The 70,288-nt window shown below is 39.9% G+C and overlaps 7 protein-coding genes across 8 annotated transcripts; all 7 read left to right on the forward strand.

Moving 5' to 3' along the window:
- The first annotated feature begins 375 nt into the window (after nt 1–375).
- LOC112170068 (structural maintenance of chromosomes protein 1) lies at nt 376–10,549 on the forward strand. Its single transcript, XM_024307214.2, has 18 exons — nt 376–1,110; nt 1,665–1,901; nt 2,466–2,699; nt 3,152–3,390; nt 3,669–3,935; nt 4,152–4,422; nt 4,841–4,965; nt 6,016–6,125; nt 6,223–6,330; nt 6,417–6,556; nt 6,938–7,027; nt 7,124–7,332; nt 7,962–8,131; nt 8,327–8,436; nt 8,527–8,906; nt 9,153–9,404; nt 9,816–10,043; nt 10,134–10,549. Exons 1-18 carry the CDS (start codon nt 673–675, stop codon nt 10,180–10,182), a joined length of 3,657 nt encoding a protein of 1,218 aa, XP_024162982.1. The 5' UTR covers nt 376–672; the 3' UTR covers nt 10,183–10,549.
- A 143-nt stretch (nt 10,550–10,692) lies between these two features.
- LOC112170069 (patellin-4) lies at nt 10,693–15,142 on the forward strand. The gene is made up of 4 exons (XM_024307215.2): nt 10,693–11,828; nt 11,902–12,026; nt 12,132–12,273; nt 14,797–15,142. Exons 1-4 carry the CDS (start codon nt 10,971–10,973, stop codon nt 15,061–15,063), a joined length of 1,392 nt encoding a protein of 463 aa, XP_024162983.1. The 5' UTR covers nt 10,693–10,970; the 3' UTR covers nt 15,064–15,142.
- Nucleotides 15,143–24,947: 9,805 nt separating this feature from the next.
- Nucleotides 24,948–27,303, forward strand: LOC112171527 (prunin 1 Pru du 6). Its single transcript, XM_024308698.2, has 4 exons — nt 24,948–25,652; nt 25,759–26,102; nt 26,217–26,711; nt 26,801–27,303. The coding sequence occupies exons 1-4, from the start codon at nt 25,355–25,357 to the stop codon at nt 27,203–27,205; spliced, it is 1,542 nt and encodes a 513-aa protein (XP_024164466.1). The 5' UTR covers nt 24,948–25,354; the 3' UTR covers nt 27,206–27,303.
- Nucleotides 27,304–30,395: 3,092 nt separating this feature from the next.
- On the forward strand, nt 30,396–32,267 carry LOC112171528 (prunin 1 Pru du 6.0101). Its single transcript, XM_024308699.2, has 4 exons — nt 30,396–30,693; nt 30,804–31,126; nt 31,235–31,735; nt 31,830–32,267. Exons 1-4 carry the CDS (start codon nt 30,396–30,398, stop codon nt 32,235–32,237), a joined length of 1,530 nt encoding a protein of 509 aa, XP_024164467.1. The 3' UTR covers nt 32,238–32,267.
- A 7,211-nt stretch (nt 32,268–39,478) lies between these two features.
- On the forward strand, nt 39,479–46,234 carry LOC112169673 (prunin 1 Pru du 6-like). The gene is made up of 11 exons (XM_040507506.1): nt 39,479–40,359; nt 41,077–41,802; nt 41,937–42,041; nt 42,124–42,224; nt 42,299–42,451; nt 42,962–43,031; nt 43,160–43,244; nt 43,328–44,559; nt 44,647–44,996; nt 45,107–45,607; nt 45,697–46,234. The coding sequence occupies exons 8-11, from the start codon at nt 44,262–44,264 to the stop codon at nt 46,093–46,095; spliced, it is 1,548 nt and encodes a 515-aa protein (XP_040363440.1). The 5' UTR covers nt 39,479–40,359; nt 41,077–41,802; nt 41,937–42,041; nt 42,124–42,224; nt 42,299–42,451; nt 42,962–43,031; nt 43,160–43,244; nt 43,328–44,261; the 3' UTR covers nt 46,096–46,234.
- Nucleotides 46,235–46,744: 510 nt separating this feature from the next.
- Nucleotides 46,745–50,405, forward strand: LOC112174102 (prunin 1 Pru du 6). Of its 2 annotated transcripts, XM_040509540.1 has the most exons (6): nt 46,745–46,934; nt 47,068–47,189; nt 47,876–48,445; nt 48,534–48,958; nt 49,074–49,637; nt 49,739–50,405. In XM_040509540.1, the coding sequence occupies exons 3-6, from the start codon at nt 48,148–48,150 to the stop codon at nt 50,153–50,155; spliced, it is 1,704 nt and encodes a 567-aa protein (XP_040365474.1). In that variant the 5' UTR covers nt 46,745–46,934; nt 47,068–47,189; nt 47,876–48,147; the 3' UTR covers nt 50,156–50,405. The 2 variants fall into 2 exon arrangements, with proteins under 2 accessions (XP_040365474.1, XP_040365475.1); XM_040509541.1 differs by lacking the exon at nt 47,068–47,189.
- An 11,929-nt stretch (nt 50,406–62,334) lies between these two features.
- LOC112174594 (prunin 1 Pru du 6) lies at nt 62,335–64,362 on the forward strand. Its single transcript, XM_040508576.1, has 5 exons — nt 62,335–62,632; nt 62,774–63,189; nt 63,309–63,366; nt 63,406–63,869; nt 63,958–64,362. The coding sequence occupies exons 1-5, from the start codon at nt 62,335–62,337 to the stop codon at nt 64,360–64,362; spliced, it is 1,641 nt and encodes a 546-aa protein (XP_040364510.1).
- Nucleotides 64,363–70,288: the final 5,926 nt, after the last annotated feature.

Below are 70,288 nucleotides of genomic sequence, written 5' to 3' on the forward strand. Positions count from 1 at the left end.
GGTGGTGCTGGTGGTTTAGGGAAGAGGAAGTGGAAGAAGAACAAGAGGAAGAGGAAGAGGAAGTGGAAGTGGAAGAGGAAGAGGAAGAAGAACAAGAGGAAGAGGAAGAACTGAAGAAGGAGAACCGAAAGGGCAGGGGCTAAAAAAAAAAAAAAAAAAAAAAAAGAATACAGCTGTCAGATTTTTAGTGGCTGTTGTCAGCCCCTCTTGACCAGGGCTGGTCAGCCAAGTTCCTTCCAAAAAAAAAAGTAAACTCTTGCACCAACGGCAACTAGCGGCCAAAACGAAAATAAACGAAGACTAAAGGACTAAATTGCAAATCAAACATTCTACACTGGTCGCATTTTCTGCCGAGTGAAACGTTTCGACTTTCGACTCTAGTAGCGCTCACTATTGTTTTTTACTTGGAAAATGGCAAGTCATATCATCAATCCTCCCTAATTCCCCCAAACTCCATCTCCCGCCAATTCCCTCAAATCCCCAATCCCCTCCTCTCCCCCCTCACCTTCCCTCCTCTCCGCCGGAAAAGTCAACTCCTCAACTTTCAGGCTACAACTCCCGTCTTCCGCATCTCTTCCCTCCACTCCTATCTCCCGTGCTCCGCCACTCCCCAACCCTAAATTCCACCCCTCCCCAAACCCTAGCTTCAAATTGACGAATTAAACCCTAGCCATGCCGTCCCTGATCTCCCAGGGCAAAATCCACCGCCTGGAGCTCGAGAATTTCAAGTCCTACCGGGGCCACCAGGTCATCGGCCCCTTCTCCGACTTCACGGCGATTATCGGCCCCAATGGCTCCGGCAAGTCCAACCTCATGGACGCCATAAGCTTCGTCCTTGGGGTCAAGACCGGCCAGCTCCGTGGGTCCCAGTTGAAGGACCTGATCTACGCCATGGACGACAGTGAGAAGAGCGAGAAAGGCCGCAGGGCGTTTGTGAGCTTGGTTTACCAGCTTGCGAATGAGTCTGAGATCCAGTTCACAAGGGCCATCACTAGCTCCGGCGGCAGTGAGTACCGCATAGACGGCAAGTCGGTATCGTGGGAAGCTTACAATGAGAAGCTTAAGTCCCTTGGAATTCTAGTCAAGGCTCGCAATTTTCTTGTCTTTCAGGTTAATTTCGTTGACCGAATACTCTTAATTGCCATAGTTTAGCTTTCTATATCCATTTTTGCCATAGGGAGTATGTTTGCTAGGAAGCAGAGTTTTTGAATGAGAATAGAAGGAGAAGGGGCATCAATAACATTTATTTGCCACACCTTGCGTTAGTGGATGAATGGAAGTTAATTATTAAATATTGATAATGTCTCCAATTGCACGTGTCATTTGTGAAATGGTGTTGGGTTAGTTAATGTAAATGTTTCGCGCTTATTGTTGAGTTCAGGCTCAAGGTACTCTTATTTGGGCACTTTGGTGTAGTGACTTATTAGAACCTTGGGCTTCCATGTTTTTAATTTTGGAAATATATCCATCCTGTTTCTAAGCCAAAATTAAAAGAGGGAAAAATATGAGAATTCACAGAAGTTGCTAAACCGTGCATTGTCTACTCATTTGCATTATTTTTCATAGACTCTAAGATGTATTGCAGCTTGTATGGTGGCTCTGATATTTGCATATCTTGACAGTGATGGGGTGACTTCTAATTACTGATTATCTTTTTCTCTTAGGGTGATGTCGAGTCCATTGCCTCTAAAAATCCTAAGGAACTCACTGGACTGCTTGAGCAGATCTCAGGGTCTGATGAGCTCAAGAGAGACTATGAAAAGTATGAAGAAGAGAAAGGCATAGCTGAAGAAAAAGCAGCCCTTGTTTATCAGAAAAAAAGAACCATAGTAGCAGAGAGGAAGCAAAAGAAAGAGCAAAAGGAAGAAGCTGAGAAGCACATTCGCCTGCAAAATGAACTGGTGCGTGTCTCAATGTTTTATATATACGTCTGTGCTTTACTGGTTACACATGTCTATATGCACACAATCATATGCATACGTTGTATAGTAGGTTTATAAGAAGTTGTTCTTATGTCTATCCTGCTGAATTGTTTCAATTTCTCTGTCGGGTGAAATTATGTAATTAATTGTACAAATGCATGTATGCATGCAAGGTATAATGTAACTGAAAAAATATTGTAGATACTAGGAACCATTCTCACACCTTCAAGAGGTTTCAGGAAAGAGGGCCTTGCATATAGCATTCCCCCTCTATCTCTTTTGTGCAAAGGTGCTCATACACAGACACACGCACACACTATCAATCTTGCATCCACATGGTTGTGTGCCACTCTCATGGATTAAATCTAATATAGGACCTGTCTTGAGTATATCGAACTTTTATCCCTGTAGACTATTTTGTTGTTGAAGTTTGTTTCTTGTACATGCTCAATAGGTGTATACTCCTATCTTTGAATCCTCTGTTTCAAAACTTTGATTTCTGTACTATGCTAATACTAAAATCACATATATTCTTTCTTGCAGAAATCTTTGAAGAGAGAACACTTTTTGTGGCAGTTGTTTAACATAGAAAAAGATATAACGAAAACAACTGATGAGCTTGAAGCTGAAAAGAGAAGCCGCGAACAGGTTATGCAAGAACTAGATGATTTTCAGCAAGAAGCAAACAAAAAGAAGAAAGAACTTGCCAAATACTTAAAAGAGATTGCTCAATGTGAAAAGAAGATTGCTGAGAGAAGTAGTAGACTTGACAGAAGTGTGAGTTTCTTTGCCTTCAACAGGAGATAGAAATTTCACGTGATATTTGTGTCCAATAACATGAAATGGTGGACAACATTTTGGTTATTACCGCATTTTGCTATCTATAAATGTCAGCAATAACATACAAACCATAGAAGAATAAGTAAGTGATTGATTACTCTGTTAGACCCTTAAACAACTGAGGCGTAAAAGTAGTTATAACCAAATATGTCATTGTTCTTTTTATTTTTACATTTTACTTATTACGGCCTACATGTCTAGTTTAAGAGTATTTGGCCATCTCACATAGCTGCTTTGGGTGAATGAACGGGTCCTTGTGATTTTTTTTTCTTCGATATATTGCTTGTTTTGCTGACCTTTTAAAATAATGGCTTCTATTCTGTAAATCCAATTGTTGTCTTATTCTTGATCAAGAGGACATCTAATGAATTATTTGATATGGTTTGTAGAAACCAGAGCTGCTGAAACTGAAAGAGGAAATGTCGCGAATAAATTCAAAAATCAAGAAAAGTAAGACAGAGCTTGGTAGAAAAGAACAAGAACGGGGGAGACATAAGGAGGAAATTAAAAAGCTGCAGAAGGGCATCCAGGATTTGACCACACAACTAGAGGATTTACAGGAAAAAGGCCGAGACAGTGGTGAAAAATTACATTTAGACGATACTAAATTAAGGGAATATTTTAAAGTGTAAGTGTTTGGTAATCTCTGCTTAATCTTATCATGGTTACTGCGTCTCAGTGTGATGATAATGTCTTGTTCCTTATGTTTGTTAAGTTGAAATTCTGTTTCTTTAGGCTTGAAACCAAAAACCATGTTCCTTTTCAAATTTGAGCTGAGGATTGAACTCATTTTCCTGCCTACCCTTCATTCTTCATGAACTTGCTAAATTACCTTCACTTAACCATAGTAGTTAACATTCTCCTTGATAAGGCTTTGTAAATTGTTATTGTTATGCTGATGTACAGGAAGGAGGATGCTGGGATGAAAACTGCAAAGCTAAAAGATGAGAAAGAGGTTCTGGATCGGCAACAGCATGCTGATCTTGAAGCTCAAAAGAATTTGGAAGAAAATCTTCAACAGTTGAGAAGTAGGGAGCGTGAACTGGATTCACAGAATGAGCAAATGCTGACAAGGCAGAGAAAAATTAAGGAAAACTCTGCAAAACACAAGCAGGAATCTAAAAATCTGAATAATGAATTGCATGTGATGCAGGAGAAACATCAGAATGCCAGGTTATTCAACTTGATTGTATGCTTGTTTTTTGATGCATTTTAAGAGTCAACCATATGTTCTGCTATGGCTTTGGCATGTGTTGCCTGGTGCTTCCCATTCCCCCATTCATTTATTTGATTAAATGTCTTCTTTAGTTTGTTATTACTTATTTTACAAGACATAATAGCAAAATGCAATGAATCTTATCTTTACTATTACCCTTTTTATGCATGCAGACAAAAGTATGAAAATCTGAAGTCAAAAATTGATGAATTAGAAAAGCAATTACGTGAACTGAAGGCCGACAGATATGAAAATGAGAGAGATTCCAGGTTGTCTCAGGCAGTGGAGACGCTCAAGCGCTTGTTTCAGGGTGTCCATGGTCGCATGACTGAACTCTGTAGGCCAACACAAAAGAAGTATAATCTTGCTGTCACTGTTGCCATGGGGAAATTTATGGATGCAGTCGTAGTTGAAGATGAACAAACAGGAAAGGAGTGTATCAAGGTGATATATGTTCTTCGAATCATTACGCTCTTGTAGAGTGTTTACACTAGCTTGTTGAGATAAAGTATAAACACGTTGCTTTCCTATTTTCGTCGGTAAAATTAAGATTTTATTTTTCTAAAGTTCATAATGATTATTCACATCACATTAGTTGTAAGGCAATCAGAATAAAAATAAAAGAAGATGGATTATAGGAAAAACTAGAGGTCTGATGTTTTTTTTTTTTCAATATTCTAATTGAGTTTAAATATTGCTGTTGGTTGTATGTGTTTAAATATTGAAATATCTCATGATACTGACGTTTATTTTTGGTTTCATGGCACACCATTGTGGATTTGTGGGATATATGTTGACAAAATTTTAATTATATATTATTTATGTGAATACGGTTCTGATACTGATACTTGCATTTCTGCAGTATTTGAAAGAACAAAGGCTTCCTCCCCAGACATTCATACCTCTCCAATCTGTTCGTGTAAAGCAAGTAATGGAGAGATTGCGTAACTTGGGTGGTACTGCAAAGCTGGTTTTTGATGTTGTCCAATATCCTTTCTTCATGTTTTTTATCACAGAATTCTTGATAGCAAATCTTCCATAATTCTGTGTCGCGGTTTTCATCTTACGGTACAGTAGAGATTGAAGTATGATGTGTTATTTTCTGTTTCTACCAGTGCCTACATTGGTTTAGTGTGCAAACTTTTATTGTCACACTGTGTGTAGTTGAGAAGTTACGCAATCTTGTGTAATCTTGTTGGTGTTTGTCTGCATGTGTAGTGCATATTTTGTTGCTCTTTATTTGTATGGATAGGAATAGGCAGAGACATTATGTGTCTGATTGATATATATATATATATATATATATATATATATATATATATATATATATATATATATATATATATATTACATGTCATGTTTTGCAGCATTGGGAGCATCTTTGATCTGGGATGGTTTGTGCTGCTAATTTTTGGTGCATTGTTGTTTTGGTAGAGGAAATCTGGTTATTGAAAACATGTTATAAGTTTCTAGAAGAAATTATGGAACATATGAAGCCGACAAATTTTTTTTTGAACAATTAAGGTGTTCAATTAAACTTGCATTGAGGATCCCAGTATGTGTCTGTTATTGATTTTTTTTTCTCTCTAAAAATTCTTTAGCTTCTTCCTTGTTCAAATTAGAGGCTTTTCTCGTCCCAAAAAAAAAAAAAAAAAAAAATTTACAGGCTTTTCTGTTCTCTCTTTTTTTTTTTTTTTCCTTCCATCTGTAGCACGAGTTTTCTTTATGCAACTCCTCACTCCTGTGGCCCTCTCCCACAAAGAAGTTTAAGTTTTCAACTGATAATAATCATCCACATTAGTATCATCACTGCATTTATTTTGGTGAACATGTTAATGCATGGAAGCATCAAGCGGACACCTTCACCATTTCATGGTTAGCTATCACTGTAGTTCACCCTCCTGATCATTATGCAATGTTCTATCCTTGATGTATTGCCTCTATTCCTTGTACATTTTTTATTTGTACGAAAACTGTAAGTTTATTCATGAGAATCTGCAAAATGGTGCTATTAGTTTGTCTACTTAACAACCAAACATTTGATCATGCTTTGGAGAAGGCTATTCTTTTTGCGGTTGGCAATACACTTGTTTGTGACGAACTTGATGAGGCTAAGCGCCTAAGCTGGAGTGGTGAGAGGTTCAAAGGTAATGAGTTCTACTTTGTTATTGATAAGTATTCTGTGTCGGGCATATTTATATTTAGCTAGATATCTAACTTTTTTGTCTACCTCTCTTAAATTAGTTGTAACTGTTGATGGAATTATGCTGTCAAAATCTGGCACAATGACTGGGGGTACCAGTGGAGGAATGGAAGCTAGATCAAAACAATGGGATGATAAAAAAGTTGAAGGTTGGTTTTGACTTTGTTTTTTGCTGTAGTTTCATTTGAATTTTTGTTGGGTTATTTTGGATGTGGTTTAACCGTTTGTTGTTTAGGACTGAAGAAGAAGAAAGAACAGTTTGAGTTGGAGCTAGAAGAGCTTGGGTCAATTAGAGAGATGCAGCTAAAAGAGTCTGAAACAGCTGGCAGAATTAGTGGGCTTGACAAGAAAATCCAATATGCAGATATTGAGAAGGTAATTGCATGTATTTACTTTTTTCTTTTGTTCACTCACATTCTACAGATACAGTTAATCTGACTGGTTTGTAATTCATAGTTGATGATTATCCTTTGGAGTCTTAAGTATGGTGGAATTTAGTATTTACTTGTGTGTCCATACCCAATTTTAGATATATCCTATTGTGTTCTCTCTGCTAGATCCCCCCTGCCCATTGCTTGAAATCCTGTCCCCGGGTGGTGTTTTTTTTTTTTTTTTTTTGTGTGTTTGGGGGGGTGGGGGGGGGGGGGGGGTGGGGGGACTGAAGAGGTTTTCAAATTTTACTTTGATATCTCTTAATTATGCTATACATGAGGTTTCCTTCTAGTCAATTCAAAACTAAAATAAGTTTTGTCACAGGAAAGCATAAAGGACAAACTTGCAAATTTGGTCCACGAGAGGCAGAATATAAAAGAAGAGATTGATCGTATCAGTCCTGATCTTCTGAAGGTATTTCTGTGATGATCACTGTGCTCTATATCTAGCTTATTCCAGCATTCTATTTCACACAAGTAGTTCCAGCAATTTAATAAAATTTTCTTGCAGCTAAAACAAGCTGTAGATAAGCGGAGCACAGAAATCAATAAGCTTGAGAAGAGGATAAATGATATTGTTGACAGACTCTACAAAGGCTTTAGTAAATCTGTTGGGGTAGATAACATTCGCGAGTATGAAGAAAAACAACTCAAGGCTACCCAATCTATGGCTGAAGAGAGGCTTAGTTTGAGTAGCCAGCTATCAAAACTGAAATACCAGTATGTTCTTCCCTGTATTTTTATCTTTTGTCAATTTTACTGCTATATGTTGGTAATCTCATCTTATTTTGGGCATACAATGGAATGTGAGTTGTGTATATTATGTTGGACACATGCATAATCCATGTGGTATATAACTTGAACATGGATAGACATGCTATTGCACGTGTGTGCATGCATTTATGCATCTTCAAATTGTGCTTTAACATTCTGACGAACTACAATTACTGCGACTGAGGAAACAACCAACTACAAGTATTTGGCCAATCATTCAGTTAGTTTTCCTCTGACCCCACCATATATATGCCTTTTGATGCGTCTTGGTCATCTTTAAAGAATGCTGTCCTGTCTATCATCACACTTCTTTAAAAAGCAGTGAACACTAAAGATAAGATGTTTGATGCCCTCCAGTTACAAGTTCCTAGTAGGGCTGTGATGACTTATCTTCAATAAAGTCACTGAGATTTTGTTTAACTTTTTAGAATAGAATCAGGAGTGCTCAAATATCAAACCCAAATAGTTTGCCGAGTTTCACCACAATTATGACTTGTCTCTGGTGTACTTATGGCATGACAGCTTGGCACCTTCTCATATTATGTGGTAAAATAGTGTTCTTTGTTTGCTTTCAGGCTAGAGTATGAGCAAAATCGGGACATGGATACACGAATTGAAGAACTCCAATCATTTATTAGTAACCTACTAAAAGATTTAGAACGGGTTCAAAAGAAAGAGGCCGAAGCCAACTCTGCAGCAGAAAAAGCCTCTGATGAGATTCTTCAGTTGAAGGAAGAAGCACAAGGTATGATAATAGTTTGGCATGGGTACCATATTATGTTTTGCAGAAATTAATTTCTTAAATTTTAGGCAGTGAGCTTGAGACTTAATCTTATGATCGTTCTTTTTCTGTCTTTTTCTCAAGTTATTCAAACCAGTTGCAAACCCACTTTATCCTTCTGTTAGGTCATATTTTTTGTATCTCTCACTATTCATGTAGAATGGAAGTCCAAGTCGGAAGGGTGTGAAAAGGAAATTCAAGAATGGAACAAGCGGGGTTCTACTGCAACATCAAATGTATCCAAACTTAATCGACAGATAAATTCTAAGGTTGGCATTTATTTTTGTTTGCGACACTTCTGTACCATGTTATATGTGAATTTGAAATCCCCAAGTCTTTTTTTTTTCCTCGCCTTGCAGGAATCGCAGATTGAGCAGCTAACATCTCGAAAGCAGGAGATAGTAGAAAATTGTGAACTACAGCAAATAAGCCTTCCGATCATTTCAGATCCAATGGAGACTGAATCCTCCACGACAGGCCCAGTATTTGATTTTGATGAGTTAGATGAGTCTCTATTGAGGAATAGGAGGCCTTCTGAGCGGGAGAAAGTTGAGTTAGACTTTAAGAAACAAATGGATGCCAAGTTATCAGAAATTGAAAGAACAGCTCCCAATTTGAAGGCCATGGACCAATATGAGGCTCTACAAGAAAAGGAAAGAGATGTAACTGGAGAGTTTGAAGTGGCCAGAAAAGAACAGAAGCAAAAGGCTGATCTGTTTAACTCGGTTAAGCAAAGGAGGTATGGATTGCTTTTACACTGCTACCAGATTGTCTAATTATTATAATGTAGTTGACCATACATGATTGCACATTGTTGGGTTTTGTAAGAGAAATTTTATGGATAGAAACTAGCAATAGGAATGATCACTGTTTACTGTTGAAAGAAAGTGAAAGAAATCATCATTAAATGGCATATATGCTCACTACCCAACACGTCTATTTTGCCCCTGGCATTTGATTGTAATGGTTTATTTGGTCAATGCAGGTATGAGTTGTTTATGGATGCCTTCAACCATATTTCCAGTAATATTGATAAGATATACAAACAACTGACGAAGAGCAATACACATCCCCTGGGTGGGACGGCATATTTGAATTTAGAAAATGAAGATGATCCCTTTTTACATGGCGTCAAGTACACTACCATGCCCCCAACAAAGCGCTTTCGAGATATGGAACAATTATCTGGCGGAGAGAAAACTGTTGCAGCGTTAGCATTACTGTTTTCCATACACAGGTATGTCTTAAAACATTAAAATAGTTTTTACCTTTACGGACATTCATGATTCCTGCACAAAAGATTCTGGGTAGACCTTGCAGCAGATACAAAGAGCACATGCTTCAATAGATATGAATACTTTAGGGGGTGGGGGATTGTGGAGTTTCTGGCACAATTGTAAGCCCTCTGACTTAATATTTAAAGTTGACTTCATGAAAAGATACAAGTATAAGCCTGTGGGTGGGGGGTGTAGCATCATTATTCCTTCCTTTCATAGAAGAGTCGGCTTTTGGTCTTCCTTTCTCTCCAATTTTTTACTCTGTTCTACTCTGGAAGTTTTGTTCTAGTTTTTGGTTTCTACTCTTTTACACTGCATAAATTAGTACCAGTAATTAATTGTTTTTTTATTTTCTTTTATGAATGCTTCAGCTATAGGCCTTCGCCTTTTTTCATACTGGATGAAGTTGATGCTGCACTGGATAACTTAAATGTAGCAAAGGTTGCTCGATTCATCCGTTCAAAGTCATGCCAAGGAGCCAGGGTTAATCAGGATACTGAAGGAGGCAATGGTTTTCAAAGTATTGTAATATCTCTAAAAGATAGCTTCTATGACAAGGCTGAAGCTCTGGTTGGGGTTTTCAGGGACGCTGACATGGGGTGAGCATCAGAACATCCTCACATGGTTAAATCCTCATCATTTATCTAATATAGTTCCTTAATGTGCTAACTGTGCTTGTGTTATTGCAGTTGTTCCAAAACACTGTCATTTGACTTGACTAAATTTCGGGAGGAGTAATGCAGTTGGATAACGACTTGTTATATAGATACAGATCAATCAGCTAGCATCCCATTTCACTGTAAATATGATTACAAGATTTGGAAGGCCGTTCGGGTTACATTCTTTTAGTAGGCATGGAAATCAGCAGTTAGGTTTCTCCGTATTAGGATGTAAAAATCACTGCTACAGGTTATGAATTAGTCAGAGGAGAAGAAGATAGTATCAGTCATAAAATGACGGACCTTCCAGAATGTAGAGGATAAATCTCAGTCATTGTTCCTTTTCTATTTCCAGCATTCAACTGTTACTATAAGACTATAAGTTGTTCCCTCACCTTTTTTCTTCTTTCATTTTATTGTTAATGTCAGGTTGCGGAGATTAGTTAGTTGACCTTTGCAAATCTAGATGTTTTTAGAACCCAGTAAGGCAAAATGTTGACTTGGACAGTGATTCTTGCACATTGTGTTGAAACTCAATTCCAAAGTTGACTTGAACCTAATCTATCTACAAGAACCACTAATTATATGCCAGCCAAGCCCCGATCAATTGGGGTTAAAAGATCAAAACACTCGTAAAAAAGCCTGTTCCATTCTCACCGTTAGTTACTACGATTGGCCAACCTAAATTTGGCGCCAGGCCTTTCTTGAGCCTGAGGTAATAGAAAAAGGAAAGATGTAAAAACATTGTGCTTTTGTGTTTCTTTATCATTCTCAACTCCCCATCATTGAATCCGAGCACCATCAATATTCAGTTTCTCCGGAAACTCCGAGTGCCGGGAATTTGAAGCACCACCCCTATAATTGTCAATGACGGAGAAGAATGATCAGGAAACCCACAATGACAATGAGCCTGATTATCATGGCAGAGACCAAGAGCTCGACTCGGCTCTGGGATATTATATTAATGACATGTTGATGGAAAGCCCCCGCGAATTATGTCCAGATAGTGACCAAGAAGGTGATGAACCTACAGCTCAAGAGGATGAGGAAACCAAAGCTGCTTTTGTGGAAATGAAGAAGAAGAAGAAGAAGAAAGCCTTGATGGAATTTCGGTGCAGAGTTGAAGATGCAATTGTGGGGAATTACCTTCTTGGAAAACCCAGCAGAAAGCTTTGCCGAGATGAAAGCTTGAGGCAAAAAGAACAACTCAAGGAGATTACCCTATGGGGTGTGCCTTTATTGCCAAGTAAAGGCCACAAAGGCACTGATGCTGTGCTCCTCAAATTCTTGAGAGCCCGGGATTTCAAGACTACCGACGCATTTGAAATGCTGAGAAGAACCCTGAAATGGCGAAAAGAATACAGGGCTGATGAAATTCTTGAAGAAGAATTGGGAGGCCGTGATCTTGATAATGTGGTGTGCATAAAGAGTAGAGACAAAGAGGGTCACCCCTTGTGTTACACTGTGTATGGACCTTTCAAGGACAAAGAGTTGTACGAGAAAACGTTCGGGTCTGAAGCGAAACGCCAACAGTTTTTGAGGTGGAGAATTCAATTCATCGAAAAGGGAATCAAGAAGCTCAACTTCAAGAGAGGGGTTGATTCGATGGTTCAGATTACGGATTTGAAGAACTCCCCAGGCCCCGATTTTAAGGAGCTTCGTTCGCTTAGTAGCAAAACTCTGCTCTTGTTACAGGAAAACTATCCTGAGCTCATTCAAAAGAATGTAAGTAGTCTCAAATTAAGCAGTTAATTAATTACAATGTGGTATATGATAATTTCTTGCTTTCATTTTACAGATTGTTATAAATGCTCCACTTTGGTACTATGTGCTCCATGTGCTCCGATCAAGGTTTCTAAGTCACAGAACTAAGAAGAAGTTCGTCTTTGCTAGACCCCAAAAGGTTACAAAGACCCTTCTCAAGTGAGTGAGATTACTACTCAAAAGTTAAAACTATCCAGTTACATTAATTATTATCTCCTCTTTCTAATACACAAGTTAATTTGCATGGAAATGATTATAAAAAAGGTTCATAGAACCAGAAGAACTCCCAGTTCAATATGGTGGCCTCAAAAGAGAGCAGGATGAGGATTTTACACCAGAGGACAAAGTATCACAGATCATAGTCAAAGGAAACACAACTAATTATATTAAAATTCCAGTTGCTGAGGTACTAATTCTCGTCTATTAATTGCCTGTTCAATTGAATTTTGATTATGGTCTTTCCATTAGGCACATTATTAGGCGTATATATTTATAGGCATAGATACATTTATATCTTCGTAGGTGTATTAATGGAGTTGGGACGGGTTCAGCCCTTGGGATTAGTCTTTAGGAATTAGGTCAGATAATAGATCCTCTCCGATATAATAAAAAGAAAAATTAGAATAAATAAATGGAGCCAAGTTGGATCTCGTTATTAATTTCAGAGTACGAAACTGGCACTCATTAGTCATTACATAATTCGAACTGTCTATGTTTAGGTCAAACTGTGATCCAGATGGGAAACCAAAATCAAAATCCAATCTAGCGCCAACATGTAATGAAGAACTTGATCTAAAGTAGAACTGAAATTACCCCAAAAACTTTGAACCCCTAAATTTTGTTGGAAGCTCTAATATCACTTTGTTGGAGCGCGGAAGTGTAAAATAAGAAATTAATTTTGGGTGGAGAGATATGGTGCATGAATGTCTCATATGTTATACAGTCTAGAGGCATGTATAGAGCTCCTAGAGAAAGATATGGAGGAGACTCTTAAAATACCAAGTAAAAAAGTTATTATGATAATACTTCTACAAAATTACTCCTCTATACACCTTACTCAACTAAACCAGTCTACTTATAGGCCACCAGACGCCACTAGACAATGTCATAAGTATGACAATTTCAACGGACATAAGTATTAAACCGTTACAATAATTTTAAACCATCCTAACTCCCATAACCTATGAAGCCACTAACTCTCACCATTATTCTCATCATAACTCTCAACATAATTCTAAATTAATTTTACTTCCAGCATCCTCCCTTAATTTAGAATTACTCTTAACTTCAAGTTCATCAAAAATTTCACGCCTTCACATCTTCATGGTCACCGTCAATGAATCAACCCCTTCTTTCTTCTTTTCTTCAACTTGCTTTATTTTCTCTTTGACATGCATCATTGTCATTCTTATACTTGTCTTAACACAGCAAGAAAATTGCCAAAATCTTCTTCACACAATACTAGTTAGCACCTTGATTTGCTTGACTTTAGTGACACTTTTCTAGTCACTTCAGGTCTTGGGAGCTTTTCCTTCCTCACTACTTAGAGAACTTTCTTTTCTCATTTTTGTGTGAGATCATTTCATACCTCACCAAGGCGTTCATGCCTCTCAAAATTCATACCCATTTTGTGAGCTGTCTATCAGTTTTAGGTTGAGTCTTGTCAATTTTTTTTTTGCACCATTGTGCTTTTAGGGAGCTTTGTCAACTTGACACCATTGTGCCATCTTCATCTTCATTATGAGACTTATGTCACTTTCAGGGAGCAATTTCCTCTTGGCACCTTTGTGCCATGCTTCATTAATCAGGGGCTTATACCCTTCATTCTTTCTTTCAGAGACATTAATCCTTCATCTTCTTTCAAGGACTTTAACCCTTTCAACTTCTTTCCGGACTTTAACCCTTCATTCCTTCTCTCATGAATTTTTACCCAATCACTGAGGATCACATTATCCTCTCTTTCTTGTTCTCCATCTTTTTCTTTCTTCTCCATATGTTTTACTCCCTAATTCATTTTCTTCTATGCAATATTCTCTTCTATTTTTCTTCCTTGCTCATCTCTCTCTCTCTCTCTCTCTCTCTCTCTCTCATTTTTCTTTTCCTCTTGCACCCCCATCAGCATTGGTTAATGCACCGCAATTTTTTTTTTCTCCAGCACCTTGCATACAACAACATAAGCAAGTCTGGGAATGGCGGGTCATTCTAACTATTCAACCTCTTTGCAACCATTAAGTTTCAAGGTTGATCTTCATTGAGAATATTGATTCTCAATTCTTTCAATAGTTTTGGAGCAAATATTTACTCCAATTATCTCACTAAGACACTATCACGTCTTTCTCATCGCTCACAATCAACACTTAAGCCAACATGCTTGACTCCATAATACTCTTACATGAACAATTTTTAACCGTACCCGAAAGATCGAGTCTAGGGCTCTGATACCACTTTGTTAGATATCAACATAAGCGTAAGATACAAAAATAATTTTGGGTAGGGAGATATGGTACTTGAATGACACACAATATGAGAGTTGTACAGCTCAAAGGCATGTACAAAGCTCCTAGAGAAGGATACATATGGAGGAGACTCTTAAAATACCTGGTAATACTTCTACAAAATTACTCCTCTACACACGTTACTCAACTAGACTAGCCTACTTATAGAGGCCTACACTAGACAATCCCATAAGAATGACAATTACAACGGATATAAGTATTAGACCGTTATAATAATCTTAAACCTTCCTAACTCCCATAACCTATGAAACTACTAACTCTCACCATTATTCTCATCATAATTCTCACAATTAATTTTACCATAACTCTCAACATTATTCTAAATTAATATTATTTCCAACAATTTTTTTGTATGATGAGATGAATCTTGTTGTAACTATTAATTTCATTTTGGGGTGTTGTTATTTTATTAGGGTGGATTGACAATGGTGTGGGATCTAACCGTGGTGGGATGGGATGTGTTGTACAAGGAAGAGTTCGTTCCTGATGATGAAGGGTCATATAAGATTTTACTCCAAGATAAGAAGAGACTGCAAGGGGAGGGTGTAAGAAACTCCTTCTACCTTAGTGAACCAGGGAAGATAATCATTTCCCTTGAGAATTGGAATTTCAAGAACAGGAGGGTTCTTTATCGGTATAAAGCCAAACCCACCATTCCCATTTACTTAACAAATAGATAGCTCTGCATGCACATAGATACTTCACTTGTACTTATTCTGGATCTAAATTATTGATTTTTGCTAATAGTCATTCAACCGATTTAGTTGGTCTGAAACTATAACTACAGGAAACATTAACGATAATCGGTATTTTGTTCAGCGATTAATAATTTGATCCTTATTTCTAAAGAACTTACAAGAAAGTATAGTTTAGTACAAGGGCGTACATACGTTGTTTATTTTTTCTGCATGTCAATCATTCTATTATCTTTGTAATTTCTGCACTTTTCTTGCCCAAATAAACTATGGATATATGCATGTAGGGTTTAGAGAGCCATTGTGTATGCAAAAGAATCTGAATAGACTAAAACTTTGAATCTTTCTACCATATTTATGCCATCCAATTTATATGATAATGTCTTATTGTGCAAATAAAAAAGAATTATCCTGATACTCAATATACAACACAACTTTAGATACCTACTAGAAAGTAGTCCCGCGCGATGCTGCGGGGCAGAACACTGTAGTTATTTTTTTTTCCTTCATTATTTAAAGATTTTGTAGTTGAGTGCGATTTAGTTAACAAAGATAACTAAAATGTACTTAAAGATATACGTACAAAAGTCAAGCGAAATTGTTTAGGAGTTGGATTACACTGTATCCACTCAATTCTTGAAGCTGCATTCTGTAGTATATGTACATACCATTATCTCACCAAAAAATGGTTATTGTGATTTCAGTACAAAGAGTTGCCATGTAGGGAGCGAAAAATATCTTCATTGCTTCTTACTCTTCAATTTATCCTATTCAAAAGTGCACATCTCATGTTGCAACTTCCCTTGCTCAACTAAGTTCTTATACTGCATTAATGGCCCTGAAAACAAATTGAATCTGTAGTTGAAGATCAGCAGAAAATAACAAACCTTGTATCAAAGTTAAAAAATCACAATTGAATTGAAAATTTACAAAGAAAAAAAATACCCTATTAAAATCAAGCATACAAAAGAAATGAAAAATAGCTAAATAATATTCCAATTGTTTAAGCAGTTTATGAATGCCCTATCAATAATTTACTTTATTCAAGTAGAAGAACCTTCATCTGAGTGCCCCAATTATTACTATTGTTCCCAATAAATATTAGAAGTTTGGCAAAAAAAAATGTTATTCAACATACATCTTGAACCAAGTTTTGGTACCATGTAATTTGAGTACTTGACATGGGATTATAGTCCCCTCCATGTTCCTAATCATATTGTTATTCACATTATCCAATTAAACTCTTAGATTGGCAAGTCATGAGTATACTAATTCTAGAATATATAAGCCAAAAGTAATATAAATCCAGTCAACCAACTGTTCCTAAAAAGTTCTAGAACATTACTTATACGTGCTGCGATGTAGCATGGTATAACATGCTTTCAATGGCAAGTATCATATTAGATATGTGGAGAACACTGAATCTCTAAGACAAATGAATGCCAAGAGAATGCTAGGAATTTTCGACATGGTGTTGTAAAATTCCACAATATAATAAGAGTAGGTAGAGTTATTCTCACAACATTCGATTGTGGATGTGACAGGACCCTAGAAGATATTCCATCAACCATTTGTCTCTCTATGGTCTAAATGTACTCAACCAATTATCTTCTACTTAGAATGTTGAAAAGTTCATAAAACCTGCAAATCATGTACCTGCAGAAAACCACAATACAGATGAAGGCTTACATTCAAATTACACACATTCAAACAAAGCAAATTATCATCCCTACACTAACTATAACAACATCAGTGCTTTAACTAATGTGATCATGCATTAACCATACAAAGAAACATGCCATGAAGAAGGAAAGATTGTTCGGATTTCTTCATTTGTTCTCATGCGGTGGTTGATCCATGCATATCTTCATTCAGTCTTATCCAACTTAGCTAGTTCTACAAATATAGATGATATGATGTCAAGGATAGTTAATGTGAAGTTTGTTATAAAAAAACATAAGTGCTAAGAGGCACAACAACTTGTTCAAAGATCTGCTCGTAAAAAGTAAGCTCCCTGTTGCAAAAGTTATTTACTAACTCTTCCTTCACAGATTCCTCTGACGCATCAACAACTAAGCAAGCCTCAGATAGCTGTTGGAGTACATTAGTTTCATTTGACTTTTTTCAGTGCCTAAGTTGAGAATAAAACGCAAAAGATGAAAAACTTAGGGATAGAGAGTAATAAATAAAAAAACAACTAATTGAGAAAAAAGTAGGTAATAGCAAACAAAGAGCAATGGGTACTCTTGGATATGATCACACTAAGGTTCGGCCTATTTTCGAAAAGGAGATCGGTGGTCAACAATGTAGGCTGATGTTGAAGCGTTTAAATAGAGGTTTGGTGACCTAATTCGGGTTCTCGGGGTGCTACAATGGGCAACTGGAAGCGTTGGCCACCAAACTTGGATTATCGGCCAATGCTGATGGGTATCATGCTTAAACTTTCTAGGTGGTGATAAACACATGAATTAGGTTAATCCTTGAGCTAAATGTCATGTAATTAAATTAATTCTTATTTTTTTAGATAATAAAGGGAATTGCGGAAATCAGGACCAAATAACGCTAAAGTAGAGTGAGTGAGAGTTGTCAACGAAAAGACGAAAAGTTGACCACGAATCGATCTCATCAAGAGGAGAGGGGACAACTAAGAGAAAAAAAAATAATAATAATAAATGGCAGCAAATTGAATTAAACTTTTTTTTTTGGTCAAATTAAATTAAACTAATTAATATTGGTTTAATTAGAGAGTGCTGACATCATGCAAAACCTTAATTATGGATGATTACTGGATGTAGCCATTCATTCCCTGACACGTGGAAACTCTATCTCTCCTTTTTCTTTTGCACGTGCCCATCTCGTTAGTCATTCCACCACAACCTTATATGTACAAATAGTAGAAAAGAATACTTCAATTCAGGGTTAATTTGATGATTCTATTCATCCCACAATGAGGGTATATATACAAGTACAAAGGAGTAGTCTAACTCTAATTGGAAACAATATTTCCATAAACAGGATATCCTAATTAAATAAAAACCTAATTACATACAGATTTACAACGATTCTACACTCCCCCTCAAGTTGGTGCATAAGTTGGTGCATAGATATCTATCATGCCCAACTTGTCAATTGAGCTGTCAAATACCTTCCTGGACACTCCTTTAGTAAGAACATCAGCTAATTGCTCCTCTGAGTTTGCAAACGGAAAGCGAATAACCTTTCTGTCAAGATTTTCTTTAATAAAATGACGGTCAACCTCCACATGCTTTGTTCTATCATGCTGAACTGGATTATGTGCAATCTCAATGGCAGCTGTATTATCACAATGCAAATCCATAGGCTTTTTAAGCTTGTATCCCAGGTCTTTCAAGACATTATGAATCCACAAAATTTCACAGACTCCGTGTGCCATACTTCAGAACTCAGCTTCTGCACTTGATCTGGCAACAACTTTCTGCTTTTTGCTACGCCAAGTGACAGGGTTCCCTCTAACAAAAGTGAAGTACCCAGATGTAGAACGTCTGTCAGTTTTATCACCAGCCCAATCTGCATCTGTGTACCTAACAACTTCCAATTCATCTTTTTTCTGAAACAGTAACCCTTTACCTGGCGCCATCTTCAAGTACTTCAAAATACGAAAGACTGCATCCATATGCTCTTCACTAGGACAATGCATAAATTGACTAACAACACTTACATCATAAGCAATATCAAGTCTAGTATGTGAAAGATAAATCAACCTTCCTACAAGACGTTGATACCTCCCTTTATCAGTTGGAACTTGATCAAGATAGATAGCAAGTCCCTGATTCATCTCAATGGGTGTCTCGATGGGTCTGCAGTCCAGCATCCCCGTTTCAGCAAGTAAATCAAGAACATATTTCCTCTGTGAAAGTGAAATCCCCTTCTTAGACCTTGCAACTTCAATACCCAAAAAATACTTCAGTTGTCCCAGATCCTTCATTTCAAACTCCTTTGACAAATACTTTTGCAATTCATTTATCTCTTTTGGATCATCCCCTGTAACAATCATGTCATCAACATACACAATAAGAGCTGTAATCTTACCACTCTTGCGCTTGATGAACAATGTATGGTCAAAATTGCTCTGTCTGTATCCAAAGGCTTTCATGGACTTTGAAAATCTTCCAAACCAAGCTCTTGGAGACTGCTTCAGGCCATACAAAGACTTCTTCAATTTACACACCTTGCCAACGTCACTTGGGTAATTCTTAACCCCTGGGGGCACATCCATGTACACTTCTTCCTCCAAATTCCCATTAAGAAACGCATTCTTCACATCAAACTGGTGCAAGGGCCAATCTTTGTTTGCTGCAAGTGAGATTAGAATCCGGACAGTATTAATCTTTGCCACAGGTGCAAAAGTCTCCTCATAATCAATCCCATAGCGTTGTGTATATCATTTGGCAACCAACCTCGCCTTGTATCTATTAATAGTTCCATCTGCATTAAGCTTCACAGTAAATACCCAACGACATCCTACAATCTTCTTTCCAACCGGCATAGGTACTAGCTCCCATGTTGCATTCTTTTGAAGAGCTTCCAATTCTTCATTCATCGCCTTTGTCCATTTTGGATCCGTCAATGCATCCTGCACGTTACTAGGAATAGATACAGTAGATAATTGATCAACAACAAGTGCATGTGACCCAGAAATCCTATGGTTAGACATAAAATTAGCTATAGGGTATTTAGCTTTGGCTTTGATATCTGGTTCATATTGTTTCTTAGGAATTCCCTTGGTAACCCTTTGAGATTTCCTAAGTTCGACACTTTCTAACCCAGAAGACTCATTACAGTTTAGGGGTACCTGAGGTGGATCATTCTGACTGGGATCTTCAGTTGGTGATGCAGAAGGGGAAATATCTTGTGTGTGAGCTTCAGATATGTCTTGATTTTGATTCAAACTATCTAGAAAAGTTGTCTCTTCTGTCTTGGAATTCACAACAATCTGTTCAGTAGTTACATTTTCTATTTCGGAATTCGCGACACTTCGTTCTGCAGTCGCATTCTGTTCGGCAGTCGCATTTTCTATTTCAGAATTCGCAACACTTCGTTCGACAGTCGCATTGTCTATTTCGGAATTTACAATGCTCTGTTCGGCAACTGCATTTTCTGTTTCCGAATTTCTACCTTCAAATCTATCCTCCAAATTTTCCAAGTCTTCAAAGACATCAAAATCAATATATAATAGAACGAGGATTTCCTTCACAACCTCTCTCCCCCTGAAGGGAAGACTGAGAAGCTCCCCATGAGTAATAAGGCTCGGATTCACGAAAAACAACATCAAGAAAGACATGTATAGTGCCAGTAAGAGGATCATAACATTGATAACCCTTCTGGAAGTCAGCATAACCAACAAAGATACACTTACGGGCACGGGGATCAAGCTTGCTGCGTTGAGGCTTGGGAATATGAACATAGGCTGTGCACCCAAACACATGGGGCTCCAAATTAGGCATATACAGGATGGTCAAAAGTGTATGAAGCTTCTGATGAGGATTCTGAAACTCAATCACTTGTGAAGGAGTACGGTTGATAAGATATGTTGTTGATTTTACTGCTTCTCCCCAATAGGACCTAGGTACATTCATGCCAAACAAGGAAGCACGAACAACTTCCATCAATTGCCTGTTCTTCTGTTCTGCTAAACCATTCTGTTGAGGAGTATAAGAATTGGAGGTTTGATGATGAATTCCATGTGACCGGCAAAACTCAATCATAGGGCCATTCACAAACTCTCCACCATTGTCAGACTGAAACACTCTAATGTATTTTTGATACTGAGTTGCCACCATTTTGTGAAATTTGGTAAACATCCCAAATACATCACTCTTATTCTTCAGTAATGATACCCATGTCATGCGAGTACAATCATCAATAAACGTTCCATAATATCGAGCTCCAGAAAGAGAAGGAATTTTCGCAGGACCCCAGACATCAGAGTGAATTTTCATAAAAGGAACAAGACTTTGATTAAGACTTGGTGAATATTAAATACGGTGGCTCTTGGCGAGTTCACAAATGTCACAATGGAAATCCAAATCACTGACAACAGAAAACAAATGAGGTTGCAGCTTCTTAAGATAACGAAAAGATAGATGACCTAAATGGCGATGCCATAACCATACAGCTTCCTTCGCATTCTCTACCCCATTGATCTAATTAGCTTGCCCCAAAAGATGCTTCTGGTTCTCTCCAGTCTCTGTCAGATCCAGGTAGTACAATTTCCCCCTTCTAACACCATAACCAAGGATCCGCCGAGTCAGAATGTCCTGAAACACACAAAAAGACGGATAGAAGGTCACAATACATGCAAGAGTTAAAATAATTTTGACCAACAGACAGAAGATTATAAGCTAGTGATGGAACAACTAAGACTTCAAGGGTTAATGTATCAAATAAAACAATAGAACCTTCTCCGGTGACCGGAGTTGGACTACCATCAGCAGTAGAGACAACAACATGAGGGGAATGTCTAAGGTTTTTCACAAGATTAGGGTCATTGGTCATATGATCAGATGCACCTGTATCAATTATCCATGTATTATTCAAAGTAACCTTACCCTTCATACCTGCTTAAGCTACATTAGCGGAGGCATTGTCTAGACGCTCTTCCTCTGTAGTAGCAATGGCGGCCTTGCCCAAATTCTTTAGTGGTTTCTTGGTAAAGTCCCACCAATCAGGGTAACCAATCACTTCATAGCACCGCTCTTTGCTATGACCTAGTTCCCCACACACAATGCACTTTCTATTTGCATATGGATTTGGTTTACCTAGAGGATGATGTGAGAAGCTTGGAGGAGGACCTGGTTTGCGTTGGACAGCCATAAGAGAAGATTTGGTAGGTATCGAATGCCCCATAGCCTGTTTCTCTGATTGCACCTTGTGAATGTAAGCATAGCTCTGCTCCAAAGAGAATTTAGGTTCCTTGCGCAGGATTTCGCCACTCACCTGATCATACTCTAGGTCAAGTCCACTCAAAAACATGTGAACACGCATCTAGGACATCGCTGAGGTCTCTTGAACTACAGCTGCAACATTATCATTCTGAGAGGCCACCCATTGATCAATCTCCTGGAACATCGCCACTAACTCATTATAGTAGGTAGGAATAGGCCATCCATTTTTCTTTACTTCAAAACACTTCTAGCTTGTTCAATTCAAAGATCCGGGTTTCATCAGAATCATCATCATAAAAAGTTTTCTCTACAGCTTCCCAAATATCTTTTGCATTAGGGAGACGAATATACCGGTTCATAAGAGAGGACTCCATGGAGTCAATGAGCCAACTTTTCACCTTTTCATTGTCTGTGGCCCAAGCTTCATACTCTGCAGAATTTATGGCGGGTTCAGCCTTCACTCCGGTCAGATAACCAACCTTCCCTTGTGCTCCAATGCGCATCCGCATGAGAGGAGTCCATATGGTGTAGTTGGATTCATTCAAGACAACACTTGTTGGGAACGCAGAGTTGTCTTGTTGGATGGTGTAGTGGTGATGGATGACTTGTGAGGATGGCACCATTGCCTTCTCGGGATTTGACTGTTCGCCTTCAATTACAGGTCCGGCCATTGAGGAATTCGGGATTTTTGCAGGATTGGGTTTTCTAGGGTTTCAAGATGGATCTGAATTTTTTTTTTTTAGAAAAAAAGGTAGGGTGATGGTGGTTTGGAATTCAATGGTGGTGGTACGCAGCGGTTTGTGGTGTTCTTTAGGATTCAGGATTCAAAGGATGCAGCGCAAGTTCAAAGGATTGAACCTGCTCTGATACCAAGTAGAAAAGAATACTTCAATTTAGGGTTAATTTGATGATTCTATTCATCCCAAAATGAGGGTATATATACAAGTACAAAGGAGTAGTCTAACTCAAATAGGAAACAATCTTTCCATAATTACAGGATATCCTAATTAAATGAAAACCTAATTACATACAGATTTACAACGATTCTACACAAATATAATGGCAATCCAGTAAAACATAGCAACTGGCAGAGGCAAAAACGTCTTGCCACTATTCATAAGGAAAACACTCCTTTAGTATATAGTATAATTACTTGGTGGTCAAAGTCCACAAAAGATTAATTAGCTACTTGGAAGAGCAATTCTCCATAGTCCATACTCCACAGTCCATACAAGTAGCTAAACTTGAGAGACATCGACTTGAGCTAAGCGAGTGTGAACTTCTCAACTGTAACACTCTCAATCTGCTACTAGACAAGGATCACTCGAATTCTCAATAAGCTCAACCTTCAAGAATATATGTGACCGAGATCCAGTTGTTTCTTACAGACGGTTAGATGAGCAAGTTTACTAATATAATTATCAAGAAGATATATTTCATATCATCTCTCCTACAGTTTTCACTTTAACTATGATAATTGTCTGCTGTAAAAGCTAATAAGTGAATGATATTGATTTCTTTTATAGTATATCAACTCTTCACATGCCATAAACATAGAGCTCACAGATGGACGATGTCCCCATCATAATATATCGAACTTCGTCCTATCAGTGAGCCGTTCCTGGACATCGGATTACGTAGTCAAGTTTCATACATTTTGTAGTTTGGCATATTGCAGACCAGGACTAGATGAAAATTAGACAGTCCTATCACTCGAGGGGGACGATTATCAGGGATCTAATAACTTACTATCATGGACAATTTTATGCGGTAGACCTTTCTGGCCGTGTTTCAGTTGTATTTGATAGTGAAGATTGTAATCGAGCACACATGAGGGTTTTTGCTCCAGAGATTAATGGAATTAATGGAAAGAAACTTCTTGGTTCTAGGCACATTAAAGTTTTAAACAACTATACTGGGTGGAATATGCACGAACTCTATTGCTTGTATTTTGTTTATTCTCCAATAAGTATGAAGTCACTACTAGTTGCAGGTTATTCGAGGTCCCAATTAGTAAAGGTAATTAATTCATGGGTTAGAGCGATCTTCTTGAGTCAAAGTGGTTCTTCCTTCTCTACTGAGGTCACTGAGTATTGGGTAGAAACACAACAATGATCGATGGAGAAGCTAGATTAATAATGTCAAGGTCCTTTAGATCTCAGGACGTCAATTCTCTAATTTAGGTCCTTAGGCCATCTCCAGCAGGGGAGAGAACTATATTGGGGTTAAGACTATAATTCTCCACTCTCCAGTAAGGCCGGGTGAAATTTTAGCACTTTCAAAGTAGAATGTATGTTTATATATATAGGTAGAGTGAGAAAAAAAGGGTCATTTTTTTCTTCATAACACAAATCTATACTTTAGTAATACATATAACGCACCAGCCCCATTTCAAAAAAAAAAAAAAAAAATTGAATACGGTTACTAGCTGCAATTATGTTTAATTGAGTTACTTGATTATTTACCGTTGGATTGCAACGATTATATCATATGGGCCGTTGGATTTCTTTTCAAATGCATGCAGCATTGCATGGCATCAGCAACCATGATAATTAAAGTGTTGGTTTTCTGTGGGTCCTAGAAGAGCCAAAGAGTCAGGGCTATTTTCAGTCCTCCCCACTCTCCTTTGGACTTGGGCCCATTTATATCTCTTTAGACTTTTTATTGTTAAAGTCCAAAATTAAAAAAAAAGGGCTAGAGATCTCATTTTGGCCCTCTTATTAGAGATGGCCTAACACTTCCATACAGGTTGTTGCTATCACAATTTTCAGGTTGTTATAACTGATACCCAAAATATGAAGGGAAAAAGAAAACCATCCAATTGGATTAACCTAGGTTACAAGGAAAAATATGTAGTTTCATGCTATTACATTGCATACTATTGATAGTGTAGGATGGAAGAATTTAGGCCATGCATATTTGGGACCAGAGATAACTAGCTATTTATCCCGATGTTCAGGTCAGTAATATATCAATGGAGTTCTTAGTTTATTTGCTTTTCTCATCTATTTTGCCCAACCATATTGTACCAGATTCAAGGCAGTAAAAATTCAAAATTAGTTTCAGTATGCATGGACAATAATGGAGACTCCATCCTCTCGCCACATATTTCATGCACTTTGTATCTTCTTCCTCCCCAAAGCCACCTGCCCCAGACCACAGAAATGAGGTGTAAACCCTTCAAACCTTCACACCATGCAAAACATCGAAATGGTCGAAGATGGCTTACACACATGCAACCCCTTCCCCTACGTGTCCCTCCCTCACCTCCTTCCCCATCCCTATAAATCCCAAACCCTTTCCACTCTCTTCCTCACCATAGTAGCTAGCTAGCTAGTATTCGACTCTCTAAAATGGCTAGGTCTTTAGCTATCTCTCTTTGCTTGCTTGTTCTCTTTCATGGCTGCTTAGCCTATCGCCAACAGTCTCAGTACAGCCAGAGCGGGCAAAATGAGTGCCAGATCAACCAGCTCCAGGCCCGCGAGCCCGACAACCGCATTGAGACTGAGGCGGGTCGGATCGAGTCATGGGACTACAACCAGGATGACTTCCAGTGCACCGGAGTCGCCGTTCAGAGAATCATCGTCGAGCGCAACGGCCTTCACTTGCCTTCTTACACCAATACTCCTCGCCTCGTTTACGTTGTCCAAGGTAATATCTAAACTTCGCCGTTTATGACCGACTTATATATGACAAAATTGCATGTTGTGTTTGTGAATGATTTTACTTGCTGTCTATTATACATGATCTACTTCAGGTAGGGGTCATCTAGGAATGGTGATGCCCGGCTGTCCCGAGACATTTGAGGAGTCCGAGCAATCTGACGAGGAACAACAGGGCTCGCAACAACAACCACGGCAAGGCCGCCAGCAACAGGGACGCCGACAAGGACAATATGGACGAGAAGGCCAACAGGGAGAACAAGAGAGCTTCGAACAGCTAGACCGACACCAGAGGGTGCGACGCGTCAAGGAAGGTGACGTTATCGCCATCCCTGCCGGAGTCACAACCTGGTCCTACAACGACGGTGACCAATCTCTCATTTTTGTCAGTCTTCTAGACATCAGCAACAATCACAACCAGCTTGACCAAAACCCAAGGGTACATTTTCTTATCAACATTTTGATACTATATATGTATGTGTTAATGTTAACAAACCATTTAAATATATTGCATGCTTTACTCACTTAATTGCTGCTTGATCCGTATATGCAGCGATTCTATCTTGCTGGTAACCCAAAAGATGAGTTCAACCAACAAGGCCAAAGCCGAGGCCAATCGAGACAACAACAAGAACAACAGGGAAGGAGCAGACGCCAACAACAGGGAAACAACAACAACAACATCTTTGCCGGATTCGACACCAGACTCCTCGCCGATGCTCTCAACATCGACCAACAGACCGCTCAGCAGCTCCAGGGACAGAACGACAACAGGCCACAGATTGTTAGGGTTCAGGGACGTCTCGACTTCATCCAGCCTCCTGAGTCAATGAGGGAGGAAAGACAACTCCAAGGACAACAGGGACAACAGGGACAGAATGGCTTTGAGGAGGTATTCTGCCACATGAAGATCAAGCAGAACATCGGCAAGCCTTCATTGGCAGACGTCTTCAGCCCGCAAGCCGGTCGCATCAGCACCCTCAACGGCTTCAGCATGCCTATTCTCAGGCACCTCCGTCTCAGTGCTGAGAGAGGCTTTTTGTACAACGTCAGTATTCTATGCATGCAGTTTGCTAGTTAATTTTAGTTACCCGTTGAGTAATTGATGATGATTTTTATCTGGTATGGCACATGCAGAATGCTATCCACAGCCCACACTGGAACTTGAATGCCCATGAGATAGTCTATGTCATCAGAGGTAGCGCCAGGGTTCAGGTGGTGAACGACAACGGCGAGACCATCTTGGACGACCAGGTCCGCCAGGGACAGCTCTTCGTCGTGCCACAGAACCACGCCGTGTTGCAGAAGGCCATGAGCAACGGATACGAGTACATTGCCTTCAAGACTGAGGACAATGCCATGATGAACACCATGGCAGGCAGGACCTCCGTTCTGCGGGCACTTCCCGACGTGGTCCTAGCCAACGCTTACCAGATGGACCGTGAGCAGGCAAGGAACCTCAAGTACAACAGGCAGGAGACCCTTGCCTTGAGCTCCTCAAGGTCTTTCCAGTCACAGAGGAGTTGGTGGGCTATTGCTTAAATGAAAGTATGCATGGTGCAATGAATATATATGTAAAAATAATGTGATGCGGCATGTAGTGTTTTAGTCTTTTAGCATCAAGCTAGCTAAGGAGTAGAGTTCGAGGGAATAAAAGTGCCTTGTATGGCTCTCTTGTAGTGTGAGAGGTCTAATGTACGAAGTTATATATAATTACCTAGCTACTACTGCATATGTACTTGTAAACTTATGCATGCTTTCTAATGAATTTTCACTTTTTTTGGTTTGCCTTCATTATATATGCTACTCTTTCAATACATACACACACATACAGATCTTATTCAGAGCTAGCGGAGCTCCGCTTTGAAATTAACGTGTGAAGTTTTAAGTTCTGGGTCATTTTTCGGTCGCATATCTACATCTCGACCGTTCAGTTTTTAGGTACTAGTGTATATATAATCTCTGCAAATTTTCAGCCAAATTGATGATAATTAAGGCATTGATAACTGCTTTAAAGTTAGTACGGTTTAGGTTGACAGATTCTGTCTGTCCATTGATTTAAGCGAGATGTGGATATGTGACCGAAATGTAACCAAAAACTCGAACATCACACGTTAATTTCAAAGCGGAGCTCCGCTCTAATAAGATATATATATATATATATATATATATATATATATATATATAGGGCCCTTCCATTAAGGATCACTTTTTTTGGTCTTTTATAGGGATAGGCATTAGACAAACTTTTCGATTATATTTCGGCATCTCAACCGTTCATTTTTTAGGTCCTAATGTGTAGATCATTTCTACAAATTTTCAACCAAATTGGTGATCGTTAAGGCATCCAAAACTGCAATTTACACGAACAGACCGAATCTGTCGAACCGGAACCGTTCGTGTTAATGGCAAATTACAGTTTTGGATGCCTTAACGATCATCAAATTGGCTGAAAATTTGCAGAAGTGATCTACACATTAGGACCTAAAAACTGAACGGTTGAGATGTGAAAATGTGATCGAAAAGTTGGTCTAATGCCCTATCTCTAGAAAAAATTAGAAAAAGGGATCCCTCACTAGAAGGGCCCTGATATATACACACACACACACACACACACACACACATATCCTATCTAGAGAGAAGCTTCGCTTTGAAATTAACGTGTGAAGTTCAAGTTTTGAGTCACTTTTTTGGTCGTATATCTACATTTCAACCGTTCTGGTATTAGGTACTAGTGTATAGATCATCTCTGCCAATTTTCAGCCAAATTGATGATTGTTAAGGCATTGATAACTGCTTTAAAGCTAGTACGGTTCAGGTTGACAGATTCAATCCGTCCATTAGTTTAAGAGAGTTAGATACCTTAACGATCATCAATTTGGCTGAGAGTTAGATACCTTAACGATCATCAATTTGGCTGAAAATTTGCAGAGATGATCTATACAGTAGTACCTAAAAATTGAACGGTCGAGATGTGGATATGAGACCGAAAACTCGAACTTCACACGTTAATTTCTAAGCGGAGCTCCGCTTTAGATAGGATCTGTATGTATATATATATATATATATATATATATATATATATATATATATATATATATATATATATATGGTACACTGACCCAGGGTGGTTGGTGAACTAAATAATATTGACGAATTGTTAATAGTTATATTGAACATACATATTGACCAAAGCTAGTTAGCATAGCTGTTTTAGTATTGCTCCATAAATTAGGCCCCGGCCGTTTGGTATGTGGTTCAAATACTGTACTCCATTCTACTTAAATTAATTTTTTTTTTATTGGGCCGAATATGGGTACCCTGAAAAAGAGCTATATATTACTATGTAGGCATCATGTGTTTACATTTAAGGGACTCTAAATGGAAATACCAATTCGGCCAACTTCCATATGCAATTAATAGGTACCAATTTAGAGATTTTTTTTTAATAAATAAAGAATTAGGCAATATTAGGTCCTCTGTGACAGTCGATTTGAGACAAAATTTTGTATCCATACAATTTGACCAATTAGGTATCATTATGAGGATTACCTAAAACATTTTGTTGCTAAGCCCGAAACAATGAGAGCCAAAGCCCCAACATAACCAAGGCCGAAGATGTGTGTTGCCAGCCAGAACATTTCATATGTGATAGTGCTTTGATGATGATTTGCATAGCATTTCTTTGTTCCATGTACCATATACTTATTTAATTACTAGTACTGAAATAATCTCAACAATTTAGAGATTTTTTTTTTAATAAATAGAGAATTAGGCAATATTAGGTCCTCTGTGACAACCGATTTGAGACAAAATTTTGTATCCATACAATTTGACCAATTAGGTATCATGAGGATTACCTAAAACATTTTGTTGCTAAGCCCAAAACAATGAGAGCCAAAGCCCCAACATAACCAAGGCCGAAGATGTGTGTTGCCAGCCAAAACATTTCATATGTGATAGTGATTTGATGATGATTTGCATAGCATTTCTTTGTTCCATGTACCATATATATACTTATTTAATTACTAGTACTGAAATAATCTCTTGTGGTTGAAATCTACACATAAGCTTATGTATGCAAATGATTTACGTCTCACTAGAATTCAAGAATAATGGCAAAAAAAATTCAAGATCTATAAGATATATAGGAGTCATAGGACAAGTAGATAGGTTTAGGTGAGGTAATATCTCTGATAGGTCATAATAATTCCCAGAAAATTAATGAGCTACTTTAGATTCCCAGAATAATGAGGTACTTTAGGTTCAGTTTGGTAACGGAACCCTTACATAAGAGTGCGCTGGAGTCCAAATAATTCTTAAAAATGTTCATCATATTATAGATTGTTCAGGTTGGTACTTCGGTAATTTTACTTCACGAACATGAAACAGTAGATCTGATTCATCAAGTTAACTTTTCGGACTTTTCCTGCATTGCACCAGGTTCAAGGCAATAAAATTTGCTTCACTTGCAAACAATCATCGCCACACCCACCTGGTTGCCACCTTCTTCTGGACTCTTCTGAAGCTAAGAGCCACCTACCCTGGAAGAGAAATGAGGTGTAAGAATGTGAAATACTAATAGCCATGCAAAGAGAAGAATGGCATGAGATTCCTTACACATCATTCGTGCTTCTCTCTCCCTTACATCCTCTACTCTCCTATAAATACTAACAGTCTACTCGCCGCTTCACCGCAACCCACAACTAGCTATCTGCCACTGATCATCACTATGGCCAAGCATTTAGCTCTCGTTTTCTCTCTCTGCTTTATTGTTCTCTTCCACGGCTGCTTAGCCAGTCGCCAACAATCTCAGTTCAGCCAGCAAAATGAGTGCCAGCTGAACCAGATCCAAGCCCGCGAGCCCGACAACCGCATTGAGTGCGAAGCAGGTCGGATCGAGTCCTGGGACTACAACCAGGATGACTTCCAGTGCGCTGGTGTCGCCGTTCAGAGAATCACCATTGAGAGCAACGGCCTTCACTTGCCATCTTACACTAACACCCCACGACTAGTTTACGTCGTCCAAGGTAATATCATATCAAATTATTAAAATTGGTGTCGTCTCTTAATTAGTTATATATAACTGAAATTACATGTAGTGTTTGTGCATGGTTAACTTATTGCATTAGTACTGCAGGTTGGGGTCATGTAGGAATGGTGCTCCCTGGCTGTCCCGAGACTTTTGAAGAATCGGAGCAATCTGATGAGGAACAACAGGGCCAGGAACAACAAGGGCAAGGCCAACGAGGCCGCCAGCAACAGGGACGCCGACAGGGACAACAAGAGAGCTTTGAGCAGCTAGACCGTCACCAGAGGGTCCGACGCGTCAAGGAAGGTGATGTCATTGCCGTCCCCGCTGGAGTCACCTGCTGGACTCACAACCACGGTAACCAACCTCTTGTTTTTGTCAGTCTTTTTGATATGAGCAACAAGCGCAACCAGCTTGACCAAAACCCAAGGGTACAATTTCTTACCACATTTTATCAGTATGTGTGTGTGTGTGTATTTACTATTTAGACTGCATGCTTAATTCACTCACTGGTTGCTGCTTAATCTCTCCCTATATAGAAATTCTATCTTGCTGGTAACCCACAAGATGAGTTCAACCAACAAGGCCAAAGCCAATGGGGACAACAAGGACAACAAGGCCGTGGACAACAAGGAAGGACCAGGCGCCAACAGCAGGGAAACAACAACAACAACATCTTTGCCGGCTTCGACACACAGCTCCTCGCCGACGCTCTCAACATCGACCAACAGACCGCCCAGCGGCTCCAGGGACAGAACGACAACAGGCCACAGATTGTTAGGGTTCAGGGACGTTTCGACTTTGTCGAGCCACCACGATCACAGAGGGAGGAAAGACAAATGCAGGGACAAAAAGGACAGTATGAACAGAATGGCATGGAGGAGCTCTTCTGTCACATGAAGATGAAACAGAACATTGGCAAACCTAAAATGGCCGACGTCTACAGCCCGCAAGCCGGTCGCATCAGCACCCTCAACAGCTTCAGCATGCCTATTCTCAGGCGCCTCCGCCTCAGTGCCGAGAGAGGCTTCTTCTACAACGTCAGTATACTTTCATGCATTTGTTAGTTAATTTTAGTTACCAATTGATTGTTTGAGCCTAATTAATAGTGATTGTTGGGTGGTAAACATGTAGAACGCTATCTACAGCCCACACTGGAACTTGAACGCCCATGAAGTCTACTACGTCATCAGGGGCAGCGCTAGGGTTCAGGTGGTGAACGACAATGGCGAGACCATCTTGGACGACCAGGTCCGGCAGGGACAGCTCTTCATCGTGCCACAGAACCACGCCGTGTTGCAAAAGGCCATGAGCAACGGATACGAGTACATTGCCTTCAAGACCGATGACAATGCCATGATGAACACCATGGCTGGCAGGACCTCCGTCCTGCGGGCACTCCCCGACGTGGTCCTCGCCAACGCCTACCAGATGGACCGTGAGCAGGCAAGGAACCTCAAGTACAACAGGCAGGAGACCGTTGCTTTGAGCTCCTCAAGGTCTTCCCGGTCCCAGAGGAACTGGTGGCCTCTTGATGCTTAAATGAATATGATGATCGAAAAGTAAAATATGATGCGGCATGTAGTGTTTTGGCACTAAGCTAGCTTAAGGGGTAGAGAATGAATAAAGGTAGCCTTGTATGGTTCTCTTGTAGTACGAGAGGTCTAACGCACTAAGACGTGGTCGTGCAATAACTAGCTACTACTATATATGGACTTGTAATCCTATGTTTTATATTGAATTTTCTTTCTTTTTCTTCTTCTTTACCTTGGTTATACCTTCTTCTAAATTGTATATATAGAGTAAATTAAAGTGAGTGATGAAGTTTAATAAAATTAACCGAGTTAGCTATAGAGTCTCACAGAATATATTCACCAAAAGCTAGTTACAGCTTCTTCTTTCTAGTTCTACAAATTAAGTGCTACGTAGGCCCCTTTTGGTATCTGGATCAACAAAAATTTGCAAGAACTCTGATCCATTTCGATAACATTTTGACAGTTTGAGTTTGCCCTCTGAATTTTTTAAAATTTGAGATCCTATTTGGTACGAAGTATGGAATCTGGCTTTAATTTTTGGAGCATCCAAGTAACAGCTTTCCACTCCATTCGAAGTGGTTGTTGTTGCCTTAGAGCCAAGTCATTCATTAGTATTACGTTGGATCCGATTATCAATTGTTTGGCTCCTTGAATAGCTTGTCTTCAATTAATCTCTGGTTCGGTGCTATAAACGACCTTCAATCGGAAATTGAAGACCGAGATTCCGAGAAAAACAACTTTATTTCTGTTTTCACTGTTAAGATATGGTGTTGTCTTAGTAAATTTTTTGAGAAAATGTTTAAGAAATGATATACCAAAAAAGCTCTCAATGAAAACAAAGCATTGTATCCACGAAGTGCGCTGTTAATGTAAAAAAATGCTGTAAAAGAGAATATTAACTGATGCAAATACACACCATACAAAACTTCCCGTACTCCTAGTTAGGCTGGGTTCCAAACACTTATAAAAAAAAAAAAATTTAAAAATTTAAAAATAAAAAAAAACTTCCCTCAAATTCTCAAATTTTATTTTTGACATTAATGCATGTCATAGATGCATTAGTGCGGGATACCGTAAACGTTTGATGCAGCTGTGACAGTGATGATGTGAAGTACTTATCTTAATTTTCTATACTGTATTTTTTTTAATCACAAAAATACAACAATATATAAATACCAAATATTACACATGATGTCACACTTCTTTTGAGACAATAAAAGAGACATTACCTAAGTAACTTTAGCTAGTTTCTAGAGTAGCGCGCATAAACTAGTCCACAGAATCCCAAAGGATTCTATGTAAGAACATAATGAGTATTTTCATATCATTTGCAGAGGACGGTCTCAGTCCTAATTTTCCTAAGGAACAGGCTCTGTAAACGAGCGAAAGGCTTTAGAAGCAACCAATGAGGATTGTGGTTGGGCCTGAGCGTTTGAAACGCTATTTGAAGCAAAGTTGGTGATTGCAGTATCAGCTGGGGCGCCATCACCATGATGGACGCCATCCATGGCGTTTATGGATAGGGATTGTGCCAGCCCTAGGCTGGTGGTGGACGGCGGTGGGTGCCCTAGGCAGCGGCAGCGATCATACTTAGTCCAGAAATCAACCTTTGATTCATGCTTCGTTTTGCTCGAGAGAAATGATGTCCATGTGAAGTCTTTAGTAGACGGATCATCACATCATGACTAGGATGACCTATCCTATCGTGACAAAGCGAATATGTGTCTAAATCTAAGAGATCTTCTCTCATAACTTTATTGGATTTAATAGCTCGAATAGTGACATAGAGTCCACTAGAGAGACACATAAACTTCTCTAAGATGCGCATTTATTCGCAATCATTAGAGGTATTGTAAAGGAACTCATTTTCATTCTCTACATGTGTTTTGGCATGGAATCCGTTGACTATTCATAGGTGTGATTTGCCCTAGGAGCGTAGAGGGTTTTTGCGACAGTTATCAAGGTGCCTTTTGGCAAGAGGAACTTGGGCTATTCCATGTCCTTGAATTAATATTGATGACCCAGCCATTGTAGTCACAAAGTAATATGCTCAAAATCAACATTGAGTCATAATGAAAAGAACTCAAAATTTTATTCATAAGCCAACATAATACATCATTGTCTCTTAACCAATAGGAGAATCTAATCCAAATACTAGCTAATGCAAAACAAAGGTAGTCGTTTGACTTTTTTCGGTAACTCCAAAATAAATATGACCAGGTGAGTAGAGAGATGTCGGTGGAGCAAAGCTCGCTTAAGTACCACTTATCTCAAAACCTTCCTAGACATCACACTCATTTTGGATGAGCCTATGTGAAGAAAAACTAAACCAATGGCATTTACTACAAAGTATATGACAATTGCCTCTTACATCTCTTGGAAAAATAAAGACTTAAACAGAATTGACGATCTATTGATCCCAGCCAGATTTGTAGTCCTTAACCATTCACTCTAGATCATCTTCTTGATCTTCTTGTTCCATATAGTGAGCTTCTCTTGCTTCACAATATGGTTTGTAGGCGGTGACAATTTCTTCACGGGCTCTACAAATGTGTGCCCAATGACCGGATACTCCACATCGAGAACATACATCTCTTTGCTCAGACTCAATTGATTAAGGTGCTTTAAAAGCGTCATTTACATGACTCTTAGTATTGGGAGCGCAACCAACATGGCCAGAGGCGTTGCCTCCCTCTCTCTTTCCACGTTGACCTCTTCGGTTCCGTGTTCGCCTGTTTTGGCAGTTACCTTCCCAAGTAGAGAGATTATATGGACCAGAACGTCTGTTGAGTCACAAATTACTTATGCAATTGTGCCCCATAATTAAGAAAATTGATTTGTCTTCCATGCTATTTTACCCTTTTTAATCCATTTCCTTTTATTTGTAGGAAACCTTGCATTAAGAATAAAATGACTATTTGAGGCTTGAAATGTGAAGATTTGAAGCTAGGGGAAGAAGACACGGAGACTGGAAGAAAATTGCAAATCGACTTTTCGGGCGATTTTTCCGGCGACCCGCCACTCATGGAGGGTCTTTTCTCCAGCAAAGGAGGACCATGGTGGTGAGAATCTCCCATCACTTGAAATTCAAACATCTCCTTACACCTTGTCCTTTTGTCACCTTGCTAATTTGGGACCATTTGGGGGACAATGGTGTAAGAGCATCTCTTGCACACTTTGGGACTAAAGAGGACACACATAGCTGATCAAAGAGAGGCAAAAGACCAATTATTCAGCATTCTTAACTCCATTCAATCATCTTCATCCTATCCAAGATCCATTTTCTCTCTAGAGAAGACACCACCATTTCCACCACTACAACCTCCATTTCCTCTACCACTCAACACCACAACTCACCTTAGAGATTCCAAATTTCATCATTCTTACCAATATCAAGAGCTTGGAGCAAGGAGAAGGAGGTGACTACCACCACATCATGTTCTTGGAGACCCATCTCCACCACTTCTTCCGGCATCATCAATAGTCACCCTTTACTCCCTATCTCTTTATGTATTTGATGTTTAATAGAATGTTGAAACTTGTGTATCTAGCTATGTGTGAGTAGTGAACTAGTTGGGGCTAGGGTTGAAAGCCCTAGCCAAACTTGCTTGGATTGATGGTTTTGTTTATAAATTGATGCAAATTCATGTTGTCATTCTCATAATAGTTGATTGCATTACTTAGACCTAATCAATTTGAGTTATGTGTTTGCCATGACATGAAGTTTTTCCTAGAAATTGATTACCTTTAGGCAAAAAGGGAGCATGAAAGCACACCATGTGTGCATGTGAGGGTAGTGAGCTAAAATCACCTAGAGATAGGATTGTTTTGCTTGCTTGGTTACCTAAACTCTAAGCTTTATGCAATTAGGGGCAAAGGATTGAGACCTATCCGGTAATTGAATTTGTCTCTAGGTAGTTAGCTCTAAACTTATCCAGTTAGAGTTAATAAAATGAAAGGGGTTTAAGCCTTAATAGTCCTATCCGGATGCTAAGAGGGTAGTTGGACAATTAGCTTTGCGTCATTCATTTTCAATTGCTTTAATGCTTCTAAGGGAGGTAAAAGGTGAAACCCGATGCCCTAACTCCCATCCATTTGATAACAACTTGTTTAGTTTAGCTTCGTTTATTTCACTTGCTTTCATTATCTCAATTTGAATAGAAACCAATCTCAAAATCAAAATCAAATCTCTACACACCATCTTGCACATACTTACCATGAACTTTGGTTCACTTGTGAGCCTTTGTTTATGATTGTACATTTGCATATTCTTCTAGTTTTTCCTTAGGTTTTCCCTATCTAGGAAAGGATTTACTAATCCTCATGGGTTCGACATCCTTACTTAATCCCCTATTCTATAACTTGTACCTCTTGCACTTGAGGGTGACTTCAATGCTAACAATGTCCAGAAGTATCCCTAAGATTAGGGTTTCTCTCTTGGCGCCCACTTTTTAGGGTGCGACTATAATTGAATTCCGGAATATGCTCTGTTTCCACGGATCTCGAATTATAGTTCTTCACAAGGATGTTGTCATGCTTTTCAGCGAAATTCATAGCTCCAATGAGCTCATGAAACCTTGTGATTTGTCTTCCAGTAACATCGATTCGATAGTTTTTAGCAACCATCAATGCAGAGACGGGGAAAGTAGAGAGAGTTTTCTCGATCAACATCGCATTTGTGATCTCTTTACCACAGAATTCCATTAAGAATTTAATGCGAAGTGCTTCCGAGTTGTAGTCAAGAACTGACTTGAAATCACAGAAGGGAGGCTATGCCATCTCAATTCTAGGTCAGGAAGCAGGGAGTCACGGACGTTGCCAAATCTTTCTTCGAGTGAGACCCACAACCTTCTGGGGTCTTCTTCATTCATACACTCGTACTGGAGCGAATCATCCATATGACAAGTCATTAGGTTGATGGCTTTCGCCTTATTTACCTCTAAGGCTGCTCTATTTGCTTCCAAAGCTTGAGCTTGCTCAACAGTTAGCACGTCCTAGCTAGGCTTGAGAATCTTATCCAGGATTTCATCGGCCTTGAGATGCTGGCGGACATCACGAACCCACTTGTGATATCCAGAACCAGTTGTTCCTAATGGAGCAAAGTCCAATTTGTTCAGGTTACTCATCCTGAAAGAGAACAAGAAAAATGGTTAGTTTCGGAGCGTTAAAGGCTACCACGAAAACATATAAAATTTCTAAGCGTAATCGCTTCCAAGAAATTAGGAATTTTTTAGCGTAATCGCTTCCAAGAAATTCAATTCCAAGAGGTATTGGATTAGATCGAAATAATGACGTAAGTGGTCGATCATAAATTCTCTACAAACTCTAAGTTTGGAGATCTCAACAAGCTCCAAGCTTGGAGTTAGCACAAATCCCCACAGTTCGGCTTAATTAGGTCTCTCCTATGATGAAGAAAGGGGGGTAAAAGAAGGGATTTGCAAGTCCCCGAGAAAAAGAAAAGAAAAGAAATAAAAACTTCAAAAACGGGAATTTTAGTAAAAAATACCTCGAAATAGGTAGCAGGAAAATTTGACCGGAAACAGTCAATCGGCGTTGACGTTGCAGTGGGTCCCTGCTGTTGACGTGGCGGTGGGTCCCTGGATGCTGATGTGGCAGTGGGCCGTGTCTGTGGGCCTGTGTCAGTGGACCTCTGGGCTTCTTTCTTTTCCTTTTTTTTCTTTTCTTTCTTCTGCCCTTTTTTCTGCAAGCCGGTTCAGCAACTTTTAGACCGATTTTTGGAGTTCTGCTTTCGGTTCCTGGATTCTGGGATCGAGGCGCTGCTAGTGGCAAAATTTGGTAGCAATCGAAGGTCCGGAAAGTGGTGAACCGGTGCAGGGATCCCTTTTTTTCTTCTTGGACGGCTGGTTCTATACTTCCGGTGGCCGGTTTGGTGGTTTTCCGGCCGGTTTTGGTGGTACCGCCGCCGGTTCTGGAATCCTAGGATTGAGGGTTTCAATATATGCGGCGGTGGTGGCTAGGGTTTGAAGGCTACGAATTTAGGGTTTTAGGGTTAGGGCTTCGTGCTGATAATGTGTTTTAGAGAAAATGGAATTGAGAGAAAATTACTGTGTCTTCTTATTGATAATAGGGGCCTCTTTATATAGAGGATTACAATGCATAGAATCTGAATCGTACAAGGAAATGTAATCATGCATTGAATGGATATCTTTAAGATTCTCTGAGATTATCTCTAGTTAATAACCCTATTACTACTAGGTCAAATAACCTAGAGTTTGGGCCAGACATATATTCTGGATTTACTTAAACACAAATTTTATTTTTGACATTAATGCACGTCGTAGATGCATTAATATTAGGGCGGAATATCGTAAAAGTTTGATGCAGCTATGACAGTGATGATGTGAAATACTTATCTTAATTTTCTATAGTACATATATATATATACTGTATTTTTTTAATCACAAAAATACAACAATATATAAATACCAAATATTACACATGACGTCACACTTCTTTTGAGACAATAAAAAAGACATTACCTAAATAACTTTAGCTAGTTTCTAGAGTAGCGCGCAGTGCTGCCACAAGGAGAATGACGATCCCACCAACAAAGAGTGGACTTTGATTGGAGATCCCGATCCACAATACTGACACTAAGTCGAAAGGTGAAGCATTAGATCTTTACGTCAAGGCTACCATGTCCAGCTGAACCAAAACCCATATTGAATCAAAAGACGACTCCAAATCTAGTAGAAGATGAGGGAGAGAGCTCACATTACCGTTGAACGTCAAGAGGACCAAACTCCAAGAAATCTTACGAGCGAAAACCGAACACAACCTAGGGAGAAAGTGAGAGTGCACTTATTGTAGTCGAATTTTTCTTCTTTTTATATAAAACCAATTAATATTAAAAAGAAATACAAATAAATAAATTTGTCACACTCTCCACCCTCTTGGATCTTTGCTTTCTTCTTGCCGGGCACTAATGGTTGAATGCCCTTAATGATGTGAGTTTAATTCATATCTATCGAGAATGCAATACGGCTGTTGATGTTATGGCAAAGAATAATATTGAGAATGAGTTTGATCTCATCACTTTTGATTCTTTCCCTTGTTATGTGATTATCTTGCCGACAATATTGATGAGATTGCTGGATCTAGAAGAATTGGGAAATGCACAAACTCACTAGTTGTTTTTGTTTTTATTTGTATTTGTAGGCCTTTCTGGGCCTCCGCAATTTGTATATCGGCTCAAACAACATATGTGAAGGCCCAAGAAGAAAACAACAAAGTGCCCCCCACAAAATGCAAATTCAAAGAAACGAAAACGACAGCCACCAGTGAGAGCCAGGCAGTTGGAAACGATTCAACGAAGACGAAGACGGTAACTGATCACGAGTCAACCGACGGTTTCAGTAATCCGGCCACGTACTCAGATGAACCACTGTCGATTCCGGTCACGTACTCCGACGATCAAGCAGTCGGCTGAGCTCAGTTTCTCTCGTGCTGCCCACTTGGAAGCAGTTCCTTAGTGACAGGTTCAACAACCACCGGCTTGAAATTGAAATTGAAATTGTGAATTCCAGTTTTAGCTACTTGCAAACTGTGGCCTTGTTTATTTTTCATCATAGTATTCATTTTGCTCACTGTAATTGGGTCCTTAATGCTTAGTTTAATGTTAGCTGAAGAAGCAAACTAACCCAAAAAACTAGTTTCCACAAAGAAAGAAATCCCTCATGTTCTCTAAGGGCTGAGTGTTGGAATCAATGGTTATAGATTGACTAGTGCTGTTAGCAAATAGCAAGGGTCAGTATTTCGAGATGGAGAGGAATAGTAGAGGATGATCATGGGCTCAAAGATTGCCTTTTGCACAAGTCTCCATCCTTTATCTGGCAAGAAGAGTCAAATCAAAATCAGTGAGGGTGGTATAAATACTAAGTCTTTATCAGAAATTTGCAACTGCATAATGAGTTGCACAAATCACTTTACATGTCACATTCACTATTCATTCGAAGAGTGATGGCACCATCTTTTCAATTGTTATGTGTTTAGGAGTGCGGAGAGAGAGAGAGCGGAGTGCAGAGGAGAAATTTCCCCCGAACGCTCTCTCTGGAAGCTTCTTCTCCGATCAAGTTTTCACAGGTTTGGGACTCTTCTCGCTGATAGAGGTACTATTTCTTCTTTTTCCTCATCTTATTGTTTGCTCTGAGTTTGTTCTGTTGTTTTCAATTAGAGACTTATGTTTCAATCTTTAGGATTAACTTAAGGCATAGTTTAGCTGATGGAAACTTCATTGTTGTTACTTTTCAATGCAGATTTCGGCTCTTTTTTCTTCGTTCTCAGTTTTTTCAACTTCATTATGGTTACCATGCATGTGCTTCTCTAAATAGGAATCCTTTATTTCTAGCCAAGTACATGTTTCCAGTTGAATACACTCATCTCTTTGCAAATTTCCATATCAATATATGAACTGTGAATGACTGTCTTCCTCTTTTTTTCTTTATTCTGGGTTGTCAGTGTCCTTATGCAGAACAGTCTGCACAAAGACAACGCTGATTTTTCATTGTTTCAGTAAATTACCAATTGTCAGATACTGGTGTTTAAACATTTTGGCCTATCAGTGTTATTATGCAGACAATTGACTTTCAACTTTTATATAAAATTGATGTTTAAGTATAAACTTCGATTTCTCAAAAAAAAAAAAAAAACAAAGAAAAAAGAAGAAGAAGAAAAGTATAAACTTTGAGATACAGTCTGACCCTTCTTCATTTTGATTTTAATATTTGAAAATTTGGTTATTATCTTTGTTTGGCATCCCATGGGATTAGTTTGATGTAGATAACAAATTTTGAGGCTGTGATCCTTACAATATAAATTTGTTTCAGCTTTGTAGGAAGAAGATAGATAGACGGGGAGAGTCAGCCATTGCTTCAGCAACGATAGCACAATGTAGAGTAGTGCTGAAGCTTTGCAAAATGTTGACCCACCATTCATGAACTGAGTAATATTTCCAATCAGTTGGCGACATTGGTTTCTGACTTTCCAGCAAGGGAGGTTGCTCTCAGGTTTTTCTGTAATTTCAATTTATTACATTGTTGCAGAAGATGGTGCTAGCTCTGAGCATAGACAGTACTAATAAATAATAATGGACCTTTTTACTATTCCAGTATGTCACACATGTATGTTTTTATTATTACTGGTGAACCTATTTATTATTGCTCAGTCTTTGAGTCTAGGAACAAGCAAATTTAGTAGGTTTAAATTATCAGGAGTTTGTGATTGTGTCAATGATGGAGAATGTTGTTGTTTTGGGATTCGGGGCTAGCATGCCTGCCATGAGAAACAATGTAGCTCTGGCTGAGAATGACTCAAAGTAGCTCTCAATTAATTTATTAATTTCTCAATGCAGTACAATTAACTTATTGGTTACTCTTTGGTTATTTGGTTGATGACCTGTATGTCATCCTCATGAAATTTTGCAGGGAGTAGGTGGCGTAGAAAATGTAGCGCCTGAGATGCTAACAAGATGTGGTGTTGGTCGCCCTCTATTGTACGATTATCACAAAGTAGAGCTAGCTAACACGAATATGTTATTCTTTCGTCCAGAACAGGTGTTCATTCTTATTAGGCTCATTTGTCTTCCTTTCTTTTTGGAATTTGCCTTCTATGTTCATTTGCCAGCAAACTGGTTCCATGAAATATAGTTTATTTTACTGCTTACTAATGAATGAATTGATCGATTCAGGTTCAACATCTTATGGAGAAATGCTTACCCTTTCACATTAGTCTTGACCAATGCATTAAGGCCTTAACATATCTGCACACATTACACCACTCGTCACACTTACAGGTTCAGTTTTAATCTCGCTCTCTCTAGCTAGCTGAAGTTCCTATTCAAACTCATCGCAAGCTCCTTTTGATGTGTGATACAGATTGCTTATTGCTCAAAGATTGGGGAAGCTGCAGGAAAAAAGGGTGGAAACCTCGACGCACAATTATCTTATCCAGTTGGCATGTTGAAGAATACAGCCTGGTCTCACTCTCTCCCTCTGTCACTATTTCAATTTCCATGTTTCTGTGAGATTATAAACCGAATAATGTTTGCAGATAGGATCAACTGAATGGGTAGAATACTTTGGTGAGAACTGAAGTAGAACTCAATATGCAGCAAGTTTCTATTTGTGCACTGATTCTGATGTTGGTTTTTGGGAAAAGGAAGTTAAAAAAAAAAAATTGAGAATTTGATTGATGTCATTGAAGGTGAAGAAGAATCTGATTGCTTAGTTTGAGTTTTTTTGCAACTAAAGTTCTAGCATTTGAGAATAAGCAGCATCTGTTACAATATAAAACATTTCACTCTCCAGAGAGAATATAGTGAATGTGTTTGTAGCTATTTGTTGCCGTTTAGTAGCTCTAAGCTTTTGCTTCTTGGGGATCTGTAGGGAAGAACTCGATGTGTTTTTGAACTGAAAAACGACTGATTTATGTATTAATTCCAGATACGAAGATAAAGGAGAAACAATAAATTCTCTTTTTCAATTTTAATTGTTGCTACTAAAATGAAAAACAAACTGTGTTTATCTGCTTATAATTGTTTTTTGAGTTCTTTCCGTAGCAGAAGTAGCAGATAGCAATATGGCTGAACAAAATTCTTCTAGGAATGAACTGGCTAGGGAACTCATCCGTATGAAAAAGACATTTCCTTTAATTGCAATTTAAAAAAAAAAAATTATTTTGGTAGTTCTGATCAACTGAAGTCTTTGTGTCTAGGGCTTAGACAGAGGAAATATGATTGCAAGCTCAATGTGCTGCTCAAATATCTGAACTGGCTGCTCCCAAGGTAATCAACATGACAATGACTCAGCAAATAGTGATTGAAAACTATCTATTTTAATCATAATCATTGTTAATAGCGTTATGCAAGTATAAACGAATCGATGATAATCATAATCAATGTTTGTTGTGTAGAGAGAGGAAGTTATCCTCGAAGATTTAAACATGAGATTGAAAGAGCTCGAGTACGATGTGCAAGTGCAAATCAAACTGAAAGATGGTAAGGGCTATCATTTCCTCTTCTATAATCTGGTGTTGAAAAACCTTGCATATAGATACTAATGCTTTATGTTTCTCTGATAGCCTTGGATGAAGAAACCACAAAGGAGCACGAGTTACTGATGAAAGTTTTGAGTGGGACAGGGTTTGGACAGCTTGAGTGAAATCGACATCGTGAACCGCAGAAAGATCTACAATATGCAGCAGGCTTAATAAGTGGTGTTGTTTTCAGCAAATAATGATCCAGCAAACAACTGTTATAACTGAATTATAATTGCTATTTTATTAGGCTCAGCCATATTATTAATAAATTTCAGGCGGATAACAAATCCGCAGCAATGCGCGGGCTTGCTAACTAGTTTCTATGAGATGGGACAAGTAGATAGGTGAGGTAATTGTCCTGACGATTAGAGTGATTAACTTCCAGACTAGCTGTACTTTGAATTTCGTCAAAAGTAATTTATAAGAGGGCTGGAATGTGGATTCTTAAAGAGGGTAAATGTGCTTCAACTCTTAAGTAATCATAAAGGGATGGAAGATGGAAGATGGATTTTGGCTATTGCTAGATGTTAAGGTTCCTATATTTCACCCTGCCGTTGCTAATCTATTTACTTTACCAAACAACGGTGTAGATTATATATCGTCCCGGTTGCTAATCTATTTACTTTACCAAACATGAAACAGATTCGAGCTGATATCCTGAATTAACTTTTTCCTGCACTGCACCAGGATCAAGGCAGTAAAATTTTCATTACTTGCAGACAATCATGGCCGCCTCCCACCTGGTTGCCACCTTGTTCTCTGCACCTTGTATCTCCTCTAAAGCGAATAGCCACCTGCTCAGGTTTAAAAATGAGGTGTATGTATTTGAAATACTAATAGCATGCAAAGAGAAGAATGGCATGAGATTCCCTACACATCATTTGTACTTTTCTCCTCCTCTCTCCTATAAATACCAACGCCTTCTACTCGCCACTTCACCACAACCCAAAGCTAGCTATCTACCACTGATCATACTATGGCAAAGCATTTAGCTCTCGCCTTTTCTCTTTGCTTGCTTGTTCTCTTCCACGGCTGTTTAGCCAGACGCCAACAATCTCAGTCCAGCCAGCAAAATGAGTGCCAGCTGAACCAGATCCAAGCCCGCGAGCCTGACAACCGTATTGAGACTGAAGCAGGTCGGATTGAGTCATGGGACTACAACCAGGATGACTTGCAGTGCGCTGGTGTCGCTGTTCAAAGAATCACCATTGAGCGTAATGGCCTTCACTTGCCTTCTTACACTAACACTCCAAGGCTTGCATACGTTGTACAAGGTAATGTGCAAAACAGTTGTTTATTTGTCATTCAGTAAATTGCGCGTTGTGGTGATTAAGTTGATATTTTTGGATACTTTACTGTAGGTAGGGGTCATCTAGGGATGGTATTCCCTGGCTGTCCTGAGACATTTGAGGAGTCTGAGCAATCTGATGAAGAACAACAGGGTCAGCAACAACAATGGCAAGGCCAACAACGGGGCCGCCAGCAACAGGGACGCCGACAAGGACAATTCGGACAGCAAGGCCAACAAGGACAACAAGACTTTGAACAGCTAGACCGACACCAGAGGGTGCGACGTGTCAAAGAAGGTGATGTTATCGCAATCCCCGCCGGAGTCGCAACCTGGTCTCACAACGACGGTGACAGATCTCTTGTTTTTGTTACTCTTTTAGACATCGGCAATAACCACAACCAGCTTGACGAAAACCCAAGGGTACACTGCTTTACCGACATTTTAACACTATATACATAATGACATAATGTTAACAATTTATATTACATGCTTAACTCACTCAATGGTTGCTGCTTAATCTCAATTTATAGCGATTTTATCTTGCTGGTAACCCACAAGATGAGTTCAACCAACAAGGCCAAAGCCAAAGCCAAAGGAGACAACAAGGACAACAAGGACAACAAGGAAGGAGCAGGCAGCAACGGCAGGGAAACAACAACAACAACATCTATGCCGGCTTCGAGACACAGCTCCTCGCCGACGCTCTCAACATCGACCAACAGACTGCCCAGCAGCTCCAGGGACAGAACGACAACAGGCCACAGATTGTTAGGGTTCAGGGACGTCTCGACTTTGTCGAGCCACCACGGTCACAGAGGGAGGAAAGACAACTGCAAGGACAACAAGGACAACAGGGACAGAATGGCCTTGAGGAGCTATTCTGCCACATGAAGATCAAGCAGAACATCGGCAAGCCTTCATTGGCCGACGTCTTCAGCCCGCAAGCCGGTCGCATCAGCACCCTCAACAGCTTTAGCCTGCCTATTCTCAGGCACCTCCGCCTCAGTGCTGAGAGAGGCTTCTTGTACAACGTCAGTATTCTATGCATGCAGTTTGCTAGTTAATTTTAGTCACCCGATGATTAATTAATCATGATTTTTATCTGGTATGGCACATGCAGAATGCTATCCACAGCCCACACTGGAACTTGAATGCCCATGAGATCGTCTATGTCATCAGAGGTAGCGCCAGGGTTCAGGTGGTGAACGACAACGGCGAGACCATCTTGGACGACCAGGTCCGCCAGGGACAGCTCTTCGTCGTGCCACAGAACCACGCCGTGTTGCAGAAGGCCATGAGCAACGGATACGAGTACATTGCCTTCAAGACCGATGACAATGCCATGATCAACACTCTGGCTGGCAGGACCTCCGTCCTGCGGGCACTCCCCGACGTGGTCCTCGCCAACGCCTACCAGATGGACCGGGAGCAGGCAAGGAACCTCAAATACAACAGGCAGGAGACCCTTGCCTTGAGCTCCTCAAGGTCTTCCCAGTCACAGAGGTACTGGTGGGAGTAAATGAGATGTAAAAAAGATGTGTTGCGGCATGTAGTGTTAAAGTGGTACTTGCTAGCTAAGCGGTAGAGAATGAATAAAAGTAAGCCTTTAATGTATGGCTCTCGTGTACTACCAGAGATCTAATGCACTCGGTTAATAAGTGGCTACCGTACCTGTAATCTTTTACTCTTTTCTAATGAAATTTCTTTCTTTTTCTCCTTTGCGTTGGTTCCTCTCCAATTTTCAATATATGAGTACACCATATGTATACATGTATGGTTTCGTAGCACTCGGATAACAAGAAAAATGCATAGTGACCTTTGATGATCCTCAAAGATATGATTGATTTCGTAGGCTCGTTTGAAGAAATTATTTGTAAACGTACTCATTTCATAAGCTCTTGCTTATTTTGGTAATTTGGTAATTCATTCTCTAATAATTAGGAGAATCAACTCTCTATTGCTATTAGTTATCACAAAATTTTATTGTAATTTATTCAGTCAGTTGTAGTATATTGGCTAATTCGAATAATTAGCTAGAAGTTGTTAGAAACTTAGAAGTAAGTATATTTAGTATTTATTTCCAAAAAGAAAAAAGAAAAAATCGCATTTTCTTTTAAGACAATAAGGCCCAAACCAAGAACACAGTGCTCTGAGCTGAGAAAAAGAAAACCAGAGAGCAAACCAGGAAATCGGAAACGAAGGGAAAGATGGAAGACGTGGTCGCCGAATCGATTAATCCGGCCTCATACTCCGACGAGAAGGCAATGCAACGTCGTCAGCTACGAGACTCGCTTCACGAGGTAATACGTGATTCAACAACAGCCGACTTGAAATTCGAATCTGCGAGTCTAATTTTTGGTAAGAAGGGCCAAATTGGAATGTTCTTGATATCTAAAGTCTAAGATTTTGTTAGACATTTGTAACCCATTTGTGCAAATAGGTTTGTATACCATGTGTTTTGTGAATGATTGCACTATATTTTCTTTTTCAGGATGCTGCTAAAGAGAACACGTGTTCATGTACCGCATTATGTTTTTCTGTATTCATCTTTCGCTGTGGACCCGTTTGGACTGGTTCTGGGTTAGATTCCGTGTTTAGAGTATCAGAATCAAGGTTTGTTCAAGTTTTTGAGTTGGAAAACAAAAGAACGCAAAATGAGTCCCTTGAATATAGTTTTTTTGAAATGCAGTTGAGGGGATTGCATCCAATTCTTTCAACCATATCGTCTATTAATGCCTTATAATCTTCTAAAACGAAGTTGTAAAAATACAGTCTTGTTTTGAATTTACTCCGTCCAAAGTTCCAAACAGAGTGTTAAGGTTGGATTCTCAGGAAGAGCCTTTCTGTAGATGAATAGATTTCACCTATTAGCAGATTATTACGAAAATTGTAGGAGTAATGGTGCAAGTTCTGATTCTCAATGAGATGGGAAAGGTAGATAGCTAAGGTGATTACGTGGATGGGTCACAGTAGTTTCAAGAATAGTGATGGCCTTCAGATTTTGTTTGCAAAGAAACTTATATAAACGCTCATGAAAGGATAGTGATGGACGAAATGCACTATTTTTAGTAAGAATTTATTCGCATAAATCTGAAATATTGAATTTTGACTCATAAAATGATAGAAGATGCATGATTGCTATAGGAAAGATGAGAACGTTATCATTTTCCACCATGCATAGATCATAGATGAGTTTATCAGGTTAGGTTGGTGTTGGTATGATTTTACTTTACCATACTATGCATGGAACAGCTATAGATCCTATTCCTATCATTAATTTTTGCCTTATATTGGACCAGGTTCAGGGCAGTAAAATTTTGCCATCCCCACCTGGTTGACACCTTGTTCAAGGCACTTTGTATCTTCTCTGAAGCCATGAGCCACCTGCCCTGAAAGAAATGAGGTGTAAGAATGTGGAATATTGATAGCATGCATAGAGAAAAATGGCTTGAGGTTCCTTACACATCGTTCTGTACTTATCTAACCTCATCACCTCCTCTCTCCTACAAATACCAATACCTTCTACTCGCTGCTTCACCACAACTAGCTAGCTATCTCTCTGATCCTCACTATGGCTAAGCCTATAGCTCTCACCTTTTCTCTCTGCTTGCTTGTCCTCTTCCACAGCTGCTTAGCAGCTCGCCAACAATCTCAGTCGAGCCAGCAGAATGAGTGCCAACTAGATCAGCTCCAAGCCCGCGAACCTGATAACCGCATTGAGACTGAAGCGGGTAGGATTGAGTCCTGGGACTACAACCAGGACGACTTCCAGTGTGCTGGTGTTGCCGTTCAACGAATTACCATTGAAAGAAATGGCCTTCACTTGCCTTCTTACACCCACACTCCACAACTCACTTATGTCGTCCAAGGTATTCTGCAAATGCAACTGTTAAATTTTGTATCAATTTATTAAATGTAAGTACATATGTGGTTAATTTGTTCATTTACACCCTGTAGGCAATGGTTTTCTATCAACTGTTTTCCCTGGCTGTCCTGAAACTTTTGAAGAAACTGAGCAATCTGATGAAGAACAACAAGGCCAGCAAGGGCGCCGCAGACAGCAAGGTCGTGGACAACAAGAGCAGCAAGAACAAGAAGAGTATGAGCAACAACAACAACAACAAGGCCGTGGACAACAAGGTCGACAAGGCCGTGGACAGCAAGGTCGTCATAGACAACAAGGGCAGCAAGGCCAACAGGGACAAGAGAGCTTTGAACAGCTAGACAGACACCAGAAGGTTCGACGCATCAGAGAAGGTGATGTGATTGCTATTCCTGCTGGTGTCACTTACTGGTCCTACAACGACGGTGACCAACCTCTTGTTGCTGTCAATCTTCTTGATATCAGCAACCAACAAAACCAGCTTGACCGTAACCCCAGGGTAAACTAACTAACATATATAATACATATACATTTTCTTTTGTGAAGGTACATTAGCACTCTTACTGTTGGCTTGCTAGTTTTTTCTGATCACATGCATGATGTTATGTATGTAGAGATTCTATCTTGCTGGTAACCCACAAGATGAGTTTAACCAACAAGGGCAAAGCCAGAGTCGACGGGGCCAGCAAGGACGTGGACAACAAGGGCAAGGCCAAAGTCAATGGGACCAGGACCAGCAACAGCAACAGCATGGTGGAAGGAGCAGGCACCAGCAACAACAAGAAGGAAACAACAACAACAACATCTTCGCCGGCTTCAACACACAGCTTCTCGGTGACTCTCTGAACATCGATCAACAGACTGCCCAGCAGCTTCAGGGACAAAACGACAACAGACCCCAAATTGTGAGAGTTAGAGGACGTCTTGATTTCATCGAACCACCACGATCACAACAGGAGGAAAGACAACAACAGGGAATACAGAGACAACAGGGAGAACAAGGACAGAATGGTTTTGAGGAGACATTCTGTAACTTCAGGATCAGAGAGAATATTGGCAGGCCTTCACGCGCCGACGTCTTCAATCCCCAAGCTGGTCGCATCAGCACCCTCAACAGCTTTAAGTTGCCTATTCTCAGGTACCTTGACCTCAGCGCTGAGAGAGGCTTCTTCTACAATGTAAGTATACTCAAATCAATCGAGATAGGCATGCATATTTGTCATTTTGAATCAATTGTTTGATTCATTATGATTATTAATTTTGTTTGTGGTACTTGCAGAATGCTATCTACAGTCCTCACTGGAACTTGAACGCCCATGAAGTCTACTACGTCATTAGAGGTAGTGCTAGGGTTCAGGTTGTGAATGACAATGGCCAGGCCATCTTGGACAATGAGGTCCGCCAGGGACAGCTCTTCATAGTGCCACAGAACCATGCAGTGTTGCAGAAGGCTAGCAACAATGGATACGAGTACATTGCTTTCAAGACCCAAGACAATGCTAAGATTAACACTCTTGCCGGCCGGACCTCAGTCTTGCGGGCACTCCCCGACGTGGTCCTCGCTAACGCGTACCAGATTGATCGACAACAGGCAAGGACTCTCAAGTACAACAGGCAGGAGACTGTTGCTTTGAGCTCATCAAGGTCTTCCCGATCTCAGAGGAACTGGTGGGATATTGCTGAAATGTTTGTGTAAGTATGAATACAAATATGTGATGCGGCACGTAGTGTTTTTTGGATGATGAATAACCGAATATGGTACAAGCTAGCTAAGGGGTAGAGTGAATAAAAATGGCCTTATATGGCTACTACATACGTACTTGTATTCATATTCTCTTTAATGAATTTTCTCTTTGCCTCGAGTAAACTTGGAGTACTTAATCTAAATTGCAAATCTTTGCCCCTTGGAGAGAATACTGTAATTGACTTTGGCTGTGAATCTGTGATTACGGATAGAATATATATTAACATATACAGTGAGCCGGAGTTTACTCATGATATGCATTGTGACTAATTTACTGATACTACAGGACATTATACTAGAATGAGCAATTATATGCCCTTTACCCATTTCTGAAGACAAATAACATAACCATTACATCGTTGAGGTCAAAACGTAATACCTTTCTTCCAAATTGAGTTGTATATTTCTCCCATATAACCATTACGGATAGAATATATATTAACATATACAGTGAGCCGGAATTTACTCATGATATGCATTGTGACTAATTTACTGATACTACAGGACATTATACTAGAATGAGCAATTATATGCCCTTTACCCATTTCTGAAGACAAATAACATAACCATTACATCGTTGAGGTCAAAACGTAATACCTTTCTTCCAAATTGAGTTGCATATTTCTCCCATATAATGTCTTTCTTTTCCTTTACAGATGACCTAGGGAAAGAGGAACACGTACGCTTCAAGCATAAGAAGAGCGTAAATGAGCCGTATTTAGACAATACCAAGGTGATAAAAAAAACCCAGTTTGAAACTTTGAATGGTTTCAACTATTATTTTATTTTTGCTAGCTCAAACTAAGCTCGACTCCAATAATTTATTTTCCAAAATTGCGCTCAAATCAACTTGAATGAGTTCAACTTAGAATAATAGTCTAATGTAAAAACAACAAAAACAGTAATAGTTTTTTTGTTTATCCATTTGGTGATGGAAAGTTGGTGAATTTATGGAAGGACAAGTGGTTGGATGCCCCCTTAATTGTAAAGTTACAGGCTCCGAATTTTCCCAAACGTTTGATGAGTAAGGTGGAAAATTTTATTACTAATCAGCAATGGACCTTGCCCAGTGAATTTTCAATTTCGTTTCTGGTTTTGGCGGCTGAAATTCTTTAAATTCCACTACCAGTTGAACCTGAAAATAATGTATTAATTTGGGAGCCTTCAAGCTCAGGTTCTTTCTCTTTTTCTGATGGATACCATCTAATCTGACAATCATTTTCAGAAGTTGAGTGGGTTTCTAAGGTATGACATTCTTTCATTCCGCCACGGTTATCTTTACTGGCATGGTGCCTTTCCTATGATAAACTACCTACTGATGTGCAGCTTCAAAAATGGGGCATCCCAACAGTGTCTGTTTGCCAGCTTTGTACCTTTGGCTATGTTGAGGATTCTACTCACTTATTTGTCACTTGCTCGTTTGCGCAACATGTTTGGCAATGGCTAGCATGCTGTTTTGGGACTATCTTACCAACTAGTGGCACTATTGGTGGGTTATTTACCTCCATTATTGGCAAGTCTTTCTCTCCCCAACTAAAAAATATTTGGCTTGCTGGTGGTCTCTACGCTCTTATGGCTATATGGAAAGCTCGCAATAAGATTAGATTTGAGGACCAACACCCTTCCCTCATGCGAATTTTCTGCTCACTCAAGGCTTGGCTTGGCTTTGCTGCTCCTTACATGCCAGGTTATTCGAATAGTTTGGTTGACACTCAGTTGTTGGTTGGGTTGGGTATTCAGCCTATTCCTAAAAATCGAGTAGCACCTCAGTTAGTTCTCTGGCACCCTCCAATTTTTCCTTGGATTAAGTTCAATACTGATGGTCTTGCAAAGGGTAATCCAGGACCTGCAGCTTGTGGTGGTGTGTTTCGTGACACCCATGGTCATTACATTGGCGGCTACTGTCAACGTTTGGGACACAAATCTACCTTCTACTTAGAGCTTATGGGTGTGATCATTGGGATAGAATATGCCTTCCAGTATGGTTGGCGATGCCTCTGGCTTGAATGTGATTCGACTAGTGTAATTGCATGCATCAAATCCTCATCTTTTGTTCCACCTTGGCTGCTTCGAATTGCATGGCTTACTTGCTTAGCACGTATTAGAGCAATGACCTTTCATTGTTCAGATATTCTTCGGGAAGGTAATACGGTGGCTGATAGAATCGCAAACATGGGCTTACTTTCTCCATCCGTGGTATGGCATGCTTCTCCTCCACCTAATATATCTCCTTATCTTTGTATGGATGATCTAGGATTTCCTTACCTACGTCATGTTTAACTCCCTTTCTTGCATGGGTTGGTGCATTCCTTATAATGCAAACGCTAGTCACTATTACTTGGACATGATGTTACAGGGGTTATTTGGTTTAATTACGAAGCTGGGTGCTGATGGTTTCTCATGGCAAATAGAGCAATTTTTGTTTTTTCTTCCATTGTTTTGCCTTGCAAGCTGTTTAATTATCTGGAAGTTGGGAAAATTTGAGGTTCTGCTTCAATTTTTTCACTTCCTTTTGTCTTTCTTTCTAGCTTTTGGGGTAAGGTTTATGCCCCCCCCCCTCTCTAGATTGTATTTTCTTTTTTTTGTTATTAATAAAATAAAAATAGGGGGACGGGCGGTGGGTTCCCAGAGTGTGGCAAACCCCTCTCCTTCGGGATAGAGGGTGGGACTTGTTCCCTACATTGTTTGCATTCGAAGAGCTAATATCGCCTAATCCTTATTCAAAAAAAAAAAAAAAATCTTAAACAAAAATAAAAAGTTTCATGTTTTAGCACATACCAAACTTAAATGATCTGACAAGGGTTATTTTTTGTAGTCTCAAAATACCTTACACAGGTTAATGAAAAAAAAGAAAAAGAATTGAACCAATTGTTTTCCACGTGAACCAATCATATAATCGGCGACCATGAACACGTCATACTTAAAAAAATAAAAAGTAAAACAATAAACGGTGAGCTGAAAGAGTGGTGGCCAATCCCAACTGAACTGGTAGACCCGCCAGAAAGAGGAAGAAAAGACATAAAAACCCAACAAAATGTGAACCAGTGAGGATGGGGTGGCCGGATCGAGTTATTCGGCCACATATTCCTGCTGGAAACGACGCGTCGGTGACGAGATTGCTTTACGAGGGCATTAATGCACTGTTCCTGCTGATCAGTGACCTGAAACTGGAAATTGTGAGTCTATTAAATTTAGTTACTTGCTGTTCATTACCGTGTACTTAGTTATGGGCTTCAACTGTTTATATGTACCCTTTAATTGGGTTTATCAATTAGATATGTTCAACATAGTAGGGCGATTGATTCTTTGCTAAAGAAAGTGTTTTTAGGGTTTAGGGAGAAAGACTGTAAATTAGCAGAGTTTCAAAGCAACCGCTGCACCTTCACGTACATTCCAAGCCGAGAACTCAGGAGTTGATCCCAACCCCATCAACAACAAGATCCTGAGATATTTTGTTGGAATCAACCTTTTTAGTAGTAGCACTAGTCATTCGAAGCGTAACAATAAAGGGTACGCTTCGTAGTAGAGCAAAGAGTTTTTCTCTTTTTAGGTCTTCCCCACCCCTTTCGCTAAAATGTTCGCCAATTGGCTTAGCATTGGTTGAACATCATCACCAGTTGAAGGGGAAGTAACCTCTTCACTGACTTTTAAAGAAGAGGGTTGAGACTTGAGACCAATAATATTATCAGAGTCATGGGAGTTCCTTGAGTTTTCCTCTGGCTAATCATTGCGTGGATATTGCATTCTAGAAATAGCATTAGCTTGGGGAGCCAGAGTTGCATCCTTAGCAGAAGCCGTAACAATAGAGGCTTTATAATGGGAGGGGCTGTAGGGAACCACAAGGTTTAAAATATCAGCTGTCACACATATACTGGTACACAAATGTAAGGATATATTTCCAGAAAGAACAGCATTTGTTGGGAGAGAGGAAATGTTGACTGCTGGTAAAAAGGAGATAAGGTTGGTCTATCGAAAATTGGCAGATATTCCAAACCTTGGGTAAATAGAGCAATAGATTTTCTTCAGGAGGAGACTTCACGAGAGGCAATGGTTGCCCATAGTTCAACCAATATTGATTTATAGGCCTTATTTTCCTTATGTCAAGAGAATACAAGCCTTAAAATCTTTCTGAGCCCTCAAAGCGTGGCTGTTTAAGTTATACACCATGTCAGCATTGTATTGATCCACTCAATATCACAAAAAATGCCATAAAACAACGTTGCAAGATATTTTCATAAAAGAAATTTGCATCATATTAGATTAAAAGAGGGTTCAGTATCATTTTAAGGAGCATAGGACAGAACATAGCCTTTATGAAAATTAGGAACCCTATTATACAGTCAAAATTTCAATAGATTAAGACATAATAATATGGGTATCCATACAGATGAAGCCCTCAGGCTCTCCTTAGCATAGGATAATACAATCCCTTCAGGACTTGAGCAGCCCATGAAGCATTAGATTAATAAATTGTGTAGAACAGTTGAAGTCTACATCCTTTATCACAAGAAGCTTCAAATTGAAGTAAAACTTCTGTCATGTTGAAGGATGTCGACATAATGTGTGCCTCTACAAACTAGGGTTTAGAGTTGTAATAGGAAAGTGTTCTAGGTATTCAATTGTATTCGGATTCTATTACCTATTGTGTACCTTGTAACTCTCTATATAAAGGGCTCATATTATCAATAATAAACACAATTATAATTCTCCTACAACATGTTATCAGCACGAGTTCTAACCCTAACCCAAAAGAAAAAAACTTAAAAACTCTCTCTCTCACAAAAATCTGCCGTAAACCCTCCTTGCCCACAAAACCCTAGCTCGACCTCATCCCTGCAGAAAATCTGCCTTATGCTGCAGCCTGCAAACCCCCCTGCTGTGCGCCTCCTGCTGCCTGCAACCCTCTTGACTGCACACCTGCCTACTCCCTACGCACCCGCCTGCTGCCTACGCATCTTCCAGCCTCCTGCCGAAAGCTCCTCTGCAACTTCCTGCTGCACGACCTGCAGCACCTGCCGCAAAGCCCTGCAGCCCCTGCTGTCCTACAATCCGCGCCCCTTCGCTCCTGCCATCCCACCAGCGACGCACCCTTTGCGCCCTGCCAGTCAACACTACCCAGCAGCCCTCCGCCCTGCAGTTTCCTGCTGCACAGCCCTGCTTTCCTCCCCCAGCACGCCTGTTGCCGCAAGCCCAGTAGCCCTCACTGCAGCCCATAGCCCGTGCAAGCCCTAGCCTAGCCCGTGCACCACCATCCCTGCTGCTGCGTCCCTCTTGCTGCTACTGCCCATTGCTGCTGCCGCCACTTGTTACCGCTGCCCACCGCTGCCCCAAAACACGCCTGCTCCAACACCCGCGTCTTCAAACCAAGAACAATCACATAAGTTTTTATAATTAAGGTTGCTGCTTAATTGTATTTTAAATTCCTTTTATTTTCTGCAGAATATTGAAATATATGTTGCCAAATGGTTTTGAGTATTTAACAAAGCGGAATTGTGGGGATTCACGCTTAACGAATTAAGAGTGTTCATAATTAAACGAACTAAGAGCGTTCGTATGAACTAAGAGTGTTCATAATGCTTGGACTAAGAGCGTCTGCAAGCATCAAATTGTGACCATATTAAAACATCATTGTTTGGTCTAATCCAAAAGAGATTCTTGGAAATTGATTTCTTGATAGCATAGCTCGGAAATCTTATTGTTTTAGTTTTTGTGGAAGTTTAACTCCGAAACTAATATATCTTCTCTTCTTATTTTTAGGATGTCGAATGAACCTAGACTCGACTTTCCCATGCTTGACTCAACAGGCTCGGATTACCACAGTTGGGTAACCGATGTTGAGAACCATCTCACTTCAAAGAGAATATTACCCATAATCCAGGGACCTAACCCGGATCTTGTGCTCGTGCGAACACCTACAAAGCATGCTCAAGCAGTTATCTTGATGCGAAGCCATATGGACAAGGCACTCAGATTGGAGTATATGTTGATCAAGAATGCAAGAGAGCTCTGGGTAGCGCTAGAAGAGCGCTTTGGCAATGTCCAAGATTCCCTCCTCCCTGACTTGAAAGTTCAATGGAACAATCTGCGCTTTGTTGATTTCAAGTCTGTTGTTGAATATAATTCAAAAGCTCTTCGCATACAGTCCATGTTGAGGTTTTGTGGACAACCTGTCACAGAGCAAGAGCTAATTGAGAAAACTCTCTCCTCCTTCCCCGTTTCAGCCATTATGGTATCAAAGCAATACCGTACGCGTACTAAAGTCAATGCTGGACGGATCACGAGGTTTCATCAGCTTATCAATGTTATATCTGTAACTGAGAAACTTGATAACATACTCATGAGGAATTATAATTCAAGGCCCATTGGAACTAAGAGCGTTCATGAGGCTAATTATAATGCACCCAAAGGAGGGCGCAAGGAGCGGTACCCTAAGAATGAGGGACATGAGGGACATATGGGCCCATATAACCACCCTAACTAGGAAGGAAACCGCAAGTTTGGTGTGGATACACGTGGTGGTAATGCCACACGTGGGAGAGGGGGTCGTGGTATCCCTAGCCGTGGTGGTGGCGCTATGGGTCGTGGTGGTGGCACCAACCCTCCTAGGGAACGCCCGCAACGTGCACAACGTGCACCTCAATTAAAGGGAGGCAACCACAATGATGTGTGTCATCGATGTGGATCAATTTAGCATTGGTTCAAGCAATGCAAGGCAAGCGAGCAACTAGCTGAAAGATACAGGGCATATAGGGACCTGAGGGAGCAAGAAGTGTACCTTGCAGAAGAAGAAGAAGATAGTGGAGATGTCAATCTCATCATAGAGGACTTCAAAGCTGAAGATGAAGTGCACAAGGATGCAGTAGACTTTGATTAGATTAGTCTTTTTATTTTTCCAAGAACTTTTGTAATGGTAATATGCCTTAGTCAATAAATGACAATCGTATTAACTCTTTCTTATGTGGCGGTCCCAATAAAATGTGATGTCTAGGAAAGTCATTGAGATTATTGGTACTTAAGAGAGCCTCGCTCCACCAACATCGTTCTCTACTTTCCTGGTCATATTTGATTGAAGTTACCAAACGGATAGAGTGACTACAATGTGTCTTAGTTTGATTTTATTTTGGATTAGATTTTGGAAACTTTGATGTAATTATTGGCTATTAATAAAGTGTCAATTCTTTTACTTAATGTCTTGGACATACCTTAATTCAAACTTTATTATATAAGAGCCAATGGTTTTCATGTGGAAACACATTATGAGAATGGACAGAGTTCCTTTGCATCACCTCTAATGACTACGGACATGAACGAGTATTAGAGAAACTTATGTGTCGCTCTAGTGGGTTGTATGCAATCACTATTTGAGTTATTGAATCCAACCATATCATGAGAGACGACTTATGACATTCTGACACATATAGGCTTTGGCATGATGATCCGTGTATTAAAGACTTTACACGGACATCTATTTTCAGAACGAGGAAAAGTAAGAACCAAGAATTGGTTCGAGGAGCTGCATATGAGCCTCATGGCGCCATGATTGTACAAAGACCGGCCACACATGGCCGGCGCCGCCTACCCCCTGTGGAAAATACATGGCATTGACGCCATAAACCCTTATTCAACTCCTCTCCCTACTTCTCAAGTCCATCGTGACATTGTGGCTTAACCAAAACCTTCATTGGTTGATTATAAGACCCATGTTTCGCTCTGTAAAGCCTATTATTTAGGATTGAGACCATCCTATGCAAAGGAGATTGAGGAAATAATTCCATTCTCACAAAGAATCTAAGGGAATTCTGTGGATTTGATCAACCAACTTGCGGACCGTATAGATGTTTTATGGTGTTGGTTGATACGCAAACACGCTGGTCACATGTTGTGCCATTATCCACTCATAATGCTACTTATACTACACTCCTAGCACATAACATATGGCTACGGGCTCACTACCCAGATCATCCCATTTAGTCAATTTGACTTGATAATGCTAGAGAGTTTACATCGAAAATTTTCGATGACTATTGCATATCATTGGGTATTGATATCAAGTATCATATTCCCATGTACACACCCAATTGGTCTGGCGGAAAAGCCACCATTAAAAGACTACGATGGTAGCTCGGACTTTGGTAATGCGCACCAATATTTCCGCTTGGGTTATGCAATATCGCATGCAGCTATGCTCATTCGTCTACTACTCATAGCATCTACTCAACTTTTATTTACGTTACAGCTAGTAACTGGGTTCGAGTCTAAATATCTCGTACTTATGGATATTTGAGTACGCGGTTTATGTGCCAATTGCGCTGCCACAGCGCATCAACATGAGTCATTGCAATGAATGCATATATATATATATATATATATATATTTGTGTTGGCCATAGGCCTCCAACTATAAGTATGCTACGTAAAACCGTTGACATGCGATCTCTATTTCGCTGGATTTGCGAATTGTCACTTTGATGAGACAGTCTTCCTGTCGTTAGAGGGAGATTAGAACGTCAATGTTCAACAGGAACGACAGGAATTGTCGTGGTCTGTCCCCACTATGTCTCATCTTGATCCCCTAAAAGTGACGAGATCATATATACCTACTGCAAACATGCCTGTAAGGATTGATGTCCCCACAAGAGGACATGGTGCCACCCAGAGAAGATGGGTACGGCAACATCACCATGGATGGTGGTATGGTGATGCCACAAAGGTGGCATAATGGCGTCATAGGCCATGGGTTCCGCTAGAGAGAGTAGGAGACCCATAGGTTAGATGGATTCTCGCCCTAAGAAGAGAGCCAGTTTGGCACAACTTGATCCATTGATCATTGATACTCAAAATCCGTCTCATGAGAATATTTTGGATTGTGGTTATGTCCAAGAGACATCGTTGGGGGACGCCTCAATGTTAGAACCAATTCCTGATAATATAGAGATCTCTACAAACTACACTAGTGTACATGAGGACGTGGAATTGTTGGGATCAATGACATTGAACCCTACTCTGTTGAAGAATGCCAACGTAGAGAAAATTGGCCTAAATGGAAAGATGTGATCCAAGTTGAATTGGATTCACTAACGAAGAGGAAGGATTTCGGGCCTGAGATGCCAACACCTCCTAACATAAAAACTATTGACATTAATAGGTCTACGTTAGATAGCGTGATGAGAAAAAGAGATGGTAATCTCGCCTTATGGCGTAAGGTTTCTCACAATGCCTTGGAATCGACTACGAGAAGACATATTCTCTCGTAATGGATGTCATTGCACTCCACTACCTTGTCAGTTTGGTAGTTTCCAAATAACTGAACATGCAGCTTACGAATGTGGTCACTACGTATCTCTATGGGGATCTAGATACGGAATATAATGAAGGATCTTGTGGACTTCATTTACCCAAGTCAAGTGGCTCTAGACCACGGAGCATATTTGCAACGAGGTTGAAATGCTCACTAAAATAACTACTTGATTGGGAAGGGATATGATGAACTATGCCCACGCGTTTCCATGACAAGTTTCGGATTTGCAATTGTCGCGGTTTATGTTGATAAACATAATTGAAACCCTTGAGAGTTAAGGGAAACCGTTGAACACCTGAAATCCAAGTTTGAGAGGAAGGACCTTGGGAGAACATGGTTTTGTTTAGATTCAGAACTTGTATACCATGTCAATAGATGCTTAGGCATTTTGATAAAGTCAAAAATGCACTCCCATGGTCGTCTGTAGTCTTGGCTCTAAAAGGGATCCGTTTCGTCCAAGGGATGATGACGAAGACGTGTTAATAGCAGAAGTGCTTACTTATGTACAATAGGCGCATTATTGTACTTAGCACAATACAAGACCGAACACCTCAATTATTATGAACTTGTTGGCTAGACATAGCCCCGCGCCAACGCAACGCCATTAGATTGGTATAAAGACAATCTTTCCATATTTGAGAGGTACGATTGATATGGGTTTGTTCTATCCCTACAGAGAGAACAGAAATGACAGAAGTGTGGGATCGGACCCCACAAGGCAAAATTCCACCTTCCGTGCTCCTCCTCCCCTCCATCAAAACAACAACAAGCACTTCTAAATATTGAAGTGAACCAAATCCGATCAGAGGATAATGTAGCGGACTTATTTACTAAGTCGTTACCTAAATCCACCTTCGAGAAACATGTGAAGAGCATCAGATTAATAAAGTTATCTGAACTCCCATGATTGTAGCAATCAGGGGGAGATATTGACATCAGGGGGAGGTATGATGTCTACATATTCGATCTCAAAGAGTGAAGGACGTGTTGTGCTCTTTTTGTCATTCGACCAGGGTTATTTTTGTCCCATAAGGTTTTTGTTACCTGGCAAGGTTTTTAACGAGGCAACAATCAAAGCGTCATCACCAAGTTTGAGCGGCACAAGGGGGAGTGTTGAAGGATGTCGACATAATGTGTACCTCTACAAACTAGGGTTTAGAGTTGTAATAGGAAAGTGTTCTAGGTATTCAATTGTACTCGGATTCTATTACCTATTGTGTACCTTGTAACTCCCTATATAAATGGCTCATATTATCAATAATAAACACAATTACAATTCTCCTACAACTTGTCAAAGTATTTTGTATTGTGAATATATTTTATGCATGATTGCATAGCAATTTATTTATTTATTTTTTTTTTGGCAATTAAAATAATTTATTAAATAAAAAAAATAGTACCGAAGGGGGGGACATGAAGCCAATACCCTTTAGAAGAAATAACAAAACGGAAAGACAACCAAAACATAAGCATGATTAAGCAGAGCCGGTTGAATCAAAGATCAAGACGCACAACAGGCGTCCGATTGCGGGTAGGGTAAGGGTCTCGTGAATCTCTTTTGGATTTCAATTTTTTATTTTGAGATTTTGGGAGAGACTTAAGAAAATTCTCATCTTCCACAGTTGCTTCACCCTCATCAAACTTGGAACACAGAGGACTTAACTCAGCCTGAGCATATGTATGATTACCAAGAGGTTCTTCATTTTCCAAATCACCCCAACAGAACTTAGCTTTATGAACATCATATTCTGACTTAGCCATATCTTTACGTAACTCATTAGGGGAAGGAGTTTTGGAAATAGTATCATCTTCAATGATAACATCCGCTCCACGTTGCACATCATCACTAGATTGTATCTCAGTGGTCTCTCCCTCACTATCAGTCTCAGACTCATTTGCGAGGGCCTGAAAAGCATTAATAGTAGGTACAGCTACAATACCTGCCAAACCTCCCACAGACGGAGGTCCTAGAATCGGTGAATGCTCTTGGAGAAGGTGCAGCCAAAGGAGAAAGTTGTGTCTCTGGAACCTGTGAAGTCTCGACCATATCATTATGTACTATCCGTGAAATCCCAGATGATAGCAATTTATTTATGTATATTGTATGGTTTTATTTCATGAACTTTTTACTGAACTAATCTCTAAGGTTGGAATCTGCACATTGTTGTTCACAGTAATCCCAAGATTTATACAGTTTTCAATCTTTATCAGATATTGTTTTTTTTTTTTTTGGGGTGTGTGTGTGTAAGAAAAGTATATAGGTGATGTGATTAGTTTGATGGGTCAAAGTATTCCAACAAGAGTTATGAACTTCAAAGTTTTAATGATGGGATATGTGCATAAGTTCTAAATATTAAATTTTCACTCTCATATGATGGCTATAGCCTATAGGAACTAGGATGATAAGAACATTCATTTTTGAACCTTGCCTAGATCATAGAAGATGTTCACCAGGTTGGTGCTGATGTAATATTAATTTACTAAAATTAGAAAGAACATATCGTAGTCCTCTCATTAATTTTGCCCTATATTGGACCAGGTTCAAGGCAGTAGAATTTTGCTTCACTTGCAGACAATCATGGCAAACCCCACCTGGTTGCCACCTTTGTCAAGGCACTTTGTATCTTCTCTGAATCCATGAGCCACCTGCCCTGGAAGAAATGAGGTGTAACTCTGTGAAATGCTATTGCCATGCAAAGAGAAGGATGGCTTCAGACTCTTCACAGATCATGTTATACTTATCTTTCCCTCTTCACCTTCTCCATCCTATAAATACCAACACCTTCTACTCGCCACTTCACCACAACTAGCTAGCTATCTCTCTGATCATTACAATGGCTAAGCCTATAGCTCTCGCCTTTTCTCTTTGCTTGCTTGTCCTCTTCCACAGCTGCTTAGCAGCTCGCCAACAATCGCAGTCAAGCCAGCAGAACGAGTGCCAGCTAGATCAGCTCCAAGCTCGCGAACCTGATAACCGCATTGAGACTGAAGCGGGTAGGATCGAGTCCTGGGACTACAACCGCGACGACTTCCAGTGCGCTGGTGTTGCTGTTCAACGAATCACCATTGAAAGAAATGGCCTTCACTTGCCTTCTTATACCCACGCTCCACAACTCATTTACATAGTCCAAGGTATTGTGTAACTGGAACCATTTGTAATATTACAAATGTTGGATATATATATATATATATATATATATATATATATATTTATATATATATATATTTATTTATATATATATAATGTCTAATATATTCATACAACTACTGCAGGAAGTGGTTTTCTATCTACTGTATTTCCTGGCTGTCCTGAGACTTTCGAAGAATCTGAACAATCTGATGAAGAACAACAAGGGCAAGGGCAGCAGGGGCGCCATGGACAGCAAGGCCGCGGACAACGGGGTCAACAAGAACAAGAAGAGGAAGAACAACAACAACGCCAACGCCAACAGGGACAACAAGGCCATGGACAACATGATAGACAACAAGGACAGCAAGGCCAACGGGGACAAGAGAGCTTCGAACAGCTAGACAGACACCAGAAGGTTCGACGCATAAAAGAAGGTGATATTGTTGCTATTCCTGCCGGAGTCACCTACTGGTCCTACAATGACGGTGACCAACCTCTTGTTGCTGTCAGTCTTCTTGACATCAGCAACAACCAAAACCAGCTTGATCGTAACCCTAGGGTAAATTAATATATATACTTATGAGCACACTGTCCATTCACACTCCCAAATATATTAGCGTACTTACTGGTAGGTTACTTTTTATTGCTGATCACATACATGTAATGTTACGTATGTAGAGATTCTATCTTGCTGGTAACCCACAAGATGAGTTTAACCAACAAGGGCAAAGCCAGAGTCGAAGGGGCCAGCAAGGACGTGGACAACAAGGGCAAGGCCAAAGTCAATGGGACCAGGACCAGGACCAGCAACAGCAACAGCAAGGAGGAAGGAGCAGGCACCAGCAACAACAGCATGGAAACAACAACAACAACATCTTCGCTGGCTTCAACACACAGCTCCTCGCTGACGCTCTGAACATCGACCAACAGACTGCGCAGCAGCTTCAGGGACAAAACGACAACAGACCCCAAATCGTCAGAGTTAGAGGACGTCTTGATTTTATCCAGCCGCCACAGTCACAACAGGTGGAAAGACAAGAACAGGGAATTCAGAGACAACAGGGACAGAATGGTCTTGAGGAAACTCTCTGCAACTGGAAGATCAGAGAGAATATTGGCAGGCCTTCACGTGCTGACGTCTTCAGTCCCCAAGCCGGTCGCATCAGCACCCTCAACAGCTTTAAGTTGCCTATTCTCAGGTACCTTGACCTCAGCGCTGAGAGAGGCTTCTTCTACAATGTAAGTATACTCCATTTCTGTCAATATCAAGTAACTTATTGACTATTTGAGCTCAAGTAATTGTCTATTAATTATCATCTACATGCAGAATGCTATCTACAGCCCACACTGGAACTTGAACGCCCACGAAGTGTACTACGTCATTCGAGGTAGCGCTAGGGTTCAGGTTGTGAACGACAACGGCCAGGCCATCTTGGACAACGAAGTCCGCCAGGGACAGCTCTTCATTGTGCCACAGAACCACGCAGTGTTACAAAAGGCTAGCAACAACGGCTACGAGTACATTGCCTTTAAGACCCAGGACAATGCCAAGATTAACACTCTGGCAGGCCGGACCTCAGTCTTGCGGGCACTCCCCGACGTCGTCCTTGCTAACGCATACCAGATTGACCGACAACAGGCAAGGAATCTCAAATACAACAGACAGGAGACTGTTGCTTTGAGCTCTTCAAGGTCTTCCCAATCCCAGAGGAGCTGGTGGGCTATTGCATAAATGAATGCATGAGTAATGAAATGTAATGCGGCACGTAGTTGTTTTTGGATGGTACAAGCTAGCTAAGGGTACAAAGAATAAAAATGGCTTTTATATGGCTGTGTTGTAAGAGGAGAAATCTACTGTACAAATTAGGAAATATCAAGCTACTACGTACTTGTAATCTTTTGCTATCTAATAAACTCTCTTCTGTACATGGTACTGATGATATAATTACATGTCCAATTAACACATCATATCAAATCCATACGATCAGCTATCCAGAGAACATTACTGCAAACATATAAACTAGCCAAGCTACTGCTAGTTTTGCAAAGAATTTGTTCAATATTCCTAACGCAACCTATGGTTGTGTGACTTCTGTCATTGTTATCATGATAACCTTTTCCTCCAAATGGATTACGTTATTTCACTTGACAGATGTGGTGTTTTCAGAGGAATGGTAAAGAAGAAAAGGAGAAAGGAAAGAGGAGAAATGCGGGAAAAAAAATATATCTATATAAAAAGAATTTTTTTTATAATTACTAATGTATGTTGAGAATATGAATTTCAATCAAGTGGAAAATAGTGATGAACTTGTTTTGGAGTTTATAAATTGGGTCAACTTCATCCATTGTCACTTAATTTTGGTTGTGAAATCTAGATTATTTTAGGGGAGTGAAATTTGCACCCCCATTATTACAATATGCACCCCCTTCTTAATTTTTTAATATTTTCTGATGCCCTCTTATATTTGTTTTCCATATTACCCTTCTTCTCCAACCATTTTTCTTTAGTGTCTCTCTCTCGCGCTATCATCGAATCCCAAATCCCCAACTGCTGCATTCAGTGTCCGGAAGCCTCCTCCACGACCGACCCATCATCAAGGACGGCAAGCTCTACCTCATCTCAGCTCACGAACAACCCGATCGGCTTTTCAAGAACTGGTCTGCTCTCTACTCCACTGAGCTTGATGATCAGAACGAAAAGAAAACCACATGATTGACTCCCCTTGGGTCCGTCGATTACAGTCCGGCCTTTTCTCTCTCGGTGAGTTCATCGCCGCCGCTTCTTACGGCTCTCGTCCCTGGAACGGCGAGTTTCACCAGCTCAATACTGACATCATCGTCTTCCGAGCTTCACAACCCGAAAAGCGTGTGGTGGTCTGTGAGAGCGGCGGATTGTCTGCCTGGTCCGGCGACTCCGTCATCTACTTTCATCGCTAAGATGACGACGGCTGGTGAACCATTTTCCGAATTGATTTCCCCCAAGATTTCGAGTCCTCCGCATACCCGTTGACACCCCCCCCCCCCCCCCCGGGTCACTCCATCGGATCTCCACTACTTCACTCCGGCCGCCATGCACGACGGAAAAAGAATAATCGTCACCACTCGCCGACGTCGACACGAAGACGTTCCATCCGGTCACCTCGACGCTGAACCCGGATTTCCACCATTTCAACCATTTCGTTTCTTCGGACTCCTAGTTCCTCAGGTACCACCGATTCCGCGGCAAGTCAACTCAGTGGGGCGGCGAGTCGATATTCCTCACCTGGAGTCAGTGTCGTCTTCCATCAAACATCTCCAAATGCTGAGGCTTCACGGCTTCTTCCCGACCTTCTCTCTTGACGCCGATCTCTTCGCGTTTAATCCCGATTTCGAAGGAAACCCTGAGTCAAAATCTTCAAGTCCGACGAGTCCAAGAGTTGGACTTTAATCAAAGGTTGTACGACCTTCTACAACTGCTGGAGCCTCACAGAGAGACATGTCATATACACATCCATAGGCCCAAGTTTTCCAGCAATCTTCTGGGCTGTTCGAGGTATGAACTTTCTTCTACTCGTTGTGCTCTACATGCTGGTATAATTGGTTTTCAGTTTTGATTGAGTTTTGATGGATGGGTGTTTTGATTGTTTCGGCCTCCGTCGTCGTTCACTGTGCTTGGCGATCGGTCTGTCTCACTGTGCTTCAAATGCTTTGGCCCCCTCTTCGATTGCTGCAGAAGCTTTAGCTCTGCAACTTCTCTCTTTCTGCCAAGCTTCCAACAGCTTTTTGTTTTGTTGTTCTTGTTACTATTGGCCTGTGTGTGTGTGTCTGTGTGTATATATATGAGCCAACGAGGAGAAACAGGTTTGAGAGGATGAGATGCAGCTTTGAGTTGGTTGGAGAAGAAGGGTAATATGGGAAACAAATATAAGAGGGCATTAGAAAATATTAAAAAATTAGAAATGGGGTGCAGGTTGTAATATGGGGGGTGCAAATTTCACTCCCCTTATTTTATTGTGCTATTAGAGCTAATTATCTCACGTGTGAATGTCTTGCGGTCATACGGGCTCCACATCACCTAATATAATTTGTCTATGCATATAACTTGAAAATTCACCACACATGCGTAAGCGTGATGAGAATAAATTCTTGTGAAGCTCAAATATGTAATAACTTGTTAATTTTGATTGTGAAGCCAAATTAATTAGATTAGTGAGAGATGTGTCAATTATTACCACAATAGTTGTGAGAAAAACGTTTTATCCATGTTTATTTTCTTTTCACCATCATCTGCAAAAAGCATATTTTTATTTTTGTTATTAAAGGTATTTAAAACAAATGTTCAGAAAAATAAAGATATTTAAAACAGAAACATGACATTGGAAAAAAAATAAAAATGAATATAAATAGCCCAATACGAAGATTAGCATTTAATTTCCCATATTCACTTTAGTAATGCTGTTGTAGTCAATATCATAATGAAGATTAGCATTTGCAGTCATATGACTATTGCAAGTACTATCAACACGCCACACATTCTCACTCACTTGTGTAGTTGCAGCATAGCTGACAGAGAACATGTTGGTATCACACTGTTCTTCAATGCAATTTGTTTGTTGATTGCCTTACATGACCAAACCTATTACAATTTGTACACTTTGGTTTTCCTTTCAACCAACATTCACCAGTACGAAGTTTTGAACAAATAGAACACTTTGAATAACTTGAAGAGCTACTTCCTTCATTGTTTTTCTTTACTAACTGATCTGATTTGCCTTCCCACTTCGTGCCTTTATTTTTCCAGTTCTTCTTCATTTTCTAGTTTCCCTTATTTGAATTAGAACTAGATGGCTCATCATTTCTCTGATTTGAGCTAAGACTCAGTGTTTGAAAAGCTTTTTCAGATGGTTCATCATCACTCATTAACCTCTGATCAAAAGCCTTAAGTGTCCCCATCACATCTTGTACACCAAAAGTTTCCATATCCTTAGTCTCCTCTATAATTCAGATTATAGCATCATCTTTTCTTTTTAGACTCATAAGGATCTTCTGGACTATTCTCTTCTCTGTAATGGACTCACCATAGGTTTTCATTTGGTTTACTATATCAGTCAGTCTAGTACTATAATCATTTAGCAGCTCAGTTTCATTCATTCTAGTATACTCAAAATCTCTTCTCAAGGATTGAAGTTTAACAGCTCTAACCTTTTTTGAGCCTTTGAACTCAAGCAGCAGAACATCCCAAGCTGCTTTGGCTGTTTCTTCATTTGAGATTCTTGGAAAGATCTCATCTGAGATTGAGTTTTGCAGTATTCCTAGAGCTTTTGCATCTTTCTTTATGTTTGTCTTCAGCTCCACTTTCTGAGCATTAGACATATTTTCAGTTTCTGGAATTGTATAGTCTTCATCCACATAACTCCATAGTTCATGTGAGATGACAATGGTTCTCATCTTGATCATCCAGAAGTCGAAGTTCTCACCACTAAAGATTGGAACTCTAATTTCTGATGAGTTGCTTGAACTAGCCATATTAGATCAGTAACTTGTGTTTGATTTTTTTTTTTTCAACAGTTGATACGACCCAGTTGATATTGATCAACAGAGCTCTGATACCATATTGAAGTTTTAGCTTCAATTTGTAATGAAACAAACCACAATCAATGACAGAAATTGGATGTTTGATTGAAAACCGCAGTAGCAGTTTGATTCATGAACTGATGAACAAAAACTCAACAAACTTGTGTGCTTGACCTTTTGATCTAGTTCACTCTTCTTTTACATCAGCTAACACTTCCCTTATATAGGATAAAAAGGTTAACCGACAAAATATCTAGATTTGAATATATTAAACTAGATTAAACAAGTAAAATATCTAGCTTAATTTGAGTGGAGTAAATAGTGCAGCAAGTTGTAGGAAAAATATCTTTCACTGTAGCTATTCACCGCAGCTAAGTATTCTGCAGTTAACTTACAGTTTCCTAGTTGGAGTAGGAAGCATTAATTCCAACATCTTCGCTGGCTTCAACACACAGCTCCTCGCCAACGCTCTCAACATTGACCAACAGGGACAGAATGACAACAGGCCTTAGATTGTTAGAGTACGTTAGAGGACGCCTGGATTTCATCTACCCACCAGAGTCATAACAGGAGGAATGACAATTACAAGGACAACAAGGACAGTGGGGACAACAAGATCAAAATGGTATTGTGGAGACACTCTGCAACTTCAAGATTAAAGAGAGTATTGGTAGGCCTTCGCATGCGGACGTCTTTAGTCCCCAAGCTGGTCGCATCAACACCCTTAACAGCTTTAAGTTGCCTATTTTGAGAAGACTTGATCTCAGTGTTGAGAGAGGCCTCTTCTACAATGTGAGTATGGTATACTCTATAGGCATGCATATTGGTCAATTTGAATTAATTGATTGATTAATCTGAGTGTACGTAATTTGTTTTGATTATCATATGGTACATGCAGAATGCTATCTACAGCCAACACTGGAACTTGAACGCCCGGGAAGTCTACTATGTCATTAGAGGTAGTGATAGGGTTCAAGTCGTGAATGACAATGGCGAGGCCATCTTGGACAACGAGGTTCGCCAGGGACAGCTCTTCATCATGCCACAAAACCACGCCGCGCGTTTTGCAGAAGGCTAGCAATAATGGATATGAATACATTGCTTCCAAGACACAGGACAATGCCAAGATTAATACTCTTGCTGGCCGAACCTCAGTCTTGCGTGCACTCCTAGGCATTGTCCTCGCTAACGCATACCAGATTGACCGACAACAGGTAAGGTAGCTCAAGTATAACAAATAGGAGACTGTTGCTTTGAGCTCTTCTCAATCCCAGAGGAGTGTTGAGAGTATATACATCCCACATGAGAAAAATGAGACCTTACTAGTGAGTTTATAAGGGTTTGGGCCACTCCATCCGTTGTGAATAGATTTTGGATGTGAACCCCAGATTACTTTATCATGGTATCAGACCGAGTTACCCACATGTGCATGCCTCACTGCCACACGGGCTCCACGTCACCCAAAGTTGTCTACGTGTATGGCTTGAAAATTTGCCACACGTACGGGGGAGTTTTGGGAGTAGAAATCTCACATGAGATTTATGAGACATTGCTTATGAGTTTATAAGGGTTTGAGCCACTCCATCCATTGTCAATTGGTTTTGGATGTAAACCCCAGATTACTTTATCATGGTATCAGAGCGGGTTATCCCACGTGTGCATGCCTAGCGGCCACACGAGCTCCAGGTCACTCAAAGTTGTCCACGTGTATGGCTTGAAAATTAGCCACATGTGTAGGGACATGTTGAGAGTATATACATCCCAAATGGGAAAAATGAGACCTTGCTAGTGGGTTTATAAGAGTTTGGGACACTCCATCCATTTATAAGGAGCCTTGCATAAATGTAAAATGTTACACGCCGGCACTAGGTAGCTAAGAAGCAGAGAATAAAATTGCCCTTGTATGGCTGAGTTTTTTTTTTTTTTAATTGAATAAGGGATTAGACGATATTAGCTCATCGGAGGCAAACGATGTAGAGAACAAGTCCCACCCTTTATCCCGAAGGAGAGGGGTTTGCCACACTTTAGGAACCCACCGCCCGTCCCCCTATTTTTATTTTATTAATAACATAAAAAGAAAATACAACCTAAAGAAAGGGGGGACA

The sequence above is a fragment of the Rosa chinensis genome, chromosome 6 (genome assembly GCF_002994745.2).
Source record: "Rosa chinensis cultivar Old Blush chromosome 6, RchiOBHm-V2, whole genome shotgun sequence".
Classification (NCBI taxonomy): domain Eukaryota; kingdom Viridiplantae; phylum Streptophyta; class Magnoliopsida; order Rosales; family Rosaceae; genus Rosa; species Rosa chinensis.

Excerpts from the sequence above, each read along its gene's own strand:
- LOC112174102 (XM_040509540.1), top strand. The coding sequence starts at position 48,148 with ATGGCTAAGCCTATAGCTCTCACCTTTTCTCTCTGCTTGCTTGTCCTC. Across the intron at positions 48,959-49,073 it reads AGCTTGACCGTAACCCCAGG|AGATTCTATCTTGCTGGTAA; the intron begins GTAAACTAACTA and ends TTATGTATGTAG. Across the intron at positions 49,638-49,738 it reads AGAGAGGCTTCTTCTACAAT|AATGCTATCTACAGTCCTCA; the intron begins GTAAGTATACTC and ends TGGTACTTGCAG.
- LOC112170069 (XM_024307215.2), top strand. The coding sequence starts at position 10,971 with ATGACGGAGAAGAATGATCAGGAAACCCACAATGACAATGAGCCTGAT. Across the intron at positions 12,027-12,131 it reads GTTACAAAGACCCTTCTCAA|GTTCATAGAACCAGAAGAAC; the intron begins GTGAGTGAGATT and ends ATTATAAAAAAG. Across the intron at positions 12,274-14,796 it reads TTAAAATTCCAGTTGCTGAG|GGTGGATTGACAATGGTGTG; the intron begins GTACTAATTCTC and ends TTATTTTATTAG.
- LOC112174594 (XM_040508576.1), top strand. The coding sequence starts at position 62,335 with ATGGCTAAGCCTATAGCTCTCGCCTTTTCTCTTTGCTTGCTTGTCCTC. Across the intron at positions 63,190-63,308 it reads AGCTTGATCGTAACCCTAGG|AGATTCTATCTTGCTGGTAA; the intron begins GTAAATTAATAT and ends TTACGTATGTAG. Across the intron at positions 63,367-63,405 it reads CCAACAAGGGCAAAGCCAGA|GCCAAAGTCAATGGGACCAG; the intron begins GTCGAAGGGGCC and ends AACAAGGGCAAG.
- LOC112169673 (XM_040507506.1), top strand. The coding sequence starts at position 44,262 with ATGGCAAAGCATTTAGCTCTCGCCTTTTCTCTTTGCTTGCTTGTTCTC. Across the intron at positions 44,560-44,646 it reads GCTTGCATACGTTGTACAAG|GTAGGGGTCATCTAGGGATG; the intron begins GTAATGTGCAAA and ends ACTTTACTGTAG. Across the intron at positions 44,997-45,106 it reads AGCTTGACGAAAACCCAAGG|CGATTTTATCTTGCTGGTAA; the intron begins GTACACTGCTTT and ends CTCAATTTATAG.
- LOC112170068 (XM_024307214.2), top strand. The coding sequence starts at position 673 with ATGCCGTCCCTGATCTCCCAGGGCAAAATCCACCGCCTGGAGCTCGAG. Across the intron at positions 6,331-6,416 it reads GGATGATAAAAAAGTTGAAG|GACTGAAGAAGAAGAAAGAA; the intron begins GTTGGTTTTGAC and ends TTTGTTGTTTAG. Across the intron at positions 9,405-9,815 it reads TTACTGTTTTCCATACACAG|CTATAGGCCTTCGCCTTTTT; the intron begins GTATGTCTTAAA and ends TGAATGCTTCAG.
- LOC112171527 (XM_024308698.2), top strand. The coding sequence starts at position 25,355 with ATGGCTAGGTCTTTAGCTATCTCTCTTTGCTTGCTTGTTCTCTTTCAT. Across the intron at positions 25,653-25,758 it reads CCTCGTTTACGTTGTCCAAG|GTAGGGGTCATCTAGGAATG; the intron begins GTAATATCTAAA and ends GATCTACTTCAG. Across the intron at positions 26,712-26,800 it reads AGAGAGGCTTTTTGTACAAC|AATGCTATCCACAGCCCACA; the intron begins GTCAGTATTCTA and ends TGGCACATGCAG.
- LOC112171528 (XM_024308699.2), top strand. The coding sequence starts at position 30,396 with ATGGCCAAGCATTTAGCTCTCGTTTTCTCTCTCTGCTTTATTGTTCTC. Across the intron at positions 30,694-30,803 it reads ACTAGTTTACGTCGTCCAAG|GTTGGGGTCATGTAGGAATG; the intron begins GTAATATCATAT and ends TTAGTACTGCAG. Across the intron at positions 31,736-31,829 it reads AGAGAGGCTTCTTCTACAAC|AACGCTATCTACAGCCCACA; the intron begins GTCAGTATACTT and ends GTAAACATGTAG.